This window comes from Papaver somniferum, unplaced genomic scaffold (assembly GCF_003573695.1).
Source record: "Papaver somniferum cultivar HN1 unplaced genomic scaffold, ASM357369v1 unplaced-scaffold_154, whole genome shotgun sequence".
Classification (NCBI taxonomy): domain Eukaryota; kingdom Viridiplantae; phylum Streptophyta; class Magnoliopsida; order Ranunculales; family Papaveraceae; genus Papaver; species Papaver somniferum.
The window spans coordinates 5,509,388-5,581,476 of NW_020624820.1; the positions used below are offsets into that span (position 1 = coordinate 5,509,388).

At 38.9% G+C, this 72,089-nt stretch overlaps 3 protein-coding genes across 4 annotated transcripts; 1 reads left to right on the top strand and 2 right to left on the bottom strand.

Moving 5' to 3' along the window:
* Positions 1-14,236: 14,236 nt before the first annotated feature.
* On the top strand, positions 14,237-17,858 carry LOC113336955 (exosome complex component RRP4 homolog). Its single transcript, XM_026582671.1, has 7 exons — positions 14,237-14,485; positions 14,710-14,811; positions 14,940-14,985; positions 15,993-16,082; positions 16,179-16,244; positions 16,640-16,708; positions 17,222-17,858. The coding sequence occupies exons 1-7, from the start codon at positions 14,316-14,318 to the stop codon at positions 17,672-17,674; spliced, it is 996 nt and encodes a 331-aa protein (XP_026438456.1). The 5' UTR covers positions 14,237-14,315; the 3' UTR covers positions 17,675-17,858.
* Positions 17,859-19,502: 1,644 nt separating this feature from the next.
* On the bottom strand, positions 19,503-21,183 carry LOC113336944. 2 transcript variants are annotated; one of them, XM_026582653.1, is made up of 3 exons: positions 20,804-21,181; positions 20,313-20,336; positions 19,503-20,131 (listed from the first exon to the last, which is right to left on the bottom strand). In XM_026582653.1, exons 1-3 carry the CDS (start codon positions 21,024-21,026, stop codon positions 19,830-19,832), a joined length of 549 nt encoding a protein of 182 aa, XP_026438438.1. In that variant the 5' UTR covers positions 21,027-21,181; the 3' UTR covers positions 19,503-19,829. The 2 variants fall into 2 exon arrangements, with proteins under 2 accessions (XP_026438438.1, XP_026438439.1); XM_026582654.1 differs by lacking the exon at positions 20,313-20,336 and having other exon boundaries at positions 20,804-21,183.
* Positions 21,184-28,267: 7,084 nt separating this feature from the next.
* LOC113336786 (pre-mRNA-processing factor 17-like) lies at positions 28,268-42,672 on the bottom strand. Its single transcript, XM_026582462.1, has 2 exons — positions 42,652-42,672; positions 28,268-29,071 (listed from the first exon to the last, which is right to left on the bottom strand). Exons 1-2 carry the CDS (start codon positions 42,670-42,672, stop codon positions 28,268-28,270), a joined length of 825 nt encoding a protein of 274 aa, XP_026438247.1.
* Positions 42,673-72,089: the final 29,417 nt, after the last annotated feature.

The window sequence follows — 72,089 nt, forward strand, 5'->3', positions numbered from 1 at the left end:
AATGAAACTTGATTAGCTTTTTGTTCGCTGCTTTCTGTTATTGATGAAAGATATACGGTTCCGTTCAAGTGGTTAACTTTCAATTTCCGTTCTTCATCAGAGACTAGTGGACTTATTCAACTGGTTGATTTTGAGTAACGGTTAGTGTATTAATGGTTGATTATGAGCAACGGCTAGTGGATTTATTCATCAATTTCAGTTTTTTTTCTTTTTTCTAGTTTTCAATTTTCAGATCTTGAAAGTGGGAGCGATGGAAACGAGGAAGAGAGAAGATTTAGCAGGTGAGAAAACCGAGTAATTGAAATTTGAAGTTAATGTGTCGTATAGGAGGGCATTTTAGTAATGTAATAATTCCGAATTTTAATTCTTAAAATTAGTAGGGATATATTTTTTTTTGGGGAAAGAATATATTTATTGGATTACAAAAATAAGGACATATAATAATGTACCCTTAACAATTTTGACCTGGCTAAAAAATTGAAGTTTGAACCAAACCAAATTAGAGGACCATCAAAGTGGCACCATGACACATATCAATAAAGACAGATCCACCAAAATTCTCTCCTGGAAAACAACCGCGTGAGATTAAAAAATGACCCTACTTCTACCCATTGATGATCCAAATGTTGAGAGGTCTATGCTCGTCCGTTGATTACCCTCTCAGGATATTTTACGGTAAAAAATCACCGTGAGTGTCATTCTTCATATGTTTCCTCCCTTAAAAAAGGTAGGGGTTTGACTCCTAAACCTTATAATTGCTGGTCAAGAAAACATAACACAGTTTGACTAAGTTTGTCTGTGCAAGTGCCAGTCCAGATGTTACGGAGCATCAAAGTCCGGTCGAGATGTTTTATATTCCCCTCTCTCAGAGTTACTGTAATGGTGCAATCAAAATCATAGACCAAAAATAAAAAAAAAACGATCAAATTTAAGTTTAGTCCGTGATGTTACACTAGGGTGGAAGAGTAAATTTGGTCGTTTGGGAAAAAGTATACACCGAGATTACATTATATGCCCGCCCCATCATCAGGATCACATTATATGCCCCCTATCACATGATCAGATTATATGCACGCCCCATTAAAACCAATCTTGACATTAAAAGTTGAAATGAATAATTTATCTCGGTAGTCCGTGCTTTATCAGCTTATATTATTGTTTACTGAACTTGTCTTGGTCTCTGAATTATTTTGTAGTACATGTTTTGATTTCATTGGCAAAATATTACTTACCCAACAGAGCATGTGGTTGGAACAGGTTCTTTTGGAATTGCCTACCACCTCAGGCGAAGTTGCATCTTTGTTTTAGAAGACGAATGAGAAAGAGAAGCAGATCATCCTGAAGTTTCAATTCCATGTTAGCCATGGATGTGCGACGTAGTGGTCTAACTCCGCATTAGAAGGTTGTAAAATGTTATTAGGGTCGGATAACGTTGATTTAGAAGTCAGGGTTGTGCTATAATTCGCCAGTGTTAGGCTTCTAAGGTATCATTAATTGTGTTTCTTATTATCATTTTTTATGTTAATGTATAGCTAAATAATTGATGAAACTGAACATTAGCTAATACAAGTTAGAAATTTTGTTGTAAATTTTGTCGGAATATAGTTTCTTCCACATAGGTGGTTTCTACACATAACATGTATGTGTGGCCTGAATCTATTTTGTGTTTGCCGGCGAAAATTGCATCACTATATCAAAAAGCTCAAGTTATTTCCTCAATGTGCTGAAATCCTTAGAATCTTAAAAAAAAAAATCAATTTAGCTTTCGTAGCTTATGTCCAAGTTTTGAATTTGTTCGATGATTTATAATTTATTCACAAAACTTGTCAACTAGCCAAGAAATCCAGTGGCGTTGCTAACATTATAGAAGAGTTATGGCACGGGTTAAACCCTAATAGTATTTAACAAAAAAAAAAAAAAAGTAGGAAATACCATATGGTCATAGGAATAATATATTAGGATGAGTCTAGTCCAGTTGACCCAGTCAACCGTCTGTTTGGTCCTTTTTTAAAATATAAATTGTGGTTTTTTTTTTTAAATAAAATAGATATACCTTTTTCATTTTTATTTTAAGGGTTATTTTGTTTTTGGTACTCAAGTTTTGTCCAGCTTTTGAGTTTGGTCTAACATTTGTCCAGCTTGGTGTTTGGTACTTGAAAATAACGTTGACTCACGTTGACCAGGTTAAATCTTGATTTCTGTTTATAAATTATTAATAAATATATATATAATTAAATTGTGAAATCAGATTACAATTATACCCATCACTTTATTAACATTTCTATTACATCAAACTCATCTTCTCTTCTTTCTCTAAACACATCACCACCGCAGCCACCGTCGAGCATCATCTTCTGTAACAACACCTCTCCAACTCTAATAGCAGCAACATCACCTCAATCAAACCCTTCATTAATCTCTTTCATTTATCACTTCAATCGACAACAACAACAATTCTTCTAACCTCAATCAAATCCCATCTCTAAGTTAATTCTACCAAATCCAAGCCCTATTCAGTACCGACCACAACACCTTTGCCAGATAACCAAGCACCTTCGCTGCATAATCACAAAACAACCAATACCCGTACCATATTAATCCCTTACTGCTATGTTTGTTTCTCAGTCGAGAAACTCCATATATACTTAATTTCCAGATCGAGCAAACAATCCCAAACACCTCAGATCGAGCCCATTCCGTTCTTCACTATCAGCAAAACAAACAACAACATCTGCATACAACAATCACTTAGACCACCTCTGCAATACTACTACCAGCACCAATACCCATCAGAAATCAATCACACACAAACCAAAATCAAATATGCAACCCAATTTTTTAATCAACAACACCAGCGTCTTGTTCTTCTCGATCTCAATTTCATGTTCTAATTCGTCACAAACCCGACAAATTCACTTAGACCACCTCTGTAATACTACAACCAGCACCATTACCCATCAGAAATCAATCACACACAAACCAAAATCAAATCTGCAACCCAATTTTTTAATCAACAACACCAGCGTCTTGTTCTTCTCGATCTCAATTTCATGTTCTAATTCGTCACAAACCCGGCAAATTCACTTAGATCACCTCTGCAATACTACTACCAGCACCAATACCCACCAGAAATCAATCACACACAAACCAAAAATCAAATCTGCAGCCCAATTTTTTAATCAACAACACCAGCGTCTTGTTCTTCTCGATCTCAATTTCATGTTCTAATTCGTCACAAACCCTAACCTTCATTCTTCCTATCGATTCAGAAACACCCGCTTTTCTGCTCTGTAACTTCAAGAATCATCTGTTGAGTTTAATTTCTTGCCGTAGAACTAAATACGACAACCTATAATCGATTCCATTACAACCATCTCCTCTCTGTGTTCTTCGATTGCAGAAACCATCATTATTACCACCTGTATCTTCTTGTTACTTCGATTCTTATCTTTTGTTCTTGAATTTCATCTTCATTCAACCAACAACAGCTTCAATCTCCCTGCTAATCTCTGTTCTTGATCTCCTTTCATAATTCCACTCGATTTCTCATCATAAATCTTCCCTCTCTCAATCTCTCTCTCTGTTCTCGATTTACTTTGTTTTGATCTAAGTTAACAGTAGAGGCGGAGTAAACGAAGTGAAGAAATGAAAATAAAAAGTTAGGGTTAATAGATTGATCACGACCGTAGACTAAATGGGTTTATTAAAACCGTTGGATCTAATGTAAATATTAAGAAAGTGATGGGTATGATAGTAAACTCATCTAATAATTATATTTTTACCATTTTCTAAAAATTTATTTATTAATTCATTAAAAGAAGTCAAGCTATAACTGAGTCAATGCGGGTCGACGTCTTTTCCAAGTACCAAACACCAAGCTGGACAAATGTTAGACCAAACTCAAAAGTTGGACAAAACTTGAGTACCAAAAACAAAATAACCCTTATTTTAAACTACAGAGTTTTTAGTTGGTAGCCGAGCAACAAGTTGAGCACCAACTCCCTTTTGAATGACAACACCCAAACGATGAAAAATAAAACTACCTAGACCACTGCCAGCATCATGACTGACTAAACAATTCTTCAAACGCTTGAAAAAACAAATAGTGTCTTCACTAAGTTCCCCTAAGGTAGTAAAAGCTAAAACAACCAAACCATAACCATGTGAAGTACATTCGTTCAAATATTTAGAACGTTTACGCGAAATTGCTCTGGAGATAGCCTGGCCTGGGACGAAAGAGCGAACACCATCACCAGTAAAGGGTGAGACCCCTATGACATCCATACATACATCTTGGTCGTTTTCCCAATTGAGAACAAGGATATCCGCTGGACGTAAATCCTTGTTACTATCTGTCATAAGACCCAAATTCACCTCCTTGCGTGCATGGACACCGGTTTTGAAACAAATATTCGCAATTACATCACGTACTAAGTCATGACGGAATTTTAGTCCAACATCATTAGCACAGTGAAGCGCATGATCACCAAAGATATCCATAGGCTTATTACAACACGAGCACAACCCGCCTGATAGACGCATTTATGTGTCTAATATAGCTCATTTGTATATATTTTTAGTGCTCGATATCGTACTTATTTGGTTATTTTATTTATTTGTAGGTGTTTTTGGAAGAATAAGGCTTTGCGGCAAAATTGGCTAAAAATGTGGCCCTTGGATTGCCGTTGATAGTGTACCGGAAATGCCCCAGAAGTGTACCGGAAATACCCCGGAGGACCCTGAAAAAGTGCAGAAAACATCCCAGAAGAATTTCTTAAAGGCACCCCTAATTTGGATAAGGGGCACCCATTTCAGGGCATGTACTAAAGGGACTCCCGAACTGGATAAGGGGGAGGTCATCTTCATAATTCAAATACAAGTTTTGGCGGGAAAATGCATGCAGTGAAGAACAGTTTTGGAGATCAAATTCTGACGACATTTTAGGAGATTCAATGGCTGTATTTGGTACCTACGGACTCTAGAAGACATAACAGGCCTAATGCAATCGTCTAGACCCATCCAATTGGGCTGGATAAGCCGGAATAATTGATCAAAGTCCCAACAGGATACGGCTTATCTGTTTAGGGTTTGGGATTGGTCAGAGAGATTTATGGGATATTCTTGCGTGGATATATACCAATTCAGTTCATTCCAAGTCAGAGAATAGTTTGGATACGAGAGAATAGCCAACAGAACCACGTGAATCAACAAGAAAGTGATTTTTTCTCCAAACTGCCCGAGAAGAATAATGAGATTATTCTCGGATTTGATCGAGTTTCTAGGGAGTTGGACAGCTATAAATAGCTGTGTTTTCATCATAGAAGGGTTAGAAACCATTAGGAGAGAGTTTAGAGGTCTGCAAAGAAGGGAGAATCGAATTACAGAGAGTTACAATGCTGCTGCTGCTCGAGGAGGAAGAAGAAGACGAAGAACAGACTAGGTAAGACAGTCGTTCTTCAACAGTCTTAAAAGTGGAACCCAGTGTCGTTGTTTTACAACACTTGAGTTGTATCGTTGATTTTCAGCCCTTTCCCCTTTGTAACAGTGGCGCTGTAACACCATTACAGCGTTGCAAATTCCTGTTTCATCTTATATTCATCAATAAAAACACCTATTTTAGCCATGAATTTATTTTGTGAGTGTGTTTTTGAGATGAGGAGCTAAACCCATTAGCCGAGACGACGGAGGAAGCCATTGGTACAAAATTTATTGGTATAATTCTAATTTTTCTATTTATTTGCAATATTATTATTTAATTATTTGCATGAATTGAATTTGAATTATTAGTTTTTATTGAATAATTGTGAATTAACTTGATGAAGCATGCTGGGTTTTAATAACTTTTGATGTTTTATACTTTTTGATTACAATTATTACTTCAAAAACATATTTGAGGCAAATATTAGAATTGATTTTAAAGATAGAATTGCATAAAAACTATTTAGAGTTTACTATTTATTTGGTCAATGATGGATTCCTAGTCTTGGTAATTTTCTCTAAACTTGAATTATTTTATTTATTTTCCTTTTTAAATTAAATCTAAAAAAAAATTGTTTTCTTCACAAGTCTGAAAAGACCCTTTTTACCCCTACAACTACAACCATTTTGAAAAATCATCAAATTTTTGGCGCCGCTGCCGAGGATACCAACAAATAGGGGGATACCAAGACGGTATCAAACTACAGCTCTGAACTGTCTGGGGCCAAGACATTGATCTAAACCACTGATCGGGACAACCAAAAGATAATCCGGAGCATGTTTGATCTGGTTACATTGCCAAAGAATGGAGTCTCTTGTAGATAGAGTGAATTGGTCGTGGATTTGCTTCTTGATTGCATCAAAATAACTGACTGCCAGGGAGTGCATAGAAGGAGGGGCAGTGTCATCGACGCATAAAGTGGAAGGAAAACCACATACCTGAGTGAATTTCTGAAGAGCCAACTGATAGGCGACCCCATAATCGCTTGGGAAAGAACTACCAAGTATCACCTTCCGCACCGAAGCAGTCTGACTCTGAGAAGAAAGATAGCAATAGGTGCGAGTGTCAGCCATGGCATATATGCCAAGCCCACCATCCTTGATAGGAAGAGTATCCAGTCTCTGTTGCAAGGGCCCAAAACCAGGTCCATCTCCAGTGATTAAAAACCTCAAATATTGAAACAAGTGGTCGTCAAAGAGGTCAGAAGCTTGTTGTAGAGCTGCCGGATTAGTAGTACGCATAACAAAATATAATCTTGATACACCAACACAGTTTCGGAGCAGCAACATATCACTTTGGGGATCCTTGAGCTTTTTGATAGCAGACATAAGCTGAATAGTTTTGTTCACCCTATTAATCTCCATGTTACTCATGAAATCCAAATCTAAGCTCACTAGCCCACCCAAAAGCTCAACTCCCTTGCTAGGCCTACCAATATCAGGGGGAAAAACACATATTTCCATACTCCGTGGATCAACTGTAGGTCAGAAAACCTCAATTTTCTTGATATTGAGATGGAGACCTCTGTTCGGGCCTTCGGTCTCAATAATAATCAAGTCTTTGGAAACCTCCATCGTGTCACCAATGAGAGTACCATCATCCAGATACCAGGCATGCAAATCAATCTTACACCGATAAGCAATGGACTTCACAAGAGAGTGAAGTGTCAAGGCAAACAAAAGGGGACCGAGAGGATCACCTTGTTGAACGCCGAGTGCTGAGGACATGATGTATTGATCGTAGTAAAGAATAGTAGGCCTGGCATAAAAAAAATTCAACCCAACGAGAAATACCTGGACAGCGAAGCCGGACCTCCTTAAGAAGATAAGACCTACTAACCATGTTGAAAGCATTCGAAAAATAAATAAGCAACATTGACATGCTATCCGACAGACCCTTTAACTCCAGCAAACCATTGACATGCTCCATGCCCCCACCCCCCCACTGGAACTCCAACACCAAATTTCAAATCCCCCAAATAAGACTGCATGTCCTTTCCCACTAAAAAGGTAGCTACCTTAGAGACCAAACGACGCCAGACAGTACCAACTGCAATTGGTCTAAGCCCGCCTCCGGGTTTGAGCAAAGGTGTAAGTGGCGCACTAGCAATAAGCTCTCATAAGACTTTAGGAAACTTACCTGCCAGCCAAAGGTTGACAACCCCAGTAATCGAAGCCACCAACTCGTCAGCAACAGCTGCTGCTTCACCACTCAAAGCGTCGACCAAATGCTGAGCACCCAAACCGTCCCGACCACAAGAAGTACCTCTGGGAAAACTCTTGATGGCGCCAATGACAGCCCTTGAATCAACCGTTATGGAATCACCAATTGCAATGTCATCCGGAATATCTGGCGGGGGGAGCTGTGGGGTGCTTAGCTTGAAACTTAGTCAAGGTATTCTCATTGCGAGGTGCTAACCCATTGGAAGACAAGGCACGAATCGCAGCTGCAAAATGCCCATATTCTAACTTCTTCCGACAAACGCTCAAATTAGCTGACTCTGGCTTCTATTCGCTGTCCTTCTTGGCAGAGAATTGTTGGCATGGTTGGCTAAGAAGCTTGGAGATCAAGGTGAAGCAACCCATGGGTTCTTTCCAAGTGAGTAAAGCCTGTTGGATGGCTGCCACTTGAATTCGTTTCCTGCTGGAAGACTTCTTATCCGCAGAACGAGTAGGTCTGTACAAGGTTAATGTGCAAATGGGAAGCATCAAGAGACTGATCCAAGCCGACAAATCAGAAGGTCTACAAAGCACATATCAATACTATACTTCAAGGCTCGAGAGAAACCTAACCTGCACTGGTGGGGGATACTGGAAGCCGTGGTAAAACGCCGCTGAAAAACGGAGTTGAGCAGTTCCGGTGACAAAGAGGAGAACATGTCTGGTATAGGCTTCTGGGAAGAACCAATCTCGACAGAATCAGGTGGAACAACAACCTCAGCAGATGCAGTAGGAGCAACAATACCAATACTCCTAGATACAAGTTCACAAACGTAAACAGAATCAATTACAACGACAACATTCTTAAGCATGTCAATGCCGTGTATGAGGAAGACTGCAGGGGAACCAGGACCAGCAATGGCAGCGTGTCGAGCTCCTTCAAACCCTTTACAGGGGGTTCTCCAGGCATGTAAGGTCATACATTGGCTGCATAACCACTGACGAGTCTGTTGAAGAAAATTCTCCCAAGCACAGAAGACGCGTAAGTCATTGGAGATGATGGTTCTGCAAGCTACCTTGTTATCCAGTGTTGAGAAGTGTCTGTCCTGCAAATGTTTTGTGAATGATCCCCTTACGTAGCCTCTACTATTCACCCCGTCCAGACAACCATGGAAATTTTTGAAAGGGAAACGATAATGTCCGTTTTGTGAAACAATATCATCGACATGAATTTGGCGTCGCGTGGAAGATGATAGCGGCTGGGAGGAAGAGCGTTGCTGAGACATATGCGAACAGTTAGGAGCACAGTTCTGTGGGATAGCAGACATGGTTGAAAAACCTTGAAAAACCCTAAAAACAGAAAAAGAACTAGAACCCTAGGTCGAAAATGACAAGAAAAACAAGGTAAAACAATCGTGGGAAAGGGAAAGAAAGGGAAATCGAAAGACGCCGAAAAATCAAAGAGAAAAAGCAACAGGGATGAGACGAATCCATCGAGAAACCCTGGCTTTCAATCGCCGGTTTTCCGCACTGGAGCTCATCGCCGGTTTTCCTCACTAGAAATTATAGTTTGGTCATAGGGTGATGTCATGGATGATGTAATTGTCATGGATGATGTAATTGTCATCTTGTAGTGGCAGAAATACCCTTTTGGGACCATTACATCATCCATGACGTCACCCTAGGATATATATAGTCAATTATCAAGAGAGGAGATATTATTTTCAGATTCTCTTCCTCTCACCTCCATATTTTCAGATATACTTTCTCTCTCCTCAGTTTTTTTTTTCTCTCCATTTTTTTTCTTTTTTGCTGCTGTTTATGTTGCAGACAATGAATCTTGATTTGAAGATTTGATCGACTACTGTTTGAAGACGATGAAGATGATAAAAACTTTCTCGAGATCTGCTGTTGTTGAAGACGGTGATTGTTGTTATTGAAGACGAAGATGAAAAACGATGAATATGATAAGGACGACGAAGAAGATGATGAACGACGAAGTTTTAGGGTTTTTTCTTCTCTGTTGGTGTTGATGTTGTTGATGATGATGTTGAAGTCGATGAAGATGATGAAGACGATGAAGATGATGAAGACGATGAAGTTCTGTGTTCTTTTTGTGCATCTGTTGTTTGTTGCTGCTGTTAAAGATGATGAATACGATGTTGCTGCTGTTTGAAGATGAAGATTTATGTGTTTTTTTTGTTGCTGTTGCTTAAGATGAAATCGATGAAGATGATGAAGAAGATGAAGATTTGCGTGTTTAGGTTTTTATATGGAGTTCATTTCTGGAATGAACTCTGTTTTTTTAGTTATATGGAGTTCATTTCTGGAATGAACTCGGATTTATATGTTTTTTGAAAAAATAAGTAGAAATTAACAGTAGTTCATTTTGATAAATGAACTACTACAAGAAAATAAGTAAAAATTAACATGGAAGGGTACTTTTATATGTTTTATATCTTTAAATAATTATGGACCAAACAGTAAAAGACATTTTTTCAAAGGACTAAACAGACATGGGCCACCTAAATAAGGACCAAACGATATTTTTCCCATAAAAAAAAGTGAAAAATACTAGAATCACCCAACTAAATGGGTTCTATATTTTCAAGCCCCACCAAATGGATTCATTACTATAAACTTCATAATTAAACTTTTTGATATTTCTAGGCCCAGAACTTTAGATTTCAGGGCTTGGTAATAAAGTTTAGGGTTTGGAAGAAATTAGTAATACCAAAAATACCCTTGACTATATATACCTAATAAAATAGGCTATGAGTTTCATTTCCAGATTCATTTCCTGTTTCACTTTCTCTCTCTCGGCAAAAGATCTCTCGGCAAAATTGTATCTGCATCTTCCTTTCACTAGATTTTCTCTTCATGATATTAAATCTTCCGAATTCGAATTGTTTCTTCACAAAATCGTTGCATTGAAGAACAACAAACAAGTGCGTTGATTTTTGATTCGCTGTATTGAAGACGAGAGGAAGAACAACACATATTTCCCAGAAAATCGTTGAATTGATTCAGTTGTTTTCAGATCTGACGAGAGGAAGACGCTGCATTGAAGAACAACAAATAGGTTTGTATCAATTTTTATTTTCTGTTTGTATAAAATAGGTTTGATTCACTAGTTTTTTCTGATCTATTTTTTAATTTCGATTTTCTACTGATTATCGTTTTTTTTGCTTGGATTTTGCTGAGTCTGAGAAGAGGAAGAAAACAGGTTGGAATAGAGAAATCAACATAGTGTGTTTTCGATCTAGTCTTGAATTCCATTGATTTCGATTTTTATGATTTGGATCTTTCTTATTTTGTTTTTATATTTTTTGATTTGGTTGATACTGAGAACAAGAAGAGAAATAATATTGTTTCAGAAGAAGGAAAACAACAAATCTAGGTACGAATTTTATTTGGCTTGATTTCAAAACTTTTTTCATTTTTTTTTCGATTATTTGTTGTTCTTGCATGTCCGATCCGAGAATTTTTTGTGAATTTGTTGTTTATATTTTGTTGATACTGAGAGGAGGATGAAGAAACAATTTTGTTTCAGAAGGACAACTTCAAATTGATGTAGACATGCTGTTTTTTGTTACAGTATGTGTAACTTGAGGTTACACATATGTATCTTGTTGTATTTTTAGCATGAAATTTGTATTTTTCTGTTGTTTTTTGTGAATTTTTTGTGAGTTTTTTATTTGATACTGAGAAGAGGATGAAGAAACAATGTTGTTTCAGAAGAACAACTTCAAATTGATGATGTAGACATGCTGTTTTTTTATACAGTATGTGTAACATAAGGTTACACATGTATATCATGTTGTATATTTAGCATGGAATTTGTATATATATCTTTTTGTTGTTTTTGTTTTTTGTGAATTTCTTGTGAGTTTTTGTTTGATACTGAGAAGAGGATGAAGAAACAATGTTGTTGCAGAAGAACAACTTCAAATTGATGATGTAGACATGCTGTTTTTTGTTATACAGTATGTGGAACATATGTATCATGTTGTATTTTTAGCATGGAATTTGTATTTTTCTGTTGTTTTTTGTTTTTTGTGAATTGTTGTGAATTTTTTGTTTGACCAAATGAAGTTTCAGAAAAATAAGGTTCTTAATGACTCTATACATTTTTTACGTGTATGTATGGATTGCAGGGAGTGGTGGAGTTGATATTGATACCACAAAAGTGGTTAAGCAGATGAGGATGGTGTTGTCGAGTGAGCTTCAGGTAAACATGACTCATAAAATTTGATTGTGATTTTCACATTTCTAGGTATCCATATATGTTGGCATATGGATGTCTAACTGCTAGTTATCTGAAACCTGTAACTAGCAGGATGTGTAACTGCTAGTTACACATCCTAGGATATAAAGTTTATGTTCTATATTTGCAGGTTCTTATGAAAAGGTATATCATGAATATTGGAATGACTAGATAACATTGGTTGTAAGTTGCTTTATGGCCATCTTGTTCTTAGTAAAGGGCCATCATTCAGTTTGGATGATGATCTAGCAGTAACTAGCAGGATGTGTAACTAGCAGTTACACATCCTGGGATATAAAGTTTATGTTCTATATATTGAAGGTTCTTATGAAAAGGGATATCATAAGAAACTAAGTGGATGCGTAACTTCTAGTTACACAAGCTATATAGATAAGATAATTGTTCCTTACCTTCTAGGTACACAAACTAAGTGGATGCATAAATTCTAGTTACACAAGCTAAATAGATGTGTAATTTCTAGTTACACATCCTAGGATATAAAGTTTATGTTCTATATTGGCAGGTTCTTATGAAAAGGTATATCAATCATATTGGAATTACTAGATAACATTGGTTGGAAGTTTCTTTATGGCCAGCTTGTTCTCAGTAAAGGGCCATCATTCAGTTTGGAGATGATCTAACAGTAACTAGCAGGATGTGTAACTAGCAGTTACACATCCTGGGATATAAAGTTTATGTTCTATATATTGAAGGTTCTTATGAAAAGGGATATCATAAGAAACTAAGTGGATGTGTAACTTCTAGTTACACAAGCTACATAGATAGGATAATTGTTGCTTACCTTCTAGGTACACAAACTAAGTGGATGTGTAACTTCTAGTTACCCAAGCTAAATAGATGTGTAATTTCTAGTTACACATGCTAATTAGATGTGGGATTTCGAGCTACACATGCTAATTAGATGTGTAACTTTTACTTACACATACTGATTTTGGGTACAGATACTAATATGAATGTGTAACTCCTAATTACACATGTTATATGCATGTGTAACTGCTAGCTACACTAGTCAGATGTTTGTGAAACTGAATATACATTGTTGTATTTATACGGAAGTTGTATTTATACGTACCTGAGAAGTGTTCTAGCTTCTTGATTACTTACGACTAGCTACTTCTTTTTCTTGAAAGGTAGTATATGGATATAGGTCTGGAATGGTTTCACTTAACTCATACATCTGTTTAACTGCACATCACACAAGCCATATGCATGACAATTTGCACGTTTAACTAGCATTGGCAGACTATGGATGTGTAACTAGTAGTTACACATGCTAATTAAATATGTAACTTCTAGGTACACAAGCCACATAAATGTGTATCTACTAGTTACACATGCAAATTAGATGTGTAACTTATAGTTACACATGCTAATTTGATGGGATATGCATATGTAACTTATAGTTACACATGCTAATTTGATGGGATATGCATATGTAACTTTTACTTACACATACTAATTTTGGGTACACATATCAATATGTATGTGTAACTCCTAGTTACACTAGTCATATGCATGTGTAACTGCTAGCTACACTAGCCAGGTGAATGTGTATCTCCTAGTTACACATGTTATATGCATGTGTAACTCTCAGTTACACAATTCAGATGCATGTGTAACCGCTAGCTACACTAGTCAGATGCTTGTGAAACTGAAATATACATTGTTTTATGTACTGTTCATTTTAATCGTATAAATACTGATTGCTTGTTGTTATATTTCAGGTTTTAGATAACTTCATAAAAGCTAATTGCTTAAACGTGGTAATGGTCTCGCTGGAACTGGAGTTGACGCTGAATAAACAAGTCAGATGCATGTGTAACTCTCAGTTACACTAGATAGACACATATGTAACTCTCAATTACACTAAACAGATGCGTGTGTAACTTCTAGTTACACATGCTAAGAAATTATTGTAAATGAATATTAAAGTAATAACTTTTTTTTTTTGTGTTTTTTTTTGATGTCTATTTATTTGCATATATATACAAGTGTAACTTTGCATTACACATATCATAAGGATGTGTAACTTCTGGTTACACATGCCATATGCATGTGTAACTTCTGTTTACACCTTCGCACTGTATTTTAATAATTTCGGGCTTAGATTTAATAATTTTGGGCCTAGATTTAAATTTTATTTAATTATGGGCTTGACAATATGCATAAGGGTATCAAGGTCTTTTAAAAACTCGGGGCCTAGATTTAAACTTTTTTTAATTAAGGGCCTCATATTATGGGTTATCCATGGGTTGGGCCTGAGCCTAATTTCCCCTAAAAAAAATTACTCGACTCAAATCGTTTCATTCATAAACCTACTCCATCTCCTGTAAAACCCTTGTTTTCTTCTTCCATTAAAACACGATTGGCGTTTCTAAAGAGAGAAAAGATGAGAGACATGAAAGAGTTACAAGTATCGTTGAATCAAACACAGAAGGTCAGATTACAAACAGCTATTCAACAGCTTGAGAAATTTACAGCAAGACTTAGTAATTCAGCTGATGCTTCTGTAACTGTTGCTGAAACTATCCCTGTTAACCATGAAGAAGGTGTTCTCAAGTAAGTATAACTAAAACCCATCTCTTAAACATTTCCAAATTTGTTATTCCATGAAAATAATCTGATCTTTTGATGGGGTTTCTTTAAATTTAGGGTTTTGTTGTGACGAACAAAATCCCATCTTCTTACTCGAGAAATGTTTGATAAAATTCCTCAATGAAGTGATATTGTTATTTTTACTGTGATTTTAATGGGTTTTGTTTGTTTTGGGGGTTTGAATGAAGGGGTCATGGAACATCTGAGGTTGATGGAGAAATAGTAGCAACTCTATGTGGAGTTGTAGAGAAAGTTAACAAGCTTGTTTACGTTCGTACTTTAAGAGCTAGGTAAGCATAAATAATAAAGGGCTTAATTTTCTGTTAACTCTGGTGTACAAGATTGAACTAAAACCGTAGTTTTCATCACACAATTTATGAAATAACAGTGTTCTAACTAGCTGTATGTTTAACTACAGATACAAGCCAGAGACTGGAGATATAATTGTTGGTCGCGTCATTGAGGTATTGTTCAATTTGGATCTTCACCAAATGCATTAACTGGTCTGGTTGTTTTACTGATGTTCTTCCCAAAGTGCTTAAGTATGGTTTTAAGAATGATCTATGTAAATAACAATTTTCATTTAATCTGCATCTTCCCCTGAATATGCATTTGCTCTAGCTGAAAACAACTTCACAAATTTGTTGTTCAAGAATTCCTCTGCTCATTCTTTGATGGTAGTCCATATTAAGGTTGCAAAATAAAAATTAGGATATATTCATGGCAAATAATCCATATAAGACCTCCCAAATTTAGCTGTAACAGTGTCACCGAGGGTAGAATTCTGTATAGACATCTCATAAACGCTAACATTGTGCATCTTGAGAAGGAATATTGGGTTTATTGTTCAACCGTTCAGGTTTCCAAACTTAATTCACAATTGCGTTTGAATCCACAACTACGCAGCTACTCTGATCAGGAGATAAGCAACTAGATGAAGAGTAAAATACAAAAACGTTCAACGAGAGTTAGAAATAAGCACGACTGCATTGTAAACTGATACTACTTAAAAGTCATTGACATAGGATGAGCACATACTAGTAGTTGCCATCCTTGCAGGATCTTAGTGAAGGAAACCAGGAGCATAAAACGTTTGTCTTGCAGGATCCTAGTGAAGGAAACTATGAGCATAAACCGTTTGGCCACAGCTCACAGTGGATTTTGATTAAAAGTAAAACCTATTATTTGTGACAGTATGGCAGGGCGCAGGAGAGCGGGTTACAGCAGGACGAGGGGTGGGAGGATAGTCAATAGGATCGCAAAGATGAAAATTAAGAATCACCTAACCATGTTGGCCTCCTAATTCGGTTCCATTAGCAAGTGCCTCTTCTAAAGCATCTGCAGCAGGACCCATATTCATAACAAACTTTGGCACAGAGGGAATATCAGATGAAGACAACGTTTTTTTAAATAACATGCCTTTCCAAGAGATTATATTGATGTTGTTTTTGTGGTTTAACATATGTTGTAGGTTGCTCCGAAGCGTTGGAGACTAGAAATTAATTTTAGTCAAGATGCAGTCTTAATGCTTTCATCGATGAATTTGCCTGATGGTATCCAGGTATATACAAGCGTTTCTCTACTTGTATTTTTGGGTTCTTGTATGTTTGAAGCATTGAGCTGATTTACTTGTCTGTTTTATTTTTTTGATTGGTAGAGAAGGAGAACAGCTACTGATGAACTCAATATGCGTTCCATTTTTGAGGAAAATGATGTCATCTGTGTAAGTCCATTACTTTTCTGAAATTCATCTCCACAGGTTTTTCAAATATTGTAAGAAAAAGAACGTGAATCCATTTTTCCCTTGAGACTTGAGTTAAGCTTATCTGGGACATGTTGAAAATATGAATTGCTGTTTTGATGGGTAGAACCTTTCGCAGCTAAACCGGTTGCTTTAAAAGGGTTTATGGGTTGGGAAGGTCGATAATCAAGTGTTTCCAGTTGGAATCAATCTGTTACTATTCAGAGTTGGACTTAAAAAATAGCGGGGGAGATAGTAGGAATTAAGATGTGTATTTCTCGTGGCATACTTTACCTTTTTGATAGCGGTTACACACTTCACCTTTCGTTTGTGTGATGGATGATCAATTTTTCCCTTCAAACTTCTTGTCTGTTTAGGCTGAAGTTCGTGGTTTCCAGCATGATGGGACTTTGCACCTTCAAGCAAGGAGTCAGAAGTATGGAAAGGTTAGCATTGATTTATCATTTTGTACCATCTGTTAGTATTTTCAGCCATTTTCTCAATTCTTAGGAATGAATGTTTGCTTCTCACAAATGTGTATAGGTTAGTTCGGGAACACAACCTAATAACTGTAAATGCTCCGTAGCTGCTAGAACTAAACCATTTAATAATGAACCTCGGCTTTCATGCTGATTTATATATGCTAGAAAAAACCAATAAATATTGTCCACCATAACTTTTTGAACAGAAGTGATATGTAAGGATTTTGCCTCATTGTTTCTAAATATCATGGGTTAAGATTTGTTTGGGTTTGTGGATAGTATTAGAGGCTAGGACTCTGTTTTAGCTACCTGGGATCAAGGGCGTACACCCTAAGACTTTGACCCTTTGTTTTTTAATCTGTTTCTGGGTTTGGTGACTTGGACATGGGTTTCACTTGTAGCCTTCCCCTACTTGTTTGGGACTGAAGGCTTGGTTATTGTTGTTTCTAAATATTATGCGGTTTTATTGTCATGCAGCTTGAGAAAGGTCAACTGCTTAGTGTGTCCTCTTATCTGGTGAAGAGACGAAAACAGCATTTCCACCACCTTCAAGACTATGGCATCGACTTGATTCTAGGATGCAATGGATTCATCTGGGTTGGTGAACATGTTGAAGTAAGAGACGACATGATAACTGATGATCAAGAGAATAAACCGGAGTTGAGCAAACCAAATTTTAAATCAATGAGTCTTGAAGAACAAGAACAAACTTACACTCCTCTAGAGACAAGGCAGAACATTTGTCGGATTGCTAATGCAATTCGGGTTTTAACTAGTCTGGGAATCACTCTCACTGTTGACGTTATCGTTGCGACAGTAGAAATGAGTAAAGCACTGTATTTTGATACCCATGAAATGGTTGGAGCAGAGTTTTATGTCCAAGTTGCAGAGAAGGAGGTCGAAAGAAGATCATCGACAAAAAAAAAGTGACCATCTTTTGATTACATGTCTTAGAGCTTTGTTGTTAATTTGGAAGTAATTTGCTGGATCCTATATAAGAAATTCTTTTGAACTTAGAAAAATGGGTTCTGTTCATCTGTTGATGGTGGAGAAGATATCTTTTATACACTTGTGTTCTGTTCACAATTCCTATATTTTTGAAATTATTTCTTTTCAAGAATTAAGATTTAGGGGAAAAAAAGCCTTTTGATCTCCTCTTTGCAGGGTGGCTCACATAGCCACACAATGTAACTAGGGGAAACTGGCATCTAATACTAGTTTCTGGGTTGATCCTGCTTCCTAAGCTCCAGCATCCATTATGGAAGATATTTTGCTAGTACTCAGTAGTGTAGGATCAAAGCACATCAAGTGATCTAAGGTTGGAGCTTAGTTGCAGTTTCTTGTTTTCTGCTATGGAAGTATGCAAGAGATTTCAAAGACAATGCAAGGGTTCAACCAATTTCAGCAGAAATCCGAGATGGCTATGATAGATGTGCAAAACCAAGTTAGTCAATTGGCTGGTGATATAAATCAACTCAAGGCACAAGGGTCTGGAACTTAGTTGCAACTAAATTGGCACTATTCCGACTTATTCCGCTTTCTCTTCATGCAAATGTTCCTATCAAGTTTCTCATGATAATCTAGGAGGTGGTCCCTAAAAGAATTCAGCAATACATAGTTGATGACAACGATCCGCTAACAGAAACTGGCAGAGCCAGTTCGATGATTAGGTGGCTAATTTGGCATCCGCTGCAGTCGCGTGGTCATAAGAACAATCACGTCTAAGCCATTCCAATCACATTTTGAAAGAAACATGCAAAACCCATAACTCAAAAAAGAGAAAAACTTTCCACTTAAAACACTTTGACAAAGCGGATTTCATATTCTATAGAAAGATCAAGAGAGCAAAACACTCTCCTGTCCCTCTAGCCATCCCAGCAACTCTGACACACAAAGGAAGCTCCCTCTAGCCATCCCAGCAACTCTGACACAAAGGAAGCTGATGACATCAGTAACCATTGTGAAGCGTCTCTCTTTCTCGATCTCCTTCTCTGGTGGATCTACAAAGTTTGTTGTCGTGACAACTGTGAAGTGCCGTCATAGCCCCTGGCCATAGCTCGCGATAATGGAGCCATTGGCGTCCAACTGTGTAGAGAAAGGTGTATAATTAACAGTATAAACATAACACCGAAAATGAAACAACAGCTTGGTTAAACAAACTTAATATGAACTTCATCAGCAGTGCACAATAGTGGAAGCTTAAGTTTATGTCACCTGCTCATTCAGATGAGAATGTAAATCAACTCCCATGGTTGAAAGACGGGAAAGATCGTTGGGAGTCCCCTGCAGGTCCCAGAAATTAGATGAGAGAGCTCTCAAATCTCCCCACCAACTTTGAGCTACCATCCCGCAATCTGGAATCCTCTGCAATAGTATTAAGATTCCGTAAAAATCATGAATCAGGTTGGCTACACTAAGAAGTCTCAGCAACATAATAGCAGGACTTACAAAATTTGAGCATCTACAAGAAGCATAACCAAGAAAACACCTAAGCATCTAAACCAGACAAGCATATACACCTTTGAGGATTTCCCAACAGAAACCTTCTTTTTAAGATTTCTTATTTCATGCATGTAGAGGACGTAAATATAAACCAGAAACAGCAAGAGCAGAACATGCATGTTCCTGCCAAGATCATGTTAATGTGACCCTTGTAACTCTTGTTTACCAGCCAATTCTCTTATAGGTCGGCTCACGTTGCAACACAACCTGATGAGGGTGAACTGGCATTTCTTTCGAAACAGGAAATGAGATAAGGTTTTGGCTAACATAGCCTACAAATAACCATGGAAAGAATATATTAATTGACAAGATTGTTCACTAAGAGCTAATTTCCCCCAAACCAGACACTTTAATGTAACAATATTTGCATTTATACAAAAAAAATCCAATCATAAATCTAGTGCTAACAAACATAGCAAACAAAAGATAAACAAAAATTTTCTGCTTCATATGCACAATATTTGTAGCCTATGAACGCAGAGGGGCATGTCTAAGGCAAAGACGTGGGGTGTTTAGACAGAATCAAAGAAATCTTGATTCAGAACATTCAATGATGCAGACCCTTTGTTTATAAATATCTTTTTCATAGATCCTTCCATCCATTTTCTCGTGCACGTGATTCCCATAATGCTGATTGCTTAAGCTCAGCTCTGAGCTGCGCTTCGGCCTTCTCTCTTGCTTCTTCACAAGTTTCAATGCCTACATTGCACTTCTCTGCTTCTTTTTGGTACTGAGAAGATGTTTTCCTTGCATCTGATACTAATGCTCTAGTATGTTTCATATTGTCGTCCATTACACCTTTTAGTAGGCTTAGTTCTTCAGAAAGTAAGTCTATTGAATCTTTCTTAATTTCTGAGTTCATTTCAGGATCATTTTTGCCGCAATCTACACACAAAAAGAAAAATAATTTTTTTTATGAATGAATGAATGAAGGGAAAGTAATGCATTCGACGAAGTTTGAGTACTGAATCTTTGCATATGAAATAAACCATACTGTCCCCCCATCAGACAGGGACTTGGGAAAAGAAAGTTTTGTTTTCTATCGTTAAGAACAAGAATGACTTACCTAATAGCGAGTTATTGAGCAATGCTGCAAGAATAGGACACGTTAAATGATATTAGCACAAAAACCAGACAAAGCCGAAGAAAAACACAAAAAAGGAAAAACAAAACGACTGTCTAAGCAAATAACTTAATCCGCTAGCCATGGAGAGTTCTATAGAATCCTGAAATCACTAATAATAACACAAAAAGAGTCTACACGATCTCAATTACGTAGCAATAAACACGATGAACCTCCTCATACTTAGTCGATGCCTAATTATTCAGTGTTAGCAAGTGCTAGAAACAGTATTAAAGACAGTGAAACCTATACAAGGCAGAGAAGAGATAACGGATCTGTTCATAAGAACACCGACAACTACAATGATAAGTACTGATCAAAGGATGCCTTCAACAGAAAATGAATCATTGTCCAAATACCATTTTGCATATAAGAATATCAAGATCATATATCAACATTTCTACAAATTACATTACAGAATTTTTGATATATACCTGATGGCAAGGAGAAAAGAGCCTCTGAGGAACAATCACAAACACATGGAGGACATGAAAGTCGACGTGGTAAATTCTTCCCACCTCTTGAACTCAAATTTAATGGATGTGTAATCAGATAGCCAACCAAACATATACTAATCAAAAGCATAACAAGTCTTAATAATCCAGCATTACAAAACACTCCCCCCCTTGAATGTGATGAAGATGACTGATTATACATCTCTAGAATCAAAATCCAAAACTCAAAAAAAAAAAAAAAAAGTAATTAAGAATCAAAGAACTTAATTACTTAAGGACACCCATTTAAAGATCTGAATCAATGAGCAAAACCCAGAGTTTAAAAATCATTAATTATCCCGACATTGGTTGATCAATGAATAGTTTTTAGTTTCTTCTTTGGGTTTTTTTTCTGTTTAAATAAAGGGATATTTTGATTTTGGGTCCCATAAAATGGTATACCTTTGCATTTAGAGCCTAACTTTGTCCAGCTTTGAGTTTGGGTCCCGGTGGGTCCCAGTCAAACAATTGACGTAACGGTTGACCAGTTGACCGTCTATAATATGTGAAATGACCAACGAAAATAATTTTTTTTGTTTATTTACCAACTCTACCAAGTTAGACACGTGGGAAACATGGCCACGTGACCTGCACGTGACTTTGAATTCAAAACACATAAACAGGATTTTTCGGTCAAATCAAGTCTGTGATTTCTGCATTCAAAACAAGTCTGTGATTTCTGCAGTTAAACTTTTGCAAAGTTTACAAAATAAGATTATTTCAAATTTGGAACATACACGATCCACCGTCATTCATCATTTGCCCACTGCTCAGGTGTGCCTAGCCAATCCATAATTCTATGCATGTTTCCCCTTCCACTCGTCGAAAATACAACACCACCTCTCAAGAAAGCTCTACCTCTCCGAGCACTAACACCTCCTCCCCGAGAACCAACACATCCTCTCTGAACACCACCAACACCTCTTCCGGTTGGATTTAGTACCTACAAGAAGATATAAAAGCTGGAGCAGTTAAAATACATGATCTCAAACATACCGCTTTCGTATGCAAGTGTTCGCAGTTAAAAAATATTATTCTTACCTGAGATTGTGCACTTCTAGTTGGCTCTCTAACTAGTCTAGGCTGCTCAGGCATCATGATACCAACTCCCACAATCTGACCTCCACGTTTATGCACTGTTTTTCCCCTTGCATATCCCCTTGCACCTCTTCCCCTTAAAGTCCTTCCTCTGCTGCTTGTAGGCACCTCAGTGGAGGTTTTTCTACCAAAAACAACACTTGTAGTGGCAGTAGAGGTAGTGACAGGTGCAGTTGCTTCATTTTGATTTTCAGTTGTAGCTGCAGTTGTAGTTGCAGGTGTAGTTGTTCTTCCACCTCTACTTCCCCTTCCTCCTCTACAACCTCTTTCTCCCCTACTTCCTCTTCCACCTCTAGTTATTGTAGTTACAGAAACTGAAGCTTGCTCATGTGCAGTTGTAGTTGTAGAAACTGCACCACCTCTTTTCCTTTTAGTACCTCTGACACTCGTGACACTTGCAGCAGTTGAGGTTGATGCTTCATTTGTGGCACTTGCTGGTGCTGGCTGTGGTGGTGGTGGCCTTGTTGCTGGATTTGGTCTCACATGAGGACCTGTGAAGGTAGCTGGAGCTGCACACACACATGAACACATTAGTTTAAGCCTTATCCATTTATGTAAAGTCAAGTATAACATCTAGAAGTTAACACTATTTACCTTGATCCACATTTGCAGCAGTTGCACCAGTGCAAGTTTTTCTGTTGTGACCATATGTATAACACTTTCCACACATGTACTGTCTAGAATTCCTGCCACGTATCTCATCATTGTCCCTTCTTCTTTGATTTCTAGGCCTCCCTGTGGGTCTAGTAACTTTTGGAGGCTTCACATCATTCAACAGATTCTGCATACATACACAATGATTTAGAATATTACAAGTCAAAAAGTTATACTTATAAGCATATTACATGTGCCCATAAAGCTTTATCCCTGAGTGGCTTAAGTGATGGAGCATACAAGTCTCTATAGTTAGTCACCTTCATGTATGGATGGACATACCTACCAAGTAAATGAAACAAACTTTCAGTAATAGAAAAAGATAACAAAACAAAATGTAAGGAAAATAAGTACCAAAAGCTTTCAAATGAAAAAGAAGACTTACTGATCAAAGTTTCTAGTCCTGAAATGCAAGCTTGCACAAATTGCATGTACACATGGAATACCACTAACTTGCCATACATTGCAGGTACATGTATGCTCTTTCAGATAAACATTCCAGCTGATATCTTTCTTTGTGTCTAATATAGTCCACACAAAGTCAGAAGATGGCTGTTTTGTGAACTCATGGGTGAAGTAGAGATGCTTGTTAATAGTTATCATCACTCTAGGGACCACACCTCCATCATTCATTCTATTTCCCACTAATTCTCTATCATAGAAGATTCTCATCATGAGAAGATGATATTTTTGCACCAACTTTGCAATGGGCATGAACCTCAATTCCAGAATCCAAGCATTGAAGGCTTCACAGAAGTTTGATGTGATATGATCACACTTTGAAGACTTATCAAAATAAGCCCTTGCCCATTGCTCAACTGGTTTGTCATCAAACCATTCTGCTGCAGATGCCTTAGCTTCTCTCAGTCTTTCCATCCAAATCTTGTGTCCCACCTCACTATAAGACCTTGCTGCCCTCCATGCCATGAATTCTATGTTCTTTCCAGGGTGCTTAGCCTTTAAATTCTTATATAAATGTCTAAAACAGAACCTATGAAAGTGATTCACATCTTCAAAATTTCTAGCAACACCTTCTACTAATCCCTTTTGTCTGTCACTTATAAATGTTAGTGCCCTGTCATGTTTCTTTAACTCCGGTGCAAATATACTAAGAAAATCTATCCAAGCTTCTTTGCATTCTGACTGACAAATGTAAATAGCAATGGGGAATAAACCATTGTTGGCATCAAGTCCCACAACTGCCAACAAGGTACCACCATATTTTCCCTTTAAATGAGTTCCATCTAAACCTAGAATAGGTCTACAGAACAGTCTAAAGCCATCAAGTGATATTCTATATGCAATGCAAAGTGACTTGAACCTCCCATTTTCATCTGTCTTATAGCAAGCAATATTAGTAGGATTATCATCTAAAATCTCTTTACATAGTGCAGGAATATTCTTATATCCATCCTCATAACTACCCATAATTTTTTCTAAGGTTAAATGATACCCATGCCAAGCAGAATAATAAGAAATGTCAACTTTATGGCTTCTTTTTACCTCAGTTATGAAATCTCTAGGCTTGTAGTTAGGATGAGCTTTAAAAGGCTCCAACATAACCTTTGCCACCCATTTTGCATTTGCCAGAGGATGCTTCAACTCATGAAATGATTCACAAGTATGAATGAAATGACCAGATTTACATTGCATAGTTTGGCGATCAGGGAGCACAGCACAGTAAATTTTCCATGGACAATCATCAAAAATGCATTTGTATTGTTGCTTCTTCCTGATGTTCTTCACTTGAGTCATTCCATAATTCATGTCTATGGCAAGGTTCTTCAAATAATCCCTGCATTCTTTGTAATTTGACCATTCTTGGCCAACAAATAACTTTTCAACCGCAACAATATTTTCAGCCATCTTATACTCGCCATTTATACTCTCAGTCTCTGCAACAAATTCTTCGAACTCAACTGTTGATGCAAGTGTTGATTGGATTTGACCAGTCACCCTAATTTCTTCATCACAATCAATAAATGGTTCTGACAGGTCTTCATCATCACTGTTACAGTTAACCTCATCCAAGTCTATTGATTCATCACCTTGGTACCTATCTGCAAACAAAACTTCATCATCTATGGGAACCACATTACCAACACCAACTTCATTACTAAGCACATGGTCATCAACAATGGATAGCTGACTTGACTGCCCTTGACTACTGATTTGTGAACTAACTTTCTTAGGATTCAAAAGGGGGAGAAAGTCAAGGTCTTCTTCGGGGTTATAGTCTGGCAGGGTCGCTATATTAGGATGCTCAGCCCTGTTACTCTTACCAACCACATAACCACCTTTAGTAGGAAAGTATCTCAATAAATCCTCCATAAGACCTGCATTTCAATACACCCAACAATCACAAATTAGTATAATACAACATTCAAATTACATGATTATTGACCGCTAACAGTAAACAACTCTTGACTACAACTACAAGATATGCATAAAAAGCACCATTGTATACACAGAGCACCAATAACAGGACCACTATAAATTAACACTTCATTCATAAACTTGAAGATTTGTAAAACACACTAATTGAACCCAACAGCAGGACCACTAGATTTAACAATTCATTCATTAACTTCAAGATTTGCAACTACAATTAACAACTCATGGAAAGACAAACACGACAAGTTCAGAGACAAAAACAAAAATTGGATAAAAACAAAATACAAAATTACAACTGAAACAAAACAAAATCAATCCATTAAACTATCAATCACAACTAGAGATTTTAGTAAAACCAGTAAAATCATCCGATGTCAAAAGATTGAAAAACAACTTGACAACTAGAGATTCCGATCAAGAAATAGTTATTGATAATCTTGAAGAGACTACCCTTAAAAGAAAATTTCATGAGACTGATGATCAAGAGATTGTTCATGATCAAAATGATGATGATCTTCAATCATCTCCATCCTCTTGTGTAACTTCATCAGATTCTCCATCGAAAAGACAGAGGAAGACCATGAATGATAGTGATTGATCGACGATATTAACAAATGAAAAATTCCTTTTCCATACCTTTTGGTTGACCTAAAATCGACAGCAACAATAAATCCACCTCCGATATTAACTCTCAATCTTCATTGTCACAACTACAAGTACAGAAATCCCTAGTACGATCGAATTCAATCAACGATGTACCTCAAAGAGCCCTAATTACTTCTCTTTACTTTCACAGATCGATGATAAATTGTGTCTGAAATTTTAGGGTTAGAATTATATACCCAGATAAGACTAGAACTAATCCATAACTTGCGATCAATATTTTCCCACGTGTCTAACTTGGTAGAGTTGGTAAATAAACAAAAAAAATTATTTTCGTTGGTCATTTCACATATTATAGACGGTCAACTGGTCAACCGTTACGTCAACTGTTTGACTGGGACCCACCGGGACCCAAACTCAAAGCTGGACAAAGTTAGGCTCTAAATGCAAAGGTATACCATTTTATGGGACCCAAAATCAAAATATCCCTTAAATAAAAACAGTAAAATGATTTGGGATTTAAATATTATAAAGTTTGAAAAAATCAATCATTAAAACATTAAAGGAAAAACCCAGATCCCAAAAACTGTAGATTAGATTAGAGAGACTGTTATTTTAACTAATCGTAAAACTCGCTTCTTTTATGACTTTAGACCACAAGACGAGGTGTCATTAAAGGTGTCGAGTTCGAGCCTCGGTATGTAGTTAAAACTAGCGACAAGCCAGCCATGCCTAGTTGAAATTTGTTAAAAATTCAATAGCCACAACACTTTGTAAAAGATGTGCCACTTATCCTTGTCAGGTAAAAATATTGCCGGATTTTGTCTGGAATTAAAATCTTACGGTTTAATTATTTTTAATGGTTGTTGTGAGTGCAGTTGTAGAAGCGAGGCTAGGCAAGTAGGCTGCCGAAGACGTAAATTATATCAGGCATGTACGGAGCGGCATAGCTTTTCGAGCACAATGAACAACAAGTATACAACCTATACCAATCGCACATTAATCAGAAAGCTGGGGCAGATGCCCCTCTCTACAAATTGACGAAATAGTGGTAGTAGCCCTAAAATGTGCAGAAAGTAGTAGCCCTTAAAAAAATGCGGCTTGTTTCCATGCAGTTCATGTTTCAGCCTAGCAACATCCACTTCTGAAACAGGAAGCTTTACCCACGCCTCTGCTTCTCCAACACCTTATGACTAGTCTCGTATTCGGTAGTACCATACAACCAAGAATTTGAACTAATTACATTACCCGATACTAGCCTCTTCAGTGTTTTGCTTGACATGATGATTTCCAAGAATGTGACCAGGTAAATGTTGACGATGTAGTGTAGAATTTGGGGAAGGGTCAAAGAAATAACCCACTGGTTGAAACTTGAAACCTGTTACAATTTTTCAGTCCTTCAAATAAAATGCCATTCAATTTCATTTCCAGATTTAGCTTGAAACTACGAAAAATGTGCCAATTTGTGCAATTGAACTAAAGACAGATAAAAAGTGAATTTGCATAGGTTCACAGTGATTTCATAAGGTAGAATTCAGAAACAAACTATTTCGTGACACACTGTCAACTGACTGACAGTTGAGAAAGTAAACACAGCCATCATCACTCTAAGAAAATGCAAACACCACGAGAAGAACGGTTGTAGAAGTTCTTCGTTCGAAACAAAAAGATAATTAGATAAGCAAAAGGAATAAGAAGATTCACCTAGAATAATAGACGGTTCAAATCATGAGAAAAAGACAAAAGTGCCCTTGTGTCATATGGTGAAGTATAAGTAGCATTACTTGCCATTCATCTTCTTCCACTGTTGTTGCATATCAAAACACACACCACACAAAAAAATAAAATAAAATCTGAAGATCAAGTGCGACTCCAAGTGAGTGATGCCTGAAACTGAAATTCAAAATTTGAAGTTTTTTCTTTTAAAAAAATTGTTCTTTCCTTTTCCCTTCCCCACTCAATATGAATTATCATTATTCGTTAAATAAAAGTGCCCTAGAGGAAACTAGTGTTAGATAAGCCACGGAGAAAGACACACAACATTCTTGATTCTTTAGGGAGCTTCATTTGATTGTCTAAGTTATGATGCACTTAATTCTGTAATGGGTACATGTTCCACAATGAGATGGTTATGCACTGCTCTATTATCGATGCTTCATGCGAAATCTCATAGGATACGATATCAAGCAACAATAAGACTGATTTGTTCATTATGTTAACGAGAATGGTCTTTTATTTTAGGATTTACTTCGTTTTGCTTGTCTGGGGAGTGTGGAAACAAAAAAACTCTCGCATCTTTCAAGAAAAGATACTATCATCAGGAAGATCAAGTCATTGTCTATTGAAATTCTACAAATGTTTCTGAGTTTCTCCCGGAGGAATTGCTTTCGAGAATCTACATTATAACCGGGCTCAGTAATTTATTGCTCTATGGGGTTCAAGGTGCCACAGTGTAAGGCAACTGAAATACATGCAAGCTAAATTCAAGATGAAATAGAAAAATATAGTTGCCATGGTGGCCTGAGGAACGAGATGCAGCAATTGAGGCAGTCAGACAACACTCACATGGTTCCAGATACGTCTCACTTGAGTGCTGTCTGTCAGGTGTTGTAGTCGATAAACCGCTATCTGCGTCTAAGATTGAACAGTTGTGGACTAGTCCCAGTATGTGATCATGCCATCCCAGCCACAAGTAGCCACTTTACTTTGCTCGGATGGGTGCCACTGAACTCCAATACAGACACCTTCGTGACACTTCAGAGTTTGTGAAATTTTGCAACTCTTCCAATTCCAGAACCTACATTTTCCCTCACCATCTCCAGACATAACATACTGTCCGTCAGGTGAGAAATTAACTTGGCAAGCATACCCAGCCACAATGTGCCCTGCAAACATCTTCTTCTTATTAAGCTGAAACTTCTCCCTTGCACTGTAAACAAGAATCTTATTGTCCAAGCTCTGCGCTGCAAGCCAGTTCGAATCTGGGTGCAAGGAAATTGCAGGCATTGAGTGCATAAAAGGTTCACTAATGTACTTAATAACAACTGGGATTCCAAATTCCCACACTCGAAGAGACTTATCATCACTTGCGGTAACAAATCTCCGGTTGTCATCAACAAATTGGATAGTATTCACTGCCCCGAAATGCTGGTACTCCTGTATAATCCGCCCGGAGTTCATATCCCACTGAACAACCTTCTTATCATCCATTCCAGCTAGTAAAATGTTCTGTTTATCATCGTCACGATTTTGTTTAGACACAATCGGCACCTTCCCAGTTGAAAAGCTTGAGATCACCTGGCCTGTTTCTGTATCCCAATACTTGATATTCTTATCAAACCCATCACTCAAAAACTTAGACCCGTCATTCGAAAACGATATATCACGAACTGCCATTCCATGCCCCATATATGTTCTCATACACTTGTGGCCAGAATTGTGAACATCCCAAATCTTAACCTTTGATCACAAGACAGTTTAGGGATCTTCTATTGAAGAGAAGTAAACGGTTTTCAAGAGACAAACCTAGGTCATCAGATAGACCTCACAATCGCGTTCCTCCTAAAAACAGGGATGCTGACGAGGATATGCCACAGTTCTTTAAGTGTAAAGGCTTTGGTCATTTTGCAAACGAGTGCCCAAATCGTAGAAAATATACTAGGAACAAAGGTCTGGCTGTAACACCTGATGAGATGTCTGAGATCTATGATTCTGATGAAGATAGGAAATCAAATGTCGGTCTTCTATGTGAAAACATTGATTTTGATAATTGTAACAATACATATATCAACCTTGATGGTTTAGGTGAAGAGGAGAATTTAATCAAGCTGGAAGAATCAATTGCCTCATCCTTTGGAAACTCTGGTTGTAATGTTCCAGGATCTACTATGTGTCTAGCTGCGTTCACACCACAGATGCCTGAATACTATCCAAGTTTGGCGTGCTCGTTTTATTCTCAGAAGGGTCATGAACTATCAAGATGTTACAAGTACAAACATCAAGTGAGGCACGCCAACAAACTTCAACGAAGAGCAAAACGATTGGCAAGGAAGCTTAAACTTGCTCAGAAGACTGCTGAGGTATGTAGGATTTTATCTTCGTCTAAGAAGTTGGTTTCCAAAGACAAAATAAGACCATCAGAGAAGAAGGTATGGTCAAATTGCATTGATAGACAGAAGTATGAGAATTCCTCTCTAGAGGAAAATGGTGGACAAATTGTTGTTCATCACAAACAAATTGATTGTGTTGTTTGGTAAATCTTGTCCCATGTGCCTGTTCAAAAGAGATAAGACTGTGTACCGCTCAGGCTTTAGGAAAAGTTTTTTTTAGGTTTGTTTTTCCTGTCTATGAAATAAAGTAAAGGGTTATTATCGATAATTCTACTCTTTATAGGGTTTAGAGTTGGGCGTCCACGAACCTGTTTAAAGGCTGCGAACCCTACATTCATTTTTCCTCTTTGATATCCTTTATATCTTAAGACTGCTTGATGAGATTGTGAATTCCACTCACAAAAACCAATTGTTTATAATTGTTCTCTAAGCATCATGTATTTGGATGGAAAAGATGTCAATATGATTGTTAAGCCATCAATCAAGGAAAAAGAAAAATCTCTAGTAACTACTTCCGTGAAAAGAAAGAAGAGGAATACAAGAAAGCCAAGGGCTGTCCCTTCTAACTCTCAGAAGTTTTCCGATGTTCTTGATGAGTTGAAGGAAGTAAGAAAGGAGATTAGTGAAATAAAGTCTTGCGTTTTAAGATCTTTGGAAATTCAGAAGGCCCTGGTTCGACATTATCAGCCAAGATGGTTCGTTGGTATTGACTCCTTCCTCCACGAACCTTATATTCCAATGGCTGTTGACGACAAGGAGTTCGGGAATGATAAGGAATTTCTCAAAGACATTGATGCCTAGTATGTCTTCTTTTTGGATTAGTTGGAAGAATAACTAGTGCTTGAATAGCAATGATTGTGACTACACATAACTATTATTTTTCATCTTCTTATTTCATTAGGTTTATTTGGTTTAAATTCTAAAAATATTTGGAGGATGATGTTTTTGCAGTATTAATCTTTATTATTTGATATATTGTAATTTGTTATGGGATATTGGTGTTTACGTCCGTGAATTATGTTTTTCCCATACTCTGTCAAAAGTAAAACCGTTTGTGATCGGTATTCACGTACTGGTAAAAGAATGAATAGACTTTTGACAAATACAAAAGTTAAGCCTATATTGTCAAACATTTGATGGAAGATAGGTTAAAATCTTTTGTTTTAAAGGATTATGTCTATTAATTGTCGTTATGCAAATAGTGATTGAAGATAGAATGAATCCTTGTGTATTCCGCAGTATTGATCATCCCTGATCCATATTTTTATGTATTACAGTGAGGATCCGCAATGCATATTATGTTGAGCACTATACAACCAAGTTGATTTATTTAGCTTAGTTAGTGTTCCGCGAGATATGTTATGTCAAGCATATTGAACTAAATTAATCATCTTATTTGGTTATTTAGTTATTGCTTCGTAAGTTTTCTTATATCGAGCAAAACAAATGACAATTAAATTGATTACTTTTGTGATTAGTTTGGTTGTGTATTCCAATTAGATTAATTATAGGTTCTCTTGTAAATAATCTAGTTAATTTTTTTCGTGTATCCATAAGTTCTCTTATGTTGAGCATAATCAATTGAATTGATCACCACTTGTGTTTAATTTGATTGCGTATTCCGATTAAATTAATCATGGATTTACTTGTGATTAATTTGATTGAGTTTTATGGATATAGAAAATCATTCTCATGTTTTTTGGTGTCCAATAAAATCCTTCTTTTCTTTTGAAATTAAGGTCACTCTTGTTGTTCTTTCGGGAATGACATCAAATGGGGGAGAGCTCTTTTGAACTTGTGCTTAATGGTCATATCTTGAGGGGTGTGAGGCTGTGGAATATTAGAGGGGTTATCTTGTATCTTTAAACTCCTTGATGAATGCATTTAGCTTCAGATTTATGATTGCATCTAAATTAGTTGGTATGTATTTTTTCCTTTTGTCATGAAATGTCTCTTTCGGAAATTTCATTATGATCCCGTTCTTGTACCTTTGCCAATTTTATTGACAAAAAGGGGGAGAATTAATATGTAGTTCATACTACAAATACATATGGTTTTCGGATCATTATGTAAGGAGGAGTGGTTTCCATGTGAGATGGAGTATTGACTAAGGGGGAGTGATACATATCACCATAGTATTATTGTTGAAGTTGTGATACAATTAAACTTTGGCGCTGTGTAATAATACTATGACACTGTATAACAATGATCGAGAACTCTGTTTTCTCATTGTTATAGCTACGGATCTTCAACAGCGTGATGCTAAACTTACAACCTTTGGGATCATTGGAGTACCTGGAAGTGACGAAGATTTCGAGGAATGTTGAAGATTAGACATGTGGAATAGGAGCTACTAAACTTTCTTTATCTTTTTTGTATTCCATATATATTGATAGTTTTGTCACTAAAATTGACAAATGGGGAGATTGTTAGAGCATTTATCGGTCAAAATTGCATGCGTTGCTGTTAGAGCATTGCTCGGTCGACCTCGCATGCGTTACTATCTCAAGCATGTTTGTCAATGTTAGTGATCAAAACTATAAGTCTTGATTTCTAGTCTTAGCTAATTCTCGAACTAGGATAAAAAAGTGTAGTTGAGCTCAAGGACTCCATGGCGATTCATCATACAAGAAGAAGAACTACTCAAGGAACCGGTGGAACTTCTAGACAAAAAGGTACGTGAAGACTTGAGCTTATCTGTCACTCAAAAGTCTATCTACTCTATATCCTACTCTTTGAGACAAGAAGTCATATGCTATGTATATATATATACTTGGATTATACACATTTGGTATTTCGAGCCGAGTATACCTTGCCTATCTATATCTCGAAATATGTGTTGGTAAGCTTTTCGCTTCGATCAAGTTTATCTTTACCTAGTGACGAAAGTCATGATATGTTTCAATCACTTTGAAAATTGCTTTGACGAGAAATGGTGTAGCAACTATATAACGTCCTCTAAGAAAGTTTCAATGATTCAAATGAGAGTTTAGATTACATAACCAATGGTGGACATAAACATTGTTGTGGAAACACGTTTATGTATAAGTCTTATTCCTTGAACCAAAGTTTGCGAACTTTGTTGATCAAGAGAAACCAGAGAATGGCGTGAGCCAAGTCTGTGAACTCAGTCCGGGAACTGCTGAACTTCTCATCCCGAGAAATTCTGCTGGAGTTGACGAACTAGTTGTGTCCACGAACCCAGTACGTGAACCGGCGGAAAGTCTTTGCCAAGATTTTCTGCTGGAGTTTGTAAACTCTACCGATTGCTTAAGTCCGCGAACCTAGTCTGCGAACTTGAGAAAGGTTATATATCTGAAGATGATTTCTGAACTTAAACTTATAAAGACTAAGGAATGCAGTTTGAAAACCGTGGCTTTACAAGTTCATGAACCGATTCGAGTGAATCAAATCATCTTTGCTTCAATTATGTATTGTGTATTACATGAGATTTCCTTACAATTGAATAACTCTTTTAACTAGTTCATCTGAGTCATTTGAACTAGTTATGGTGAAGAAGAACATGGATGATATGAAATGCTCATATGGATAACCTTTTGGTTGACTATTATTGAACCAAACAATACACATGTTTGGGTACGGGTAACAAACCTAGAGGCGTGTAATTCAAGTTTGTATAACAAGTTAAGTTTTCGATCTAACGGTTGAGAAATATTAGCTTGAATCTAAATAAGGTTTTCATCTAACGGTGGATATTGTTTGCTGTGTAACCAAGGCAAAACCCTGATTTCAAAGACTATATATAGGAGACATCTAGTATTGTGCAAAACTAATCCCCACACCTTACGTGTGATACTAGTTTTCATACTAGAGTCGATTCTCCTTTAACCCTCTGGTTTTGTTTTTCTCAAATCGGGTTAAACGACTTAAAAACTTCATTGGGATTGTGAAGCCAGACCGATACTACTTTTATCGTAGTTGTGTGATCTGATCTTGCATCTTCAATCGTACGAGTACAATCATATTGATTGGCTTGAGATTTGATATCTCCGATAGGCAAGATATAAAAAGTAATCACAAACACCTTCGTCTTATCGTTTGTGATTCCACAACATCTTGTTTTGCTACAATACGATTAAGATTGTTGTGAGGTGATTGATTAATCTAGGCTGTTCTTCGGGAATATAAGACCGGATTATCAATTGGTTCCTGTTCACCTTGATTATTATCAAAAGACGAAATAAAACCTTTAAGGTTTATTTGTGGGAGACAAATTGATTCTTTGATAGACTTGTCTGTGGGAGACAAATTTGTTTATTGTTAAAGCCTGCGATTTTGGGTCGTAGCAACTCTTAGTTGTGGGATAGATCTGCTAAGGGAATCAAGTGCGCAGTATCCTGCTAGGATCAGAGGCGTAGGAGAATAACTGTACCTTGAATCAGTGGGAGATTGATTGGGGTTCAACTACAGTCCAGTCCGAAGTTAGCTTGGAGTAGGCTAGTGTCTGTAGCGGCTTAATACAATGTGTGTTCAATCTGGACTAGGTCCCGGGTTTTTTCTGCATTTGCGGTTTCCTCGTTAACAAAATTTCTGGTGTTTGTGTTATTTCTATTTTCGCATTATACTGTTTTATCTTTATAATTGAAATAATACAGGTTGTACATTAGATCAATCAATTGGAGAGTCCGACCTAACAGTTGGTGATTGATATTGATTGATCCCTGGATATTGGTCTTTGGTACCATCCAAGTTATCTCTCTTTAATTGAGACTCGCAGTTTGCTTGAGTAAGATTAAATCGAGAGATTGAGATATTAACTCCTTGAGATACTTTTACCTAGATTGAGTCTGACTGTCTAGTTGATTCTCTAGAAAGTGTTTCGGAGTTTGTCTATACAAATTGCTAAGCGAAATATTGGGTGGTGTTGTTAGACCCCCGCTTTTTCAATAGGTATCAGAGCAGGCAAACACGTTCAAGACCTTACAAGTATGTGTTTGTAGCAATCTGACTCTATGGATAAGAGTAGTATATCTAATAAACGCGTCGCCAGAAATAAAAGTTTTGTCTCGTCTATTTCTATTAAAGAGAAATATTTGCCAATCTCGAATATAGATGAACCCTGTGTTCTGACAAGACAGACAAACACTGACATGTGTGGTTCCGATTACCCTTCAAAAGAGACCTTCTCTATCAATGAACATGAAACATATGAAGAGAGTGAATTGATTCTAAAACTTGCTAGAATCCAAGCTGATATATTTAATCGGTTGAAACACCATGTCAATGTTCTACTTGGAATTATAAGAGATTGCAAACTCAAAGGTAATGCTGAAGATCAGTCTTCGTGCACGACTCTTGAGTCTAGCGTCGAAAGAGATGCCTTGGAAATTGAACATCGCTTGAGTAAGATCTCGATTCAAGGAAGTTCAAAGCAATCTGACATGCCAAGTACTTCTGACACTACTGGTGCTGTGTTCTCAGAAGTAAAAATAGATGTGCCTAAAGTCCCCATCAATCAAGGATGTTGCACATCTAATGAAGAGAAGAAATATTCTAATGATGATATTAAGACCATACTTTCAAATCATTTTGATGATCAGAAAGTATGTCTTGTTTGTGAGACAAAGTGTTCTGTTAAACGAAAGGGAAACTCTAGGTTGAAGAAAAACTCCTTGGTTCAACTTCAACACATCTTGGATTTAATTCTCAAAGGTGTAACTGACATTCGTATGTCTAAACCAATTGGTTTTCGTACCTACCCTGTGTATGTTACCAGAAAAGTCAGTTCAATAAGTTCTTCGAATTCACAAGAGCAGAACAGATATCTTAATAAACATCATCTAAAGGAAGATCGTGTCATGTTTTCTGGAAACAACATTACCCCTAACATGAACGAAATCCCAGGAGAAAGAAGGAAAATTGATGAGTTGAGAGATAATCTAAAAGTATTAATTGAAGGATATAAAGAAATTGTCAACAGTTTGTCCGCCTCATGTCAAAATTCTTCTGGTAAGAACTCCAACTATGTCTCATGTTTTGATGAGAGTAAGTTTTATGATAATTTCTCACATCAAAAGGGATCTCGCCCTAGTTTTAGGAGAAAAAAGAGACTTGATCATAAACACAAATCTGTTGATGAGCGGGTTACTCATACTTGTGCTAATTAATCACAAGGTGGAATCTCATTCACAAAAATCCTGGTTAAGTGAGATATAGTCAGGTATACTTGATGGCAAAGTGTTTTTTGTTGTTTGTCTAAGCTATTTTCTTATTATCTTTAGCTGGAGTATCAATCACAAACATTTTTGCATAATATTGCTTTTGTGTGCTTTGTTTGTTTTATTCTTTTGGGTAATGTTGTACTCGAACGGATACCTGTTCTGGCCTCAGTCAACGGTTCTAAGAAACCCTAAAATCCCTTCCCTAAGAATAAATATCCGACCTCTTGGTTACAAGTCACGTACGTGTACTCCAGGTTGGATTTTGGGTTTTCAAGAATGTCTTCCTCCTCATCCTGCTACGGTGGTTTTGCAAATGGATTCCTTGAAAAAGAGTTTGTTATTGAATCTAAGAGGAAGAGAATAATTGTAGATGAAGGTCATCCTAATGCTTCATGTTTAGTTTCCTATGATCATGAAGATGCTGTGAAGGATGATATGATTTATGTTGAAGTTGTTCATGACTTTCTTAAGTACTTTGGGGAAGCAAAACAACAACTCGTTGATACTCTAAAAGGTCTTGATAAGTTGAAAACTGAGTTGGAAAAGGTTGTCTCTGTCCTTGGTCTCATAAAACATCAAATCAATGATCTTCGCAAAGAGAATCATCTCTCCGATGATACAATGGTAGCTGTTGTTCACAAGCTCAAAGACCCTATGACTCGTGAGGATCCTGAACCGTCCATATGATCTTAGTTCGTGTTCAGGCATAGCGCTGGAGTCTGTTTTTTTTAGCTTGTTTCCTTTTTGTTTCCTAGTATGTCTTCGTTTTGGTTTAGTTGGAAGAATAGCTAGTACTCGAATAGCAATGATTGTGACTACATATAGCCATTATTTTTCATCTTGTTTTTTTTAGGTTTTTCGGTTTAAAATTCTAAAAATATTTGGAGGATGATGTTTTTGCAGTATTAATCTTTGTGATTTGTTATATTGCAATTTATTATGGGATATGTATGGTTGCGTCCGTGAACTTGAAGGTCCCATATATTGTCAAAAGTAAAGTTGCTCATGAACTGGTATTCATTATTGATTAAAGGATGAATAGACTTTTGACAAATACAAAAGTTAAGCTTATATTGTCAATTATTTGATGGAAGATAGGTTAAAATATTTTGTTTTCAAGGGTTATGTCTATCAATGTTGCTATGAATATAATGATGGAAGATAGAATGAATCCTTGTGTATTCCACATTAAAGATGTTTATTGATACATATCCTATGTATTACTGTGAGGCTCCGTAATGTGTCTTATGTTGAGCACGATACAACGAAATTGATTATTTTATGATTGGCTTTGTTGGTTGTTCCGTGAGGTATGTTATGTCGAGCATTTTGAACTAAATTAATCATCTCGTTTGGTTATTTAGTTATTGCTCCGTAAGTTCTCTTATGTCGAACAAAACAATTGACAATTAAATTGATTACTTTAGTAATTAGTTTGATTGTGTATTCCAATTAGATTAATTACGGGTTCTCTTGTGATTAGTCTAGTTGAGTATTCATATATTCCATAAGCCTTTGTGTTGAGTATATGAACGACTATCCTAATTATTATCTAATGGTTATGTTAGTCATATGTTCCGTAAGTTTTCTTATGTTGAGCATAATCAATTAAGTTGATCACCTTGTGTGTTTAATTTGATTGCGTATTCCGATTAAATTAATCATGGGTTTACTTGTGATTAATTTGATTGAGTTTTTGGATATAGGAAATCATTCTCATGGTTTTTGGTGTCCAATAAAATCCTTCTTTTCTTTTGAAATTAAGGTCGCTCTTGTTGTTCTTTCGGGAATGACATTAAATGGGGGAGAGTTTTTTTGAACTTGTGCTTAATTGCCATATCTTTGTGGGGAGTGCGGCTGTGGAATATTAGAGGGGTTATCTTGTATCTTTAAACTCCTTGATGAATGCTGTTAGCTTCGGCTATATGATTGCATCTAAATTAAGTTGATATGTATTCTTCTTTTGGTCATGAAATGTCTCTTACAGAAATTTCATTATGATCCCGTTTTTGTACCTTTGCCAATTTTATTGACAAAAAGGGGAGAATTAATATGTAGTTCACACAACAAATACATATGGTTTTCAGATCATTGTGTAAGAGGGAGTGGTTTCCATGTGAGATGGAGTATTGACTAAGGGGGAGTGATACATATCACCTTAGTATTATTGTTGAAGTTGTGATACAATTGGACTTTGACACTGTGTAATAATACTATGACACTGTATAACAATGATCGAGACCGATGCTTTCTCATTGTTATAGATACGGATCTTCAACAACGGTGATACTAAACTTACAACCTTTGGGATCATTGGAGTACTTGGAAGTGACGAAGATTTCGAGGAATGTTGAAGATTATACTATGGAATAGGAGCCACTAAAGTTTCTTTATATTTTTTGTATTCCATATGTATTGATAGTTTTGTCACTAAAATTGACAAAGGGGGAGATTGTTAGAGCATTTCTCGGTCGAACTCGCATGCGTTACTATCTCAAGCATGTTTGTCAATGTTAGTGATCAAAACTATAAGTCTTGATTTCTAGTATATTATAGTTAAGTCTCGGACTAGGATATAAAAGTGTAGTTGAGCTCAAGGACGTCATGACGATTCATCATACAAGAAGAAGAACTACTCAATGAACAGGTGGAACTTCTCGACAAAAAGGTATGTGAAGACTTGAACTTATCTGTCACTCAAAAGTCTATATAATCTATCTCCTACTCTTTGAGACAAGAAGTCGTATGCTATATAAATAGACTTGGATTATATATATTTGGTATTTCGAGTCGAGTATACCTCGCATATCTATATCTCGAAATATGTGTTCATAATCTTTTCGCTTCGATCAAGTTTATCTTTACCTAGTGGCGAAAGTCATGATATGTTTCAATCACTTTGAAAATTGCTTTGATGAGAAATGGTGTAACAACTACATAACGTCCTCTAAGAATGTTTCAATGATTGAAATGAGAGTTTAGATTACATAACCAATGGTGGACATAAATATTTTTGTGGAAACACATTTATGTATAAGTCCTATTCCTTGAACCAAAGTTTGCGAACTTTGTTGATCAAGAGAAACCGGAGAATGGCGTGAGCCAAGTCCGCAAACTGCCGAACTTATCATCCCGAGAAATTCTCCGGGAGTTGACGAACTAGCTGCGTCCGCGAACCCAGTCCGCGAATCGGCGGAAAGTCTTTGCCGAGATTTTCTGCTGGAGTTTGTTAAACTCTACCGGTTCTTAAGTCCGCGAACCTAGTCTGTGAACTTGATAAAGGTTATATATATGAAGATGATTTCTGAACTTAAACTTATAAAGACTAAGGAATGCAGTTTGCAAACCGTGGATATAAAAGTTCATGAACCGATTCGAGTGAATCAAATCATCTTTGCTTCAACTGTGTCTTGTGAATTACATGAGATTTCCTTGCAATTGAACAACTCTCTTAACTAGTTCATCTGAGTCATTTGAACTAGTTATGGTGAAGAATAACATGGTTGATATGAAATGCTCATATGGCTAACCTTTTGGTCAACTATTGTTGAACCAACAAGTGCATACGTTTGGGTACGGTTAACAAACCTACAAGCGTGCATTGTCAAGTGTGTGTAACAAGCTAAGTTTTTGACCTAATGGTTAAGAAATATTATCTTGAATCTAAATCAGGTTTTCATCTAAAGGTGAATATTGAATGCTTTCTAACCAATGAAAAATCCTGATTTGAAAGACTATATATAGGAGACATCTAGTATTGTGCAAAACTAATCCCCACACCTTACGTGTGATACTAGTTTGCATACTAGAGTTGATTCTCCTTTAATCCTCTGGTTTTATTTTTTCAAACCGGGTTAAACGACTTAAAGACTTCATTGGGATTGTGAAGCCAGACCGACACTACTTTTATCGTAGTTGTGTGATTTGATCTTGCATCTTCTATCGTACGAGTACAATCATATTGATTGGCTTGAGATTTTATATCTCCGATAGGCAAGATATAAAAAATAATCACAAACACATTTGTCTCATCGTTTATGATTGCACAACAATTGTTTCACAACCATACGATTAAGATTGTTGTGAGGTGATTGATTAATCTAGGCTGTTCTTCGGGAATATAAGACCGAATTATCAACTGGTTCCTGTTCACCTTGATTATTATCAAAAGACGGAACAAAACCTTTAGGGTGTATATGTGGGAGACAGATTGATCCTTTGATAGACTTGTCTGTGGGAGACAGATTTGTTTATTGTTAAAGCCTGCGATTTTGGGTCGTAGCAACTCTTAGTTGTGGGAGAGATCAGCTAAGGAAATCAAGTGCGCAGTATCCTGCTGGGATCAGAGGCGTAGGAGCATAACTGTACCCTAGATCAGTGGGAGATTGATTGGGGTTCAACTACAGTCCATTCCGAAGTTAGCTTGGAGTAGGCTAGTGTCTGTAGCGTCTTAATACAATATGTGTTCAATCTGGACTAGGTACCTGGGTTTTTCTGCATTTGCGGTTTCCTCGTTAACAAAATTTTTGGTGTCTGTGTTATTTCAATTTCCGCATTATATTTTTTTATCTTTATAATTGAAATAATACAGGTTGTGCGTTATATCAATCAATTGGAGAGTCCGACCTAACAGTTGTTGATTAATATTGATTGATCCTTGGATATTGGTCTTTGGTACCATCCAAGTTATCTATCTTTAATTGAGACTCGCAGTTTGCTTGAGTAAGATTAAATCGAGAGATTGAGATATTAACTCCTTGAGATACTTTTACCTAGATTGAGTCTGATTGTCTAGTTGATTCTCTAGACAGTGTTTCGGATTTTGTCCATACAGATTTCTAAGAGAAATATTGGGTGGTGTTGTTAGACCCCCTCTTTTTCAGTTGCTATCTCAATCATGTTTGTCAATGTTAGTGATCAAAACTATGTCTTTATTTCTTGTCTATCATAGCTAAGTCTCGGACTAGGATAGAAAATGTGGTTGAGCTCAAGGAATTCATGGCGATTCATCATAAAAGTAGAATAACTACTCAAGGAACCGGTGGAACTTTTCGACAAAAAGGTATGTGAAGACTTGAACTTATCTATCGCTCAAAAGTCTATCTACTCTATTTTCTACCCTTTGAGACAAGAAGTCGTATGCTATACATATATATATTTGGATTATACACATTTGGTATTTCGAGCCGAGTATATCTCGCCTGTCTATATCTCGAAATATGTGTTGGTAAGATTTTCGCTTCGATCAAGTTTATCTTTACCATGTGACGAAAGTCATGATATGTTTCAATCTTCTTGAAAATTGCTTTGACGAGAAATAGTGTAACAACTGTATAACGTCCTCTAAGAATGTTTCAATGATTGAAATAAGAGTTTAGATTACATAACCAATGGTGGACATAAGCATTGTTGTGGAAACACACTTATGTATAAGTCTTATTCCTTGAACCAAAGTTTGCGAACTTTGTTGATCAAGAGAACCGGAAGAATGGCGTGAGCCAAGCCCGCGAACTCAGTCCGCGAACTTCCGAAGTTATCAAACCCGAGAATTTCTGCTGGAGTTGACAAACTATTTGAGTGAAGATAAGTCCGCGGACTCAGTCCGCGAACCAAGTCCGCGAACCGGCGAAGTTCTCATACCCGAGAATTTCTGCTGGACTTTGTAACTCTGCCCGGTAACTTAAGTCTGCGAACCTAGTCTGCGAACTTGAGAAGGTTATATATCTGAAGATGATTTATGAACTTAAACTTAAAAAGACTAAGGAATGCAGTTTGCAAACCATGGATATAAAAGTTAATGAACCGATTCAAGTGAATCAAATCATATTTGCTTCAATTGTGTCCTGTGTAGTACATAAGATTTCCTTGCAAGTGAAAAACTCTCTAACTAGGTCATTTGAGGTCATTTGAACTAGTTATGGTGAAGAAGAACATGGTTGATATGAAATGCTCATATGGCTGACCAGTTGGTTAACTATTATTGAATCAACAAGTGCATAAGTTTAGGTACCGTTAACAAACCTAGAAGCGTGCATTGTCAAGTGTGTGTAACAAGCTAAGTTTTCGATCTAACTGTTGAGAAATATTAGCTTGAATCTAAATCTGGTTTTCATCTAACGATGAATATTTAATGCTTTATTACTAAGCTAACATTGATTGCAAACCCTGATTTGAAAGACTATATAAAGGAGACATCTAGTATTCTGCAAAACTAATCCCCACACCTTACGTGTGATACTAATTTGCATGCTAGAGTCGATTCTCCTTTAAACTTTGGTTTTCTTCTTCTAAAACCAGGTTAACGACTTAAAGATTTCATTGGCATTGTGAAGCCAGACCGATACTACTTTTATCGTAGTTGTGTGATATGATCTTGCATCTTCTATCGTAAGAGTACAATCAGATTGATTGGCTTGAGATTGATATCTCCGATAGGCAAGATATAAAAAGTAATCACAAACATCTTCGTCTCATAGCTAAGACATCAAAAGAAAAACTCTAATTCATTTTATTAAAAGGTAAAACAAATACAAAATGGATGTGGGAAAATCCTAACTTGGAGAACAAAATAACTTTCTCTCTCCTAAAATTCTTATCTCAGCTCTCAAAAAGATCTCCCTCTCTCTCTTACAATGGCTTCCGATTCATTTTATAGGAGTCGTTACTAGGGCTGTTTATAGTCGGTTTCGGCTCGGTTTCTAGCCAAACCAAACCAATACCAATACTGTCTGTTTCTAAAAAATATTACCAGCACCGAACCATTAACCATTGGTTCGGTTTCTTAATGGTTTTAGACGATTTCGGTTTGTTCCATTGGGTTAATGGAAAACCGACTATATGTCAGTTTTCTGAAACTGACAATTCAAATCTTAAACAAATAAATAATCACATTAGAATTTTAACCTATTTGCAGAATGTAATTAACACAAGCATAGTTCATATTTCAAGTTTCGAAGCATAGTTCAAAACATAAACATTACAAATTCAAAAAACATAAACAATACAGAAATTGAGGTTAAGAAATTGGTCGATTATATATAGTACCAGGGTTAAGAAAAACGAAGGGTGTAGATTAAATCTTAGGTTTTAATCTAACGGTTGAATATAACCGGTTTTCCGTTGGTTTTTGATTTGGTTTTGGGGCCAAACCAAAACCGAACCAGTAATGTCGGTTTTCAATTTTTTTTACCATAACCAATTCATTAGTAAATTGTTCGGTTTCTTCTTAATCGGTTTGGTTCGGTCCGGTTCCGGCGGTAAACCGAAACCATGTTCAGCCCTAGTCGTTACATAGTGGAGGACATCTATAAAAGCCACTATTTTCGGATCTGGGAGGGCGTTATAATCACACTTTCATTATAATTACCGCGCTCGAATTTTAACTGTCGCGTTGATCTTCACACTTTTGGTGTGACTTGGTGATGCCATCTCATTCGTCAGCAGATTTGCCTCACTAATAGGTGTGCAGTATTTTGCACCCCCAATTGGCTTTCTTGAGTGTCTAAAGACATTAAACCATCTTGTAGCGGGCGGGTGCAAACTTACACCAGAGGAGATTACTGCAAAATTGTTAGAGGTGGTGGGCTTGAAAACCTATGTCTCTAAACACCTTATGTATTGGGTAAGTTTGGAGAAGGACCTTGAGGATTTGTGTAATGGTTGTGATAAGCTTCAGAGATTATTTGTAGATGCTGACAGCAAGTCTTCTCTTGAGGATTTCAAGCGCAAAAAACCTGGGGTGTTGATTCATCTCCATGGTATATATGATTCTGAAATGAAGAATGTGAAGAACGATAAAACTGAAGAATGGCTACTGTATTTTTTTTTTCGCTCTTTAGTTCAAACGTTAGATTTTATTTTGCGAAAAATACTACAACCCCCTACTATATGGGTTCAATATATAGAAGCTCCATAAAATGGATCCTTCACTATCAACTCCATACTTTCACATTTTGGTATTTGTAGGCCCAAAACTTTAGACTTCAGGGCTTAATAATAAGAATATTATCCATAATATTTCTAAACATACCAAGACTATCCTTTAGTATATATACATGTAATTATAACTAATTATTATTATCAGAGATTTCATTTTGATTTTCACTTTCTCTCTCTTCTCCATTCTCTTTCTTTCTCAGCTCTGGCGAAAATAGTTTTTAGAGTATTTTTTCCGATCTATTTTCGTTTTCTTTTTACAGAGATTTCGTGTTGATTGATTCGTTTTATACAAAAGAGAATGAAGATCGTTATTTCGATTCGTTCATAACATCTTTGAAACCTGAAATCAACATCAACAGTGTATGTTCTTCAAGATCTAATTCAAATAGAGGAAGAAAAGTCGATGGAAATCTTTAACAACAACCGAGAACCAAGATTCAATCCACATAAGTGATCCAACAGATAAGTTAATCTATTATTATCAGGTTAATTTTATCATAGCTATGGAATTTTTGATTTCATAAACCTATTTAATTCGATTTTATCTCGGAAACCTTATTCAAATCATGATTGGAGTTTAGATCTATTAGGATCTCATCTTAATCTGTCTTTCGAGATGAAAATTATGAAAAATTTTAACAAATTTTTTTAGGATTCTTGAGTGAGATTTGATTTATCTCTGAATCTGTAATTCTGATTGAAAATACAAATTCATATTTGAACTCAATATACTTTAATTAGTATTACCCGTCAAGTCGATTTAACTTTCATCATCTTTGCATTTTCGTTTTTATTTAATCATCCGTGTTTTAAATGGAATTCTTTTTACTTATTTGAAAGTCAAGAACAAATGCATATGAATGATCTATGATATGAAATGTGTATCTAATCAGTAGTTGTTCATTGTGTTTCAATTTTCAATTCGTAGCTTGTGATGGTGAAAGTTGGTGCAGGTGGTGATGCTCGTAGTGATACTGAAGCTAGAGAGTTGTTCATTGTGCTTCAATTTTCTCATTTTGATGATTATGCACAACATGTGTAACTTTCGTCTACACATCCAAATTGCATGTGTAACTTGCGTCTACACATCCGAATTGCATGTGTAACTCTCAGTTACACTAATCAGATGCATCTGTAACTCCCGGTTACACTAGTCATATACATGTGTTAATCTTATTTACACTGATCAAGTACATGTAAAACTGGTTATACATTGTTGTGTGTATTGTTCTTTTTAATCTCATAAAATCTTATTGTTTCTTGTTACTCTTAAGGTTGCCAATAACTCAATAAAGTTGACTGCTTATTTTTGTGGTATTTTTGTAGGATGGTCTCCCTGGAATTGGAGTTGGCGCTGAAATGTTGAAATGAGGAGTAGGAGGTGGAATTCATAAGTGAGTAATTGTGGAATTTCAGAATGGAACTGAGGACCAAGTGAAGAAGATTGTTGACACACTAATGGTGCTGAAATTGCATCCATAGATGTTGTTAGTGAGTGGATGTATTGATAATGTTGTGAATATGCTATTAGATTTGATATTTCTATGGATTAGAAGTATCCAATTTTGAGTATCTAAGTAACATGGTTAAGTGCTTCAACTTTTTAGTATCTAAGTAACATCTCTTTTGTTGACATGCAAGTTTTTTCCTCATTGCAGGTAAGCTGAACTTGAACTGAAGTAGTATGAACTTCGGAATTTGGTGTTAGCAGTAAGCAAACTGAAAACTATGCGAGTTTTAGGTCGAGGATGAGAAGAAATGGAGTTTCTTATGAGCAAAAAGAGCCTAGACTTGAAGATCTACCTTCACTTATATTGATTGTAATGCCAATCACTTAGGTACGAAAGATAATATTTTTCTTTTGTATTCCTTACTGCTCTCAATCATATTCCTTGGGAATGTAGGTGAGGATATTAGTTTGTTTACTTAAATCATTTTCCAATTTACATCTGTTTGAAGTATTTATTGTTTAACCACCTTGTCAAGGATGCAATAGTTCATGAATTGACCTCATCTTTCTACGTTAACTGCAGCCATGGCTTTGACACAATCGATCTGCTGGAAGGTAGTTTAAAACACGACAAGGTAGTTGCAAAGATGAAAACTTCATCAAGAAATTGTAAGTAGTGTCGATACTAGTACTGCTGATTCATTGAAAAAATATTATGCTTTTGACACGATCCATCTGTTGGTACAATATACTTTTCTCCTCTTGGGGTTTTTTAAGTGATCTTGATAACTTGGCTTTCATCTTTCAGTATATGTGTTTCAGGTTTGTATCCTTAACCGACCTTTTTTGGATGTGCAACTATTACTTTCACATGCTAATTAGATGTGTAACTTCTAGGTACACAAGCTAAATAGATGTGTATCTACTAGTTACACATGCTAATTATATGTGTAACTTATAGATACACATGTTAAGGATATAAAGTATACGTGTTAAGGATGGATTTCAAAGGATATAAAGGAGGAAATGCTACAGCTGATGTGTGATAGACACATTTTTGTGTCTAATTTGTCCTCAATGTTCTGTATTGTTGGTACTCGATTTTGTATTAATTTTGGTATTTTATGTGTTTGTAGGCATTTTTGAGAAATAAACATTTTTGGAAAATTCGGCTCGAAAAGTTGATTTTGGCACCCGGAGGGCGCATGTTATTCGGACTCTCAGTTTTGGATAAGGGGAACCTCAGTTTATAAGGGACACCTCAGTTGGAACACATGCTATTTACACTCCACATACGGTTAAGGGGCACCCATCTTCTCCAATTCAAATTACGGTTTTTGCGGGAAATAATTACAGCGGAAGAACATGATCAGGGTTCCGATTTTGGAGCTATTTTAGAGAGATTCAATGGCTGAGATTCTTTGGGATAACTTGATTAAGCGTAACAGGCGTGGTATGATTGGTTGTTTCGATTGAATTTGGCTAGCAAATCCAACAGACGAAATCAGGGCAGTTCGTGCACAAGATATTATCACGGGATATTTGGATGATACGTATCGCATGGGAGAATATTTTCTTATTTATTCAACAAGATTCGACCAATCAATCCAAGATAAACAAGGAAATCCAGCTCAGAACACACGTGCAGAGACTAAAAAGGGAAATTATTCATGTATTGTGCAGAGAAATAAAAGAGAAGATTCGGAGCAGTTATGAGGGAATATTTGATCGCTTTCGAGTATATAAAGGGTGCATGTTCATAGGAGGGGGATTATTTGTTCTTTTTTACGCGTTTTGGTATTTTTGTTTGCTTTCAGATTTGGAGCTAAGCTAAAGGAAAAGAGAAAGTGCTGAAAAGAAAGGAAAAGCTCAAAAAGGAAAGAAAAGAGAAATCCAAAAGGAGTAAAGAAGAAGATTTTGTAAATAATTTTATTTTTATTTTTTTTAGAAACTGTAATTAAGGTTTTTATTTTTGAAATATTTTACTTTTGGACATTTTCTTTTCTTTTCTTTTGGACATTGTACATTGGACTTTCTTTTTAAAACCCTATGGAAGGGTAGTTTTAAATAAACTGTTTGCAGAGAAGGACGACGATTACGATATCACCTCGGCCCCTCGGGTTCGTACATGACATAAGAGTCGTGTCCCGAGTCGACTTCAACGGTTCATCCCCCGTCCGGAACGGGAGGTAAGAATTCCAAACACCCGCGAATCCCCTGTCAGCGGGTTTACTGGATGATTTCGTATGCATATAAGTTGAGGACCTGAAATCGGATTTAATTTTCTAGTAAAGGGCAAGGCCTGGCCAAATCAAGATAAGGACTCGGATTTCATCACTGTTTCCTTCTTGCACGCTTTAGGAACACGTAACCTACGCGAATCTAAGCCTTAAAATTTGGACTAGAACGAGACCGATAGGGTAACGAGCTTATTAGGAAAGTCGTTCGAAAAATATTGGTTACTTTTTTGAGCGTGATGGTTATTTGAAGTTCATGATGGTTACTGTGAGTTGAATACGTCGCCTTGTAACGCCGGTGAGGCCTTGGGTATCAAAGCTCCACCGAGCTTCCCTCATCTCTATTCAACTTACTTTGACTCGGATTAATTCCAGAGAGGTTTGCTCAGATTGTAACGAATTCCTTTTCAAAAGAATAGAAGCTAGTCTAGAAACAATCTAAGTGGAGCCTTCATGCTTTTTGTTTGCTAGATAAAATAGGATTTTTGTGGTCGAGTCAGCCTTGTTTGTGTTTGTTTAGAATTCTCTTGCAGTTAGAATGTCGAACTGGTATAGCCAATACAATGATTATTCGACTGAGCAACATGAACATTACTCTTTTTATGACCATAGTGTGAATAGTGGTGGGAACACCAAACTTTTGAAGATTATGGCTCATACCATGGTGAGCCCAATTACTATTCACATGAATACCGGTCATACGAGAAAAATTCCTATAAGTCCTCTTCTCTAGATGAGGCACGTAAGATACTTGAGTCAACGCGTAAGTTACATGAGTCGACACATAAGTCAGCGGACACAGATAACTTAGTTATAGACGAAAGAACCGTAAAAATGAGTGAACCTTCTTTAGAAGATTATCTCAGGAAGTTAGCTGAGTCAACATGTAAGTTAACTGAGTCGACACGTGAGTTTTCTGAGTCAACACGTAGGCTTGAGTTAGAAACGGAAGAAAGAATTGCTCGAATTACACTGAATTTCCAATACATTGCTTCAAAAATCAACCTTGAAAATGAGGAAATTTTTTATTTGCATAATCAAGATGACAAGGATAGAATTGGAAGCAATACTTTAGATGAGGTTCAACCATTTTCATGTTATTATGATTATGATGAGGATGTGCTGATGAAGAATCTGAAATATTTAGGCATAGTGATCATGAATTTGTTACTCCAATTGAGCTTGATAATGATAATGATATTTCTGGTTCAAATCCCGATAATTTTAATTATTATCCACCTATTCAAAAGGACGGGGATTTGACTAGAGATAATACCGTTTTAGATTAAGTTGTACTTCCTTTTGATTACGAAGCCAATGATGGTTTAGAGGAACGAGTTTATTTTGAGTCTATTGATTTAGAAACAACAGTCTTAGACAAAGAAAGTGAACTCGTAAAAATGAGTGAGGATGCACCTGATTACAACTTAGAAGAATCAATTTACCATTTTCAGGAATCCAATGATTTAGAAATTAGGGAAATTGTGACTAGTCTACCTAGAGACACTGAAAACTCTAAGTTTGAGGGTGATTATCACTTTCCTGGTGCCTTACCTTTAACTCTTAGAAAGTTCCCTCGTGTAGGACTTGAAATTTGTGCCTCAACCATCTTACAAGATTATCTTCATACAATTTTTCCTGAACCTAGTTGTGTCCATAAGAGAGCTCAGTTGTTAGAAACCCATCCTCTGGTTGATGTGGTTAACCCAGGCTATGATACCAAGATTAACTTTATTTTCCCACCAAAAACTTTTCTTCCAATTGTGGGAACATATGATTTTCAGATGTGTCGGTTATTAAGTTTTGAGACTAAACCTAATTACTTTAGGAAAATAGGGTTGACAAATTTTCTTAAGGAAGACCACCTCTTTCATTATGGTCAGCTGTGTGAGTCAAATATGATTGACTTAGATGATCCCCAATTATTCAGGCTTTTGTTATGCGCTTCTAAGTTCTTAGTTGAGTATTTCCGGACTCTTCAGCCTGATCTTCAGAATACCTTTGAGGAAATCCAACCGATGAAATATTTTTATTTAGACCCTTTTATAGAGCCTGAACCTGAACCACAACTAGATGTAGTTGTCTTAAACAAGGGTATGTTCGATGTCTTCTTAGATTGTTGTAGTTTCCTCTTCTTGTGGTTAGAACTTTTTGATCCAGATGGCCCACAATTATTCCGGCTACTGCTTTATGATTATATGAGGTGATTAATTCCTTCCGATGTCTGGCTGAAGACTTTAAACTTAGCACTTCTTGGGAGGTAACCCAATCTCATGCAACACGGTAATATCTTTCCTTAACTCTTTTGCTTCGCGTGGTAAAAGTTTCTCCTTGTTCATGCTATTAATTTTATCTTTAGAATATTGAGGACAATGTTAGATTTAAGTTTGGGGGTGGGGAAGAACTTTTTAGTTGCATTTTAGAAACTTCTAGCATCACATAGTATCCGGTTAGCTAAGTTTACATACGATTTCTCACCGAAAAGATGGAAATTGGAATTGCGAGGGATAAACATTCTTCTGAGACATTAGAGAAAAAGACATTGAGATATTTGACATTCAGGAGAGAACTTGTTCCTTTTAGAGGGTAACCGTGATGGACCTAACCATCCATAATGGAAAGGCAAGTAGGTCAGAAGGAAATGCCAGAAAAACAAAGCAACCCCACAATGTAGTCTTAGTTACTGGATTACGACTCTCTCTCAGTAGAAACTTATCATCATCAACAAGCGGAGCGACATAAAAATATATGAAGAAAGTTGAAGATGTTTAAGGTTTAGAAGCAACAATAGAAAAGAATAATTCAAAAAAATCAAAGCTGAAGATTGAGTTACAAGAGCAAAGAAAATCAAACGATATACGTTGTTGAAGTTCATGATACCAAGACATTACAAGTTGTGAAGATCCAAGTTCTAAAGTCCTTCTCTAATGGCCATGTAAATTGTTGTCTTTGTTTCAAAAAAAAGTACATTTAAATTGTGTTTAATAAGGCCATAGGGAAGTAGAAATCTATAAGGAAGTTTCAAGAAAGAAATCGAAGAGAAGAATTAATTGTCAGGGTTTTATGAGGTTCGATAGTTTATCATCAACATTTGAAGCCGAAGAAGACGTTGTTTCTACTGAGCACTATGAGAGAGTCGAAGAGAGATGCATATTGGTTGCTTTGTTAGTCTGCTTTCCATCTGGCACAAGATCTTTCTAGCACTGGTTCAACTCATCACACGTAATTAGTCCAGCTATGTAGCAGATGTCCCTCTCATTTTTTATCTCTCTCCTAATCTTATCCAGTTGTAAAGCGGACACATCTTACAATGTTTATCTAGCTGTGTAGCGGATATCTCTTTATCTAGCAGTGTTGCGGATGTGTCTCCCCTATTCTTTGTTCATCTTTAGAGCTGGCACCTTTAATTTCCCTGGCATTCTAGTTACTTGGAGATAGGTTGATAATCTGTATGTCCTCATAGCTCTTTGGATACTTGTGACCAATTAGAAGTCTTGGTTTTGTGGGTACACCTCTGGTAAACCCTCCCGAGACTATATCTCGGTCACTAGGGCCACCTAGTGAGTTAGGCTTTAATTTTTATTAGTTTTGCTTGAGGACTAGCAAATAATAAGTTTGGGGGTATTCGATAGACACATATTTGTGTCTAATGTGTCCGCAATGTTCTGTATTGTTGGTACTCGATTTTGTACTAATTTTGGTATTTTATGTGTTTGTAGGCATTTTTGGAAAATAAACATTTTTAGAAAATTCGGCTCGAAAAGTTGATTTTGGCACCCGGAGGGCGCATGTTATTCAGACTCTCAGTTTTGGATAAGGGGAACCTCAGTTTATAAGGGACACCTCAGTTGGAACACATGCTATTTACACTCCACACACAGTTAAGGGGCACCCATCTTCTCCATTTCAAATTACGGTTTTGGCGGGAAATAATTACAACGGAAGAACATGATCAGGGTTCAGATTTTGGAGCTATTTTAGAGAGATTCAATGGATGAGATTCTTTGGGATAACTTGATTAAGCGTAACAGGCGTGGTATGATTGGTTGTTTCGATTGAATTTGGCTAGCAAATCCAACAGACGAAATCAGGGCAGTTTGTGCATGAGAGATTATCACGGGATATTTGGATGATACGTATCGCATGGGAGAATATTTTCTGCTTTATTCAACAAGATTCGACCAATCAAGCCAAGATAAACAAGGAAATCCAGCTCGGAACACACATGCAGAGATTAAAAAGAGAAATTATTCCCGTATTGTGCAAAGAAATAAAAGAGAAGATTCGGAGCAGCTATGAGGGAATATTTGATCACTTTCAAGTATATAAAGGGTGCCTGTGTTCATAGGAGGGGGACGAGAGTTTGTGGGAGATTACAGAGCTGTGAAAGTCGAGTTGCAGAAGAATCACCATTTCTGCTGCTGTGAAGAACACCAAGAACATTAGGCGCGCAACAACAGTCGTTTCTCAACAGTGGAAACGACACACAGGCGAGGGTCGAGAATAAGCGAGAGTACTCTGTTCTATCGTTCTTTTCAGTTTATAACACTTATAACTGTTGCAAACCCGGTTTTTAATAGTTTTTCTCCATTTCATCTTTGTAAACACCCTTTGAGAAATAAAAATGAATTTTGAGTGCGTTTCCAACATGATGATGAGCTAATACTCCCACAACCAAGGCAATGAGGAAGCTATTCACACATGAATAATGGGTAACTATTTCATTTTCTCTACTTTTTAATTATAATTCACTCAATCACTGCTCTTGCAGAGTTTTTAAATGTTTACATAATTTTCTTAATTACATGTGATTCAATTTGATAGATTATACTTTGTTTAATCAATTGATAGTCTATGCTTGGGGAATACAATTAATATTTGAGAATATGTTTGATTAATTGTGAATTACGAAATAAGGGACTTAAAAGATAATTAGAGTTTTGGTTATTCCATAATTTATTCATATGTGATAGTGGACTTAAAAGATAATTATTTTCCATAATTTATTCATATGTGATAGTGGAATCAATGTCTTGGTTATTCCTGATAATCTTGAATTAAGTTTTGTTTATTTTTAAATTTCATTAAATCTAAAATCTTTGCTTTCACAAGTCTCAACGAACTTTTTACTACAACTCAATTTGAAATCACATCAATTTTTGACTCTTTTTGTGTTTTAGAATTTTATTTCAGGAGCCTTTTTGAGGATGATGAATTCTTTGTACGAGACGTCGTCTAAAATAACACTTGCAGAATATAAGCGTAGAAATTCACATTCTCAATAGACATCTTCTGATATGACGCTTGAGGAGTATATGCATAGGCAACGATATGGAGTTTTTGCTCCACATGTGGTAAGTGAAGAATCACCTTTAACAATATATGAGAAGTATTACAAACACACACCGCCTTGTTTGGAACAAAGATTGAGAGTTATTGAGTGCCAAAGATTATTTGCTGATGATGATGAATCTTGTAGTGACTTTTTGTTCCAGACATAACTTATAAATGACCCTGTGGATGATTTGCCTAATTCCGTGGATGAATCTATCTCACAAGATCATTCACCCGACTCAGAGGTTGTTTCTAAACCCTTAGACTTCCAAAAGTTGCATAATTTAGGGTTAGAATTGTGTGCTTCTAAAGTGTTGTTGGATTACTTTGCATCTAAGTACCCAGAGGACTTGCCTATTCCTGATACCGTGCATGAGTCGATTGATACTGGCCAGGCAACTTGCACCGCTGATTTTGAACCTTTATCAGTTTGCATATCTCATTTTGCTGATTCCGATGACCCTACGCTTATTGATATTGCATTATGCCCTCTAATAGTTCATCGAGGTAACTCAACGTCGGAAGTTATTTCCGCAGACTTGGAACCAGATTTAGGAGTTACTTATTTTTATGAACTTGAACCACTAAATACGTATTTAGGTCATCGTGCTGAGTTTGATGATTCTTTTCCTTTTGATGATATTAATGCATTACTTCCTCTGATTTCTAGTGAAGCTATTGTGTTGACGGAAGTTATTTCAGCTGATCTTGAGCCTGATTTAGAACATGTTTCCCAAATAGATATTAATATATATTCAATGTTTGTTGTCCATGTGAGTGATTTAATTATCTCATTTAACGACTATTTTCTATTGGGAATGAATTTACACATCTTTTCGGATGTTGTTAGTGTTTGCAGGTTCATATTTGCAGCTGACCTGATTCGTTGGATTGATCCCCAACTTTTCAGACTTTACATATATGCTTTGCTGCTTACTTTGGTACAACCTCACCTTGTTTGAGGTTCTTTATGTGCGCAAGCAGGGATACAAAGATTTTGTTTCATGGGAGTCAACCCATGCTATTTCGCTTAATGGGAGTCAACCCATTAGATTTGTTTTCTTTCCTCTATCTTTTATTTGGTTGCTGGAATTTCCCATCTTAATTTCTACGTTGGATGACTCAATTACATTGAGGACAATGTAATGTTTAAGTGTGGGGGAGTGGCACTTTCGTTAGGAGTTTTGAAAGATCAACTGTTTAGCGGGTCTAAATAATAATAATAATATTAGGATTTTTAGGGTTATGACCAGCTGTGTAGCGGGTCTACAAAAAAAAATTATATAAAAAACAAAATAAAAATGATCAGCTGTTTAGCGGGTCTTTCTGCCTAGCTGTTTAACAGACATCTCTACCCACTGTTTAGTGGTTTCGTCTCGCTGTTTAGCAGACATTGTTCTTTATCCAGCTTTGTAGCGGATATATTCTTTGTTTTGCTCGAGGACTAGTAAAATATAAGTGTGAGGATGTTGATAAACACGTAAGTGTTATATTTTATACCCATATTTATATTAGATAGGACTCGATACTTTGGCTAATAACACTATTTTAGTGCTTTTGTAAGAAGTACGAGCAAATTCTGCCATCCAGAGAATACACAGCTAAGTGGAAAGTTATATGGTGTTATTGGCTAGAGTCCTCGTTACGGCTGCTCGGAGTACTACTCGGTCCACAGGATGGGGACAAATGTGACGACTACAATCTTAATTACCACCAGCATCTATACATTCATTCATGGCCAGGGAGTAAAATAAAATGGAGCGAAGATTCTTAGTCTTGTTTAAGTGGACTACTTGGCTAGATCTCAACCACAGAAATGTTTGAGTTGTGATGCAATGGAGACGGACTGTATACTGAGTTCGATATGGGGGTTTGGTTGGCTGATAAGTGGACAGTGGGTTTTATGTTCTCAAGCTGATGTTGGAGCCGAATGGTTGACATAGTCATGAGCTCGAGTTGTTACAATATGAGAATGGGAGATGAGAATTGGCAGTTGGAACTCGAGCCTAGAATAGAGAATATGAAGATGCGTTATCTCCAAGAATAATATTGGTGGAAGTTTAGTATTTGCTCGGTGGTTGAGCTTAACTGGAAGCGGTTGTCGTGGCCTGAGTTTGAGAAGAAGGTGCTGTGTAGTTGGAGATGCTGCGACCTGCTGGTGCTGACGATTGTTGCATGGAGAGCTTGGACGGAGCTGAACGACTTCCATGGTTTTGAACTGGGTACAAAAAGTGGAGATGAATTTGAGGAATTATGTATTGGCTGTAGTTTTTCATGGAACTTTTGGTTCGAAGACTACAAATTTACTCACTGTGTACGACAACAAAATGGAGTTTCTGTTGTGTTTCAGTGGGTGAATTCAATGTTGAAGATCGGTGTTGGTTGGATGCTGTGTACGGTGAAGAAATTAGAAGATGAAAAACAAGGAAGATGGATATGATGGATGAACTGTTGGTGGCAGTGGTGATTTTTACAAGCTGCTGACGCCGGTGGAGGACGAAGCTGTGGCTGAGACTTAGCCGGACAGAGTGGAAACTGGTGGTGCTGGATTACGGTGTATGTATGGCGTGCATGGAGAGCGTGATGGTTTGCTGTGGACGTGAATGAAGCTGCAAATCTAAATGATAATTGGATGGGTCGACGGAAAGTACGTTGGCTGTAAAATCAGTTGGTCTAAATGGTGCTGGGAACAACAGTTGGAGCTAAGATATGGACTGGATTCAGGCCAAAGGGTCAGTGAGAAGACTGCAGTCTCGATTGCACAACATCAACAGATGGGTTCGATTTGTGGTGGTGATAGTCTTCGAATGGTGATGATCTGAACTGGATTCTGCCAAGAACCAGCGAGAAGAACAGATTGATTCTGCTTGCAGCTTGTGGACACACGAACTACGTGGGGTCCGAATGCCCACAATCAATCGTTAACGTCTAAAGAGATTACGATGATGATACCCTGATGTGGATTCATTGGCTCAAAACCTTCGGGTTTATCATGGCCTCCTCCAACTTCCCCGTGCGTGGCGATCATGCATGGGATACAAGTATTAAAGGAAAACAAAACATATAAGCAAATACATGCGGAGCTAAATGAATGTAAAGTGCTGAAATGTAAATAAGACCAAGGTTTACGTGGTTCAGCACTAAGGCCTACATCCACGGGGTTTGTTGTTCTACTATATTATTGACGGTTACATGAATAGTTGAATGACTTTGGGTTTACATATTTCTCTCCACTAAGGGATTAACTTACCCTTACTATTCTCTCTCTCTCTCTCTCCTTCTCTCCTGATGTTTTTTCGATCCCCTTCCTCTTTGTGGAGATTGGGTATTTATAAGGTTGGAACGTGGGACCCATCTCTGAAGACCGTTGGAACCTTATCTTCTCGTGTCCTTGCGTCCATCACGCGGAGGTCTGCGTTTTCCCCTCGATCCCGCGGAGGCATCTTCGCTCGTTCCACAGGTTGGTCGACACGTGCACTGCTCAGAGTGTTTAATGCGGGTAGTTGAGGGGTCTGCTCGTGTCGGACAAGTGTCTTCTGCCCCTGTCAGTCCGTGTCAGCTAACTTTCTCTCCACCGTTGATCTTGGACCCTCTTCTGGGGATGAGATAAAGCAACTCCTAGGGGTTTATTTGGTGCTTCGTGACGCATCATGTTATGATGCTTTGGCTTGCATGCTTTCCACGTACCTTTCTGTATACACGTGTCTGATAGTGAGATATATGTGTACACAATTTGCCCCTTTTCTTCGGGCTTAAATGGCTAATGGGTGCCTTGAAGAAAAACTATCGTCGCACATTCTTCTCACTCCTAATAACTTCTCCTAGATACTTGGGCACGTCTTTTATTCGTGCATTAACTGCTTATGTAACGGGCACGTTTTCCTATTTCTCCCTTAATTTCCTCTTTTCTTTCGGGTATTTTAAGGATAGAGAGGAAATTTAATTTCATTCTTCCTAAACACTCTCTCAGTTCATTCTTCCTTTAAATTTCCTGCCTGCCTTCATTGAGCCTGTGACCTTAAATTCTTTGTCAGTCTTCTTTGCACCTGTGATCTTAAATTCTGTCAGTCTTTATTGCACCTGTGATCTTAAATTCTCCCTTCATTGCACCTGTGATCTTAAATTCTCCCTTCGTTGCACCTGTGATCTTCCCCTGTTCGTTTCTTCTACTTGCTGTTTTTGCCGGTGAGTTTTTCTTTTCTTTATTTCACTGTTTTATGCCGTGTTGATTTGTGAATTTTCTGCTACTGTTGTTCCTTGTTTGTGATGAAGAACTTTTTCTGATGCTTGCATACTAGTTTGCCCCTGTTCTTCATCTTAAATTAAGGAAGCCATTACTTCGAGGGTGAAATATTGAGCATGTATCCTAATTTTAGGGTTGCTATGTTATCTTTGTTGTATTGCTATGGATGTGTTTTTTGATTTTTGGTTATCGTGTGTAACTTGTTCTTGATTTTATTCTTTCCGCAGCCATGTCTGACCGTCCGCGGCCTACTTATGAGACTCCTGATTCTAGGTTGTCGAGATCTCCTCAGCGTCGAGAGTCTCAAGATGATGTTCGTCGGAGTCGAGTTTCTTCTGGAGCGAAAGCCTCGTCCTCTCGGGAAGAGATTCCTTCGGTAATTCCGTCTGGTTCACGAAGAGTCTTTAATCAGTCAATGGTGCGTCCTCGTGAAGATACTAGGAGTACGCAGGCTCCGCCCCGCGCTGTTGCTTTTGACGTTCCTCCTTTACGTTCGTTAGTGCCCGAGCATCATCTACGATCTTCTCCAACTTTTAAAGGGAAGAATACAAAGGGGTAGCTCCTAGGGTTGAATCTTCAAAGAATCCCCCCGTGAAGAGAAAAGCGTCTGAAGCGTTTGTTAGTTCGTCCGGCCCCGCCGAGGAGGAGGAGGCTGCTCCCTTGATACGCAGTGTCTCTGTCAGCAGGAAAAAAGTAACCTTCAAGCATATCGATCTTGAAATATTCAAGGAAAAGCATGAGCTTCAAGCCTTCGGGGTTCGTTTCTATGCCCCCGAGGATGATATTACGTATGAGCTTATCTCCAAGTACGAATTCGATGAATTTCATTTGTTAACGACGGTTGGGGCCTTCGAGGCTGGTCTGATGCTGCCTTTGTACAAATCGGGTGATTCCTTTTACTACGACGTGCTCGCTAGTCGTGAGGGTTCTTCCACCAATACTCATAGCCGTTCCGTATCCCAACTATCGGGAAATTATCTTCGCGCCCTGAAGGAATGTTATCTGCGGAGTAAGGGGGAGACGTCGATGACTTGCTACGTCCCCAATCCCTTGGAGAAGGAATGGTATACTCCTGAGAATTTCAATAACTCCTTCGGTGATTACGTCAATAGTAGGAATCGCAAGCCGTGGAGTGTCAGCCTTCGGAATCTCCCTGCTCCTCGAGGCGAGATTCGTCTGTTAAATGAGGTCAGCGATGCCAAGCTGAAGTATGTTCCTGGCACGGAGGCGTCCAGTCGTCGGAAACTCTTCCCCGCGCGAGAAAGGATCAAACGTGATCATGACTACGAGTGGCACGCCACTGTTATTGAGATAGTTGGTCCGTGGGCTTACGGTTGGATTCCTGGTCCCCGCGGATGGCGGCCCACCGAGAATAGTAAGCCGCGCGAATCTCCTCCTGTTCGCTATGGAGATTTCTGCCCCTGGCGTCTGAACTTTGCGGGCATGAATTTTCCTTATGCCCTGGATGTCGTAGAGGGAGACGAGGAGGATGGTTCCGGTGCTATACCCCCACCGAAGAATATTTCAGCTGCTCAGGTACGCAGATTCTAGCTGCGCTTCGTTTTTATAACTTCCATCAGACGGGAAGAATAATTCCTTTTGTGGTGTCGGTTTCAGGTATTGAAGAAGAAAAAGATTAGGACGAAGCAGTCTTCTACTACGGTGACGGGCGAGGTTGAGGCCCAAGAAGAAGTTACCAGTCCAGTGAACGAAGAGTTTGCTGAGGACGAGATTACAGATGGGGAGGAACGTACTGGTACCTCCCCTATCAATGTCGAAGAAGAGGTCTTCGCTGGTCACGCTGGTGATGAAGGAAGGAACAAAGATGTGGTGGCGGATGATGTTGTCATCGGGGATGTTTCCGTACCTGCTGGTGATGTCGCGGATACCCTTCCCACTTCTCAAGAATTTTCTTTCGATCGGATGTATTCCACGGGGGAGTTCTTTGACGAAGCCCTCGATTTTCCCGAGGACTTCTCTTTGCTTTCCCCTAATGATAATTGGGATGTTCTTGGTGGTGATGGTAATGGGGATGCTACTGTAGGAGGTGTTGGTGCAGAGGAGCCTGCTGTGCATGTAGGCGCGGAGGAGCATGCCCACATTCATGCTGAGGGGGTCGAGTCAGAGAAAGGAAAATCTGTTGTTGATGCGCCCGCCGATAGTCTTCCCCCGTCGCCGATGTCTGAGGGTGAGGATGCCATCATGAGTTGGTTTAAGGAGAAGAATCTTCTGTTTGTCTCTCATCCCGCTCCTGTGGTTGTTGGGGAAAAGGAATCAACCGCGTATACCCGTCGCATGATGGAGATGTCTTCGAAGGCGCAGGTGTCTGAAGCCTGGGGAAAAAGGTTGACTGTTCCCGAAGCTACCCTCGTACCGGAGCCTCCTACTTGTGTTGCCGATATGATGGCTATTGCCGACGGGTATCAATATGGCTTCCCGCAGCAGTGTGTGTTGGAGGTAAATTTTCGTACATGCTTGTACGTGAGAATCGGACGCTTCGGTTGAATAATGTTTTGTCATCGATGTGTAGATGATGAGGAGCGAGCATTGCAACCACGTGCTGTATCAGTTCTTTAAAGCGAAATCTCTGAAGCTCGAGGCTAAGCTTCGTCACCGGGAAAAGGAATTATCTGCGGCTGAGGTGGAGATAGAAAAGCTGAAGAAAAGCCTTAAGGAGAAAGAAAAGCTGGGTGAAGCAGAGGCTGATCTTCGTTCAGAACTTATTGCAGTGCGCGCTGAGTTAGAGCAAACTCGTAGCCAAGTTTCTACTTTCACAGGTTTGGTTCTTTTCCCTCGCCGTATGTCGTCATTCTTTTATCTCTTAGTTGTTCTGTCTGAGTCTCCCCACCCTATGTCCAGTGGGTGGCATCCCCGAGCTGATATGGCTTCGAAACGAAAGAGCTCGGCAAAAATCTCGTATTATAGATTTGGTTGAGAAGATTAAGAGTGAGGCTAAGAAATGGGATGCTCGGGCTGAGGTATGGCGCGCGCGGCATGTTCAGATGGTCGACATGCAAAATCTGTACAACCATGATCGTGCTTTATTTAATGGCACACTGTTGTGGACCAGTGATAATCTGCGGGAAGCCCGTGAGCGTACTTCCTTGTTGGAATCTAGGATTCAGCTATTGGAAGAAGAATTACAGACGGCGCAATCCATGTCTCTTTCAGGGGTCCAAGATAATATGCTCGGTCTTGCCAGGGAACGAGATGATGCTCGTGCTGAAGTCTACATTCTCAGCAATGCTCTTTCCGCGTCTCGTGCCGATGTAGCTCGTCTTGCTGAGTCTGAGAGGAATCTTGAAGTGTGCATGTACAGACTCAGCAAAGGGGTCTCAGAGATAAATAAAGAGGTCGACCACCTTCGTCATATGGACTCGATGAAGCAGGTAGAATTAGATGCCTGTCAATTTACTCTCACCAACCTTCAAGTAGACTATAAGAAATTATCCGCGGAATATGATCATCTTGATGAAGCGCGAGATGCGGTTGTTAATGAGTATGAAGAGGCTTCGGCTTGTGTCGAAGGTATAATCCCAATTCATCGAGTGTGATCTTGTTTTTTTTCTACGCTAACTCCGTGGTGTTGTCTTTTTCAGAGCTCGAGGGACGCCTTCGCGTCACAAATGAAGAACTTGAAAAGGCTCAATCTTCCTTAGCACAGCAAGAGGAACAAACCAATCACTTCAAGAATTTAGTAGCCACCCGCGAGGAGGCCGTTGGTGCTGCTTCCAGAGAAGTGAATCGGCTATCTTCGTTATTATCCCAAGCCCAACAGCGGACAACAGTTATTAAACATAAGGCTCGTTGTCAATTGGCTGAGGAGACGAACAAGATGCTGGAGAGGATAGAACTTGGCCTAAGGAATGAACATGGTCTCGTGAAGAACTATCCTCGTCGTCCCGTTCCTGCTGCATTGCCCAGCTCCTCGGGCCCCTCTTCTGGTGGGAGCGTCCCATCAAGTCTTCGGAATAATCCTGACGACGGGACCGCCAACTAGGTAGAGATCGCAGCGTTCTGTAGGGTCCGCGGCATAATTATATTTTTTGTAACCATGTAACAAGGATGTTTTTTGATTGTGTATCCTTGACTTTGGCCGTTCACTTCTTGTAATCACCCTTTATGAAATGAATCCTCTTCTTGATATACCTACAATGTTGTTTTAAGTGTTTGTATTTTAAGTTTGTGAAAAATCAAAACAAAAGTTGTTAAGTGTTTTTGAGTGCGATACTGAAGGAAAGTACCTTCGTGATCGTCTTGAGACCTGTCACCCCGCTGGCAAACCCTGGGCCAGAGGATTCCCAGACGGTGGGGTCCGGGGCAACGTTCTAGGATATAGGGTGTAAAATATGTACGCACCCATTCCGTCGACCCGTTGCCTTAAGATTGGTTGGGTATCTCTTTCTGCTGGGTGCCTTCCCCCTGGTCCTACACTTATGGACACTGATGGGGGAGCCCTGAGAGATTGTAGATTAACTAGTTTCCCCAATATTGTAGGTAGATTCCACTGACTTGATAATTTGAAAGCTTGTTTGATTGATAAGTTGAGGTCTGCAATTCCTCTTCCAGAGATAGAAACATGTGGGGCGGTTAGGCTCCTTTCTTCTTCTGGTACACTCCCAGCAGATTCAAATCTGCGTTGCTTCTATGGGAAGTATGGTTTGAGCCATTTAGCATTCCAAGGATGCCGGAGGACCTCACCTTTTAGATTACGAAGGTAGTAGGAACCATTACCCGCAATGTCGTGGATCATAAACGGTCCTCCCCATGTAGGTGCTAACTTTCCCCATTTCTTTTCTTGCTGATATCGTGGGATTGTTCTCAACACATACTGTCCCTCTACAAAATTTCGTAGCTTTACCTTTTTGTTGTACTCCCTTGCTAGTCTTCGTTGATAATTTTCCATCTTTTACAATGCTACTTCCCTTCTTCCTTCCAAGTCGTCCAACCTTTCTAACATCATATCTGTTGTGAGGTTTTTCTCCCAGGCTTCGGTCTTCGTGGTTGGCACGAGGATTTCCGTAGGTATGACTGCTTCAGCTCCATAAGTAAGAAGAAACGGGGATTCCCCGGTAGCGGACCTTCGTGTTGTCATGTATGCCCATAAGATATTGTGCAGTTGTTCGCACCATCTTCCCTTATGCTCGTCTAATTGTTTTTTGAGTATAAGGGCGAGGGTCTTGTTGGTAGCTTCCGCTTGTCCGTTGCTTTGAGGGTATAAGGGGGTGGACTTGTTCTTTCTTATTTTGAAGGTGTCGAAGAGCATGTCTATATTTTTTCCCTGTAATTGCTTGCCGTTATCAGATACAATTTCAGCAGGTATACCAAATCTGCAAATGATGTTCTGGAATATGAAAGTGAACACATCCGCGTCTCTGATCCTGGCCAAGGCCTTAGCCTCCACCCATTTACTGAAGTAGTCCGTGGCTACTATCAAAAATCGTCTCTTCCTTGATCCTTCGATGAAAGGCCCGACGATGTCTACTCCCCATTTTGCAAATGGCCACGGGCTATCGACAGAATTTAACATTGTTGCCGGCGCGTGGATTTTTCTCGCGAAACGCTGACATTCTTCGCATCGTCGGGACATCCTCGCAGCATCTTGTATCATGGTTGGCCAGTAATATCCTTGCGTTTTTGCCTTGTCAGCTAGTGATCTCATACCGCTATGATTCCCTGCGTCACCATAATGTATATCATTTAGGATTCGATGCCCTTCTTTCCGGGACAAGCAGCGTAGTAATGGTCCGAGGAAGGATTTTCTATACAGGACCCCCTCCCGAAGATCGTATCTTCCCACTTTGGAGAGCATCTTCCTAGCTTGCTTCCGATCCGCAGGTAGGCTTCCTTTGTCGAGGAAGGCATGTATTGTCACCCTCCAGTCATCTTCGTTGCTGAAATCTTCGTCTTGATTTGCTTTTGACAAGATGTCTTCTTCATCAAAGTCGTTATGGATGTCTTCTCCTACCTGATTTTCAATATATTCTTCCATCGTATCTTGATTGGTAGCGAAGGAGAATTGAGATGCAATCGAAGGCTCGTATACCCTTGCTATTTTAATACCTTCGGCATTTTTATCCCTCAGCATGGATGATATGTATGCTAGGTCATCCGCATGCCTGAGGTCCCTTCTGCATAAGTGTCGGAACTTAATGTTCGGGATTTCTGATGCCAATGTTTGGACCAATGCCATGTAAGCTGAAAGGGTGTCATCGTACACATTATATTCGAGCCCAATTTTCCGTATGACCAGCTGCGAATCACTTGTCATCCTTACATCGGTTACCCCCATCTCTATTATTATACGTAGGGCATGTACGACAGCTTCGTATTCAACAATGTTATTGGTATGCTCTTTGAATTCCAATCTAAGTGCCTGTATGATCCTTTCTCCAGTTGGGGTGATAATGACAATACCTATTCCTGCTCCTTCCTTATTTTTAGATCCGTCGACGAAGACTTCCCATTGTCTATGACTCGCAGGTTCGAGGATATCCATTGGATCCTTGATTGCTTCCTCGGCTTCCGGTATTCCCTTAATCTCTTCGTCGTTGTCTAGAGGGAGGTCTGCTAAGAAAACTGCCAGAACTTGGGACTTCTGAGAATGTTGAATTTCATGAATGATGTTGAATTGGTCCAGATGGGTGTTCCATTTGGCTATTCGGCCCACTTTTCCCGTGCTTTTGAGGACTGCTTCCAATGGTGCTTTGCATGGTACCCTGACGAAGTGAGTTAGGAAGTAGGTTCTCAGTTTTTGGGTAGCCCATACCAGTGCGAGGATGAGTTGTTCAATCTTAGTATAATTTCTTTCCGCGGAATTGAGTGTCTTGCTGACGTAATAGATAGGCTGTTCTATCTTTGTATTGGTTTTGACTAATACCGCGCTGACTGCGTCCTCCGTCGCTGCTATGTACAGTGCCAAAACTTCATCAGGGTCTGGCTTCTGCAGGATGGGGATTGAAGCCAGATGTTCTTTGATCCTTTGGAATGCTTCCTCGCATTCGGCGGTCCATTCGAACCTGCTCCTTTTTTTAAGAATATTGAAGAAATGTTTGCACTTGTCCGAAGACCGTGCAATAAATCTGCCCAACGCTGCTATGGACCCATTGAGCTTCTGCACTTCCTTCAAATTCTTTGGTGACGGCATCTCTACTATGGCTTGAATCTTAGCTGGGTCTACCTCGATGCCCCTTTTCATCACCAGATAACCGAGGAACTTCCCCGAGGTGACACCGAAAGTACATTTCTCCGGATTTACTTTCATGTGATGCTGTCTCATTGCATTGAAGATATTCCTCAGGTCCTGGTGGTGATTTTTACGCAGCTTGCTTTTGACGAGCATGTCTTCCACGTAGACTTCTAGGGTTCCTCCGATCCATGGTTTGAAGATAGCATCGACCATCCTTTGGTATGTTGCCCCTGCGTTTCGGAGCCCGAAAGGCATTCTGGTATAGCAATAAAGGCCATGTGGTGTATAGAATGCTGTGTGTGGCTGATCTTCTTCTGCCAGGGATACTTGGTTGTAACCAGAGTATCCGTCCATAAACGACAGCTCCTCGTATCCTTCAACTGCTTCAACCAGTTGATCTATGCTCGGCAGGGGATAACTGTCCTTTGGACATGCCTTGTTGAGATTAGTAAAGTCGATACATATTCTAACCCCTCCATTTTTCTTAGGAACAATGACCATGTTGGATATCCAGGTAGGGTACTTGACTTCCTTGATAAATCCTGCATCTAGTAGCTTCCGAAGTTCCGTTTCTACCGCCTCATGATATTCTGGAGCCACTTTTCGTATTTTCTGCCTGAACGGGGGCGTGCCCTGTTTGATGCGTAGTTCATGTTGGATTACTTTTGGGTCAATCCCCGGCATATCTCCTAACTTCCAGGCGAACACATCCGCATATTCCTTAAGTAATTTGGTTAAGGAATGTTCTCTCCCTTCGCCCATGATGGTCCCAATTTTGACCATCTTCGGGTCTTCTTCCATTCCTATGTTGATTTCCTTTGTGGGTTCCACTGGTGTGAACATAGGCTTTGGGTTTCCGAGGACTGGGGCGCTCTTTAATTGCTATTTGGCGTGTTTCTGCTCTTTGTTGATTGTTGAGGTACTTGTTTCCGAGCCTCGGACATTACCCTCTTTCGTCAAGCCTTTTCCTGTAGTTTCCTTAAGGAATAGGTCTACGGCTTTCTCTTTCGTGGTTTCTTGATTTCTTACTCTTCAGATTTTTCGCTGTTCTTCTTGCTCATTGTTGATATGATCCTGAGTGGCCTAGCATTCTCGTGTAGCGGTTCGATCTCCCTTGATCTCCATGATTCCCTCAGGTGTTGGAAATCTGAGGTACTGGTGGTATGTTGCCGCAACTCCTTTGAGCTTTTGTACCCATTGTCGTCCAATAATGGCATTGTAGGGGGAAGGGGTATCCACCACACTGAATCGGGTATCCAGCTTCATGGGCCCTGCGTTAACCTGTAACACAATGTCTCCCAAGGGCTTCGTGGCCGCTCCATTGAATCCGTAGATGGTGTGATAAGAGGTCATCAATTGTTCATCATGGAGCTTCATCCGCTTGAATGCATCATAGAATAGGACATTCACAGAGCTTCCCCCGTCTATGAGGATCTTTTTGAGGTTACATCCAGCTATTGGTAATGTTAGGACCAAGGGATCGTTATGGTCTTCCATATCTTCTTCGATATCCTCGGCATCGAAGATGACAGGAAATTCCATCCATTTTTCATGTTCGTCCACTGTTATTCCATCGACCTTATATAACTCGCAGCGATCTTCGAATTGCTTCCGTAACCTTTTTCCAATCTGTGCTGTGAGTGAGGGTCCTGTGGTTTCGGAACACGAGATGGTGTTGATTGTTCGGTTTTCTTCCGGAAGTCGGACTGGTTTGGTTCGTTTGGATCTGTCCTCGGTAACCTCCTTCCGTATGTAATGTTTGAGCTCTCCCGCATCAATTAATTTTTGGATCATTATTTTAAGGTTCTTGCATTTTTCGGTCTGGTGTCCGTTGAAACAGTGATACTCACAGTAATCTTTAGACTTCTCGGATCTCGGGGGTTGCTTTCCCTTAGACCATGGCCATTCTAAGTTTTCCCTCCCTTTGATCTTTCGTAGAATACGAGCATAGCTAGCGTTGAGTTTCGTGTAAACTTGATCTTCGAATTTTCGGTCGCCTGTTCTCCGTTCATCCCTCCGTTCATTTCTATCTTCGTGAGGTCTCTCATCTGAGCAACCCCTTTTGGCCCCATTGGTTTGTTCTGCTGAATTGGTGCGATGAGACCTCCGCGGATATGCCCTCGGGTTTTCCCGTTGAATTTCTTCAAGTCGAGCGTGCTTCTCGATAATTATTCGGAGATCGCCTTCTGTCTTGGGCACGCTCCCGTGAATTTCAACAAATAGGGGACTCATTCGGTCTAAGCCCTATTTATAGCAATTGATGCTTACCACTGGGTCCACGCTTCCTATGGCTTGGCAGATCCTATGCCATCTGTTTGTGTATTCCCTCGTGGTTTCCTTGTAGCCGATTGCTAGTGAAAAGAGCTTATCCATCCCGGTGTTTACAGTCTTGTTGTACATGTATGTTCTTAAGAATTTCTCTGCAAGTTGGTCGTATGAGTGTATGGAGTTTGGTGGCAGATTATCAAACCATGATAACGCCGATCCTTTCAAGCTTGACGGGAAGTATCTACAGAGTACGGCGTCGTTCTGTCCCCATCTATCTAAGACACGGTTGTAGTACCGAACATGTGCAGCAGGGTCGCTGGACCCATCATAGCATTCAAACGTCGGGACAGGGCATTTCAGGGGAATAGGGGTGTTGGCCAAGCGATGCGTTAGGGGCGTGGAGTTAGCTTCTCTCATGACCTCTTCTAACCTTCCCCCACCTTGTTTATTTTTCAATTGCCTGATCTCTGCCATCATCTCATCCCGCAGTTCCTCCATTGCGCGTTGGTGCTCTAAATTCTTCAGCTCATTTCCGTCTGACTCTCCATCGTCATAATCCGGGTCGGATACGCTACGTCTCCTTGTCGCGTCTTCATTAGTCGCTAGGACGACTCTACAGTCTTGGTTTGGCTCTGGTGCTTTGGAGCTTGCTTCATCAAGTTGTTGGCTGGTCTTTGTGCTTAGAGCAATCCGCTCCTTTAAATCTTGATTTTCTCTGGCCAACAGAGCTACAGCTTCTGCGTAAACCTGTTGGTTCCTCCTCAGTTCCTCGAGCTCAGCCATTAGTTGGTGTGATTGGTTGGACCCCTGATTGGGAGTCCCCGCGCGTGCCGCTACAGCCGTGGCGCCGCCCTCCTCCATGGTCTGTACTAAAGGTGGCAGGGGTTCAGCTTCTGTTGCTGGTGTTTCCAAATTGGAGTGAGCGCCCCTCTGCGGTGCCAGAGCCGCCGGTATGGTTTGATTCTGGTTATTTGTTAGCGGCATTCCAAAGGTTAGCAGATGCGCGGGTTGGAATGTTCTGGATTCATCCACCCTTTCCCTTGGTTGGTTAAGTTGACTCATGGCGAAGGTATTGCTAGCCTCCGCAGCCTTCGGGACTACCACGGCTTCCCCGTATTTTATCGTTGCTGCTCTGAGAGCCGCCATTGCAACAGAATTAGCGTTCATGGGTGAAGTGATTTCAGTGGTATCCTGCCTTCGATTGGTCATTTTAGTTTTATCTCCTTTCTGCTTGCTTCGGGTGATGATCGGGGTTGTCCGGGGTGTTTCTTTTGACAAAGCTTTGGATTTTCCTGCTTCCTGCGTCTTCTCCATCACGTGCCTTTTTGTTGACGAAATCTAGCGTAAACTCGCCTTCTTTACTCACAACACGTTCTCTCTGTATAAATTTATTCAAACAGAAACGGGAATATCCGCGTGAAGCGGGTTAGTTGTCGAAATACAATTTTTCAAAAGCGGGTTTATTAAAGGCGATCTTTAGTATATATAAAAAAAACTATGAAAACTGTAAATCCGACGGATTAGGACAATAACCCATGCTTGGAACACTAACTCTTATCGAAGGCAAAAGGTGGGTTTTTGAATATAATACTGTTGACGAATGATCTATACAGTCAGAGCTGATAAAATCGGAGCAATCGTATGCCAAATTAGAATGAAATCACAGGACAAGATAAATCTTTTACCGGGACGAAGTTCCCTGTTTCTAGCGCCAAATTGTGGACACACGAACTACGCGGGGTCCGAATGCCCGCAATCAATTGTTAAAGTCTAAAGAGATTACGATGATGATACCCGGATGTGGGTTCATTGGCTCAAAACCCACGGGTTTATCATGGCCTCCTCCAACTTCCCCATGCGTAGCGATTATGCATGGGGTACAAATATAAAAGGAAAACAACATATATAAGCAAATGCATGCGGAACTAAATAAATGCAAAGTGCTGAAATGTAAATAAGACCAAGGTTTACGTGGTTCAGCACTAAGGCCTACGTCCACGGGGTTTGTTGTTCTGCTATATTATTCACGGTTACACGAATAGTTTGAATGACTTGGGGTTTACATATTTCTCTCCACTATGGGATTCCTTACCTTTGCTATTCTCTCTCTCTCTCTCTCCTCTGATGTTTTCGATTTTGACCCTCTTTGGGTCTTCTTCCGTTCCTATGTTGATTTCCTTAGTGGGTTCCACGGGTGTGAACATAGGCCTTGGGTTTCCGAGGACTGGGGCGCTCTTTAATTGCTATTTGGCGTGTTTCTGCTCTTTGTTGATTGTTGAGGTACTTGTTTCCGAGCCTCGGACATTACCCTGTATCATCAAGCCTTTTCCTGTGGTTTCCTTAAGGAATAGTTCTACGGCTTTCTCTTGCGTGGTTTCTTGATTTCTTACTCTTCGGATTTTTCGCTGTTCTTCTTGCTCGTTGTTGATATGATCCTGAGTGGCCTGGCATTCTCGTGTAGCGATTCGATCTCCCTTGATCTCCATAATTCCCTCAGGTGTTGGAAATCTTAGGTACTGGTGGTATGTTGCCGCCACTCCTTTGAGCTTGTGTACCCACTGTCGTCCAATAATGGCGTTGTAGGGGGAAGGGGTATCCACCACACTGAATCGGGTATCCAGTTTCATGGGCCCTGCGTTAACCTGTAACACAATGTCTCCCAAGGGCTTCGTGGCCGCTCCATTGAATCCGTAGATGGTGTGATAAGAGGTCATCAATTGTTCATCATGGAGCTTCATCCGCTTGAATGCATCATAGAATAGGACATTCACAGAGCTTCCCCCGTCTATGAGGATCTTTTTGAGGTTACATCCAGCTATTGGTAATGTTAGGACCAAGGGATCGTTATGGTCTTCCATATCTTCTTCGATATCCTCGGCATCGAAGATGACAGGAAATTCCATCCATTTTTCATGTTCGTCCACTGTTATCCCATCGACCTTATATAACTCGCAGCGATCTTCGAATTGCTTCCGTAACCTTTTTCCAATCTGTGCTGTGAGTGAGGGTCATGTGGCTTCGGAACACGAGATGGTGTTGATTGTTCGGTTTTCTTCCGGAAGTTGGAGTGGTTTGGTTCGTTTGGATCTGTCCTCGGTAACCTCCTTCCGTATGTAATGTTTGAGCTCTCCCGCATCAATTAATTTTTGGATCATTATTTTAAGGTTCTTGCATTTGTCGGTCTGGTGTCCGTTGAAACAGTGATACTCACAGTAATCTTTAGACTTCTCGGATCTCGGGGGTTGCTTTCCCTTAGACCATGGCCATTCTAAGTTTTCCCTCCCTTTGATCTCTCGTAGGATACGAGCATAGCTAGCGTTGAGTTTCGTGTAAACTTGATCTTCGAATTTTCGGTCGCCTGTTCTTCGTTCATCCCTCCGTTCCTTTCTATCTTCGTGAGGTCTCTCATCTGAGCAACCCCTTTTGGCCCCATTGGTTTGTTCTGCTGAATTGGTGCGATGAGACCTCTGCGGATATGCCCTCGGGTTTTCCCGTTGAATTTCTTCAAGTCGAGCGTGTTTCTCGATAATTATTCGGAGATCGCCTTCTGTCTTGGGCACGCTCCCGTGAATTTCAACAAATAGGGGACTCATTCGGTCTAAGCCCCATTTATAGCAATTGATGCTTACCACTGGGTCCACGCTTCCTATGGCTTGGCAGATCCTATGCCATCTGTTTGTGTATTCCCTTGTGGTTTCCTTGTAGCCGATTGCTAGTGAAAAGAGCTTATCCATCCCGGTGTTTACAGTCTTGTTGTACATGTATGTTCTTAAGAATTTCTCTGCAAGTTGGTCGTATGAGTGTATGGAGTTTGGTGGCAGATTATCAAACCATGATAACGCCGATCCCTTCAAGCTTGACGGGAAGTATCTACAGAGTACGGCGTCGTTCTGTCCCCATCTAGCTAAGACACGGTTGTAGTACCGAACATGTGCAGCAGGGTCGCTAGACCCATCATAGCATTCGAACGTCGGGACAGGGCATTTCAGGGGAATAGGGGTGTTGGCCAAGCGATGCGTTAGGGGCGTGGAGTTAGCTTCTCTCATGACCTCTTCTAACCTTCCCCCACCTTGTTTATTTTTCAATTGCCTGATCTCTGCCATCATCTCATCCCGCAGTTCCTCCATTGCGCGTTGGTGCTCTAAATTCTTCAGCTCATTTCCGTCTGACTCTCCATCGTCATAATCCGGGTCGGATACGCTACGTCTCCTTGTCGCGTCCTCATTAGTCGCTAGGACGACTCTACAGTCTTGGTTTGGCTCTGGTGCTTTGGAGCTTGCTTCATCAAGTTGTTGGCTGGTCTTTGTGCTTAGAGCAATCCGCTCCTTTAAATCTTGATTTTCTCTGGCCAACAGAGCTACAGCTTCTGCGTAAACCTGTTGGTTCCTCCTCAGTTCCTCGAGCTCAGCCATTAGTTGGTGTGATTGGTTGGACCCCTGATTGGGAGTCCCCGCGCGTGCCGCTACAGCCGTGGCGCCGCCCTCCTCCATGGTCTGCACTAAAGGTGGCAGGGGTTCAGCTTCTGTTGCTGGTGTTTCCAAATTGGAGTGAGCGCCCCTCTGCGGTGCTAGAGCCGCCGGTATGGTTTGATTCTGGTTATTTGTTAGCGGCATTCCAAAGGTTAGCAGATGCGCGGGTTGGAATGTTCTGGATTCATCCACCCTTTCCCTTGGTTGGTTAAGTTGACTCATGGCGAAGGTATTGCTAGCCTCCGCAGCCTTCGGGACTACCGCAGCTTCCCCGTATTTTATCGTTGCTGCTCTGAGAGCCGCCACTGCCACAGAATTAGCGTTCATGGGTGAAGTGATTTCTGCGGTATCCTGCCTTCGATTGGTCATTTTAGTTTTATCTCCTTTCTGTTTGCTTCGGGTGATGATCGGGGTTGTCCGGGGTGTTTCTTTTGACAAAGCTTTGGACTTTCCTGCTTCCTGCGTCTTCTCCATCACGTGCCCTTTTGTTGATGACGAAATCTCGCGTAAACTTGCCTTCTTTACTCACAACACGTTCTCTCTGTATAAATTATTTCAAACGGAAACGGGAATATCCGCGTGAAGCGGGTTAGTTGGCGAAATACAATTTTTCAAGAGGGAATTAATACCCGCAGGCTATAAAATATGGGACATGCGATCCTTAGTATAAAAAAAACTATAGTAAATCCGACGGATATAAAATATGGGTTAAAGTTTTATTAAAGGCGATCCTTAGTATAAAAAAAACTACGAAAATTGTAAATCCGACGGATTAGGACAATAACCCTTGCTTGGAACAATAACTCTTATCGAAGGCAAAAGGTGGGTTTTTGAACATAATACAGTTGACGAATGATCTATACGGTCCGAGCTGATAAAATCGGAGCAATCATATGCCAAATTAGAATGAAATCACAGGACAAGATAAATCTTTTACCGGGACGAAGTCCCTGTTTCTAGCGCCAAATTGTGGACACACGAACTACGTGGGGGTCCGAATGCCCACAATCAATCGTTAACGTCTAAAGAGATTACGATGATGATACCCTGATGTGGAT

Excerpts from the sequence above, each read along its gene's own strand:
- LOC113336955 (XM_026582671.1), top strand. The coding sequence starts at position 14,316 with ATGAGAGACATGAAAGAGTTACAAGTATCGTTGAATCAAACACAGAAG. Across the intron at positions 14,986-15,992 it reads TTGTTGGTCGCGTCATTGAG|GTTGCTCCGAAGCGTTGGAG; the intron begins GTATTGTTCAAT and ends CATATGTTGTAG. Across the intron at positions 16,245-16,639 it reads AGGAAAATGATGTCATCTGT|GCTGAAGTTCGTGGTTTCCA; the intron begins GTAAGTCCATTA and ends TTGTCTGTTTAG.
- LOC113336944 (XM_026582653.1), bottom strand. The coding sequence starts at position 21,026 with ATGTATAATCAGTCATCTTCATCACATTCAAGGGGGGGAGTGTTTTGT. Across the intron at positions 20,337-20,803 it reads TCTTTTCTCCTTGCCATCAG|CATTGCTCAATAACTCGCTA; the intron begins GTATATATCAAA and ends CTATTCTTGCAG. Across the intron at positions 20,132-20,312 it reads GCTCAATAACTCGCTATTAG|ATTGCGGCAAAAATGATCCT; the intron begins GTAAGTCATTCT and ends TTTTGTGTGTAG.
- LOC113336786 (XM_026582462.1), bottom strand. The coding sequence starts at position 42,672 with ATGGTTAATGGTTCGGTGCTG. Across the intron at positions 29,072-42,651 it reads TGGTTAATGGTTCGGTGCTG|GTTAAGATTTGGGATGTTCA; the intron begins GTAATATTTTTT and ends TTGTGATCAAAG.